The 72,089-nt window shown below is 44.1% G+C and overlaps 2 protein-coding genes across 3 annotated transcripts in view; both read right to left on the reverse strand.

Annotated features, from left to right (window-relative positions):
• Positions 1-5,828: 5,828 nt before the first annotated feature.
• Positions 5,829-59,421, reverse strand: LOC309557152 (uncharacterized protein C8orf89 homolog). 2 transcript variants are annotated; one of them, XM_082259808.1, is made up of 6 exons: positions 58,897-59,033; positions 42,269-42,320; positions 38,118-38,275; positions 27,012-27,153; positions 11,375-11,430; positions 5,829-6,039 (listed from the first exon to the last, which is right to left on the reverse strand). In XM_082259808.1, exons 1-6 carry the CDS (start codon positions 58,970-58,972, stop codon positions 5,915-5,917), a joined length of 609 nt encoding a protein of 202 aa, XP_082115934.1. In that variant the 5' UTR covers positions 58,973-59,033; the 3' UTR covers positions 5,829-5,914. The 2 variants fall into 2 exon arrangements, with proteins under 2 accessions (XP_082115934.1, XP_082115933.1); XM_082259807.1 differs by lacking the exon at positions 42,269-42,320 and having other exon boundaries at positions 58,897-59,421.
• Positions 59,422-72,062: 12,641 nt separating this feature from the next.
• Positions 72,063-72,089, reverse strand: part of RPL7 (ribosomal protein L7) — a 17,423-nt gene continuing 17,396 nt past the window's right edge. Inside the window, exon 7 of the mRNA XM_082259879.1 lies at positions 72,063-72,089. This exon is cut by the window's right edge and continues 13 nt beyond it. The gene's annotated coding sequence lies outside the window, so the exon portion shown is untranslated.

The following is a 72,089-nucleotide window of genomic DNA, read 5'->3' on the forward strand; positions in this document are numbered from 1 at the left end:
TAATAGTTACCTGCTACTGTAATAGTTTTTGGGGTGCCTTCCAATATGAATGGCACTGCAACACACTGTGGTTTGCACAGTACTATACACACACGCATTACTGCAGCACATACAGTAGGTCTTCTGTCTGAACAAATGCTGTTATTTCAGAGCATATAGAATGCTTACAGCAACAGTTGCCAACCAGTGGTCCATGGACCACTGATGGTCCACGAGGAAATTTTGGTGGTCCCAGCTTCTTCCGCAAATCAACATTGTGGCAGATGTCTACCACCCAATGTTGTTTCCAGTGATACCCAATGCCTCCTCTGTAGCTCCAGCTCCTGTGAACTCAGAGGGAGGTGCTAGGAGGAGCATAAAGAGTGGGAGGTGAAGAAGGAAGGGACTTCCAATGGCAGTGCTGATTACAGACTGTGGGAGGGGGCACGGAGCTTGAGCACATAGCTGGATAAGGAGGTGAGGAGATACAATGATGAGTCTGTGTAATGCAGCAATATAATGCCTTACACAGAGACCCGGAGCACTGTGTATATAGGGTAGCAGTGTGATCCAGGGGGAGGGGGGCAGAGATCCAGGGCATTGTGTTTATAAGGCATATAAAATTCATATTAGAGGGATTCAAAATTATGAGTTTATTGTAGTAGTCTGTGAGGTCCAAGAGGTTGGTCAACGCTGGCTTATAGTGTATACTGTAAAAAATGTCCATTTCATGGATTTTAGGCAACTATCATTGTCAGCAATATATTTTCATAGAGGGCCAAGTCTGGCTTTAATTTTTGCATGAATCATCTGCTAATGGCACCTATTGGTATATTTAAATAGTACATGCTGACCATAAGACATTGGACAGAAACATTTAAATTACATAAGAATTTAGCTTTCATGACTCTGATGAAGTGGACTGTGGTCTCTAGAAGAGACTGTTACTAATTAACTTGACACTTCATAACCAGTTATGATGATATAATGCTGGATGGTGGAATCACATAAGGTTCTTTCATAAAGATATAGATAGCCTATTTAATGGTGTCTTTCAAAGCAATTAATGCTTTTAATTAAACTTTATGGATATTAAAAAACAAGTTGGGAATTGTTTGAATCATTTTATGTGCAATAGTGTTTACATTTCTGATATGTAAAAGATAAAGGGATGATGCTTTGCTTTCTTAAACATTTATGGGAAATGAGGGTATTCTTGGTGTATTTGAGCTTGTTGACAGTAAAATGACTAAGCACACATTACATATATATTTTATTGAGCTTTCTATCAAAAACATACATTTTTACATGGTTCAAAGCTGGTTCATGTGAATTGTTTTCCATTTATTTAAAATCAAAGAACAGAAAACGTTTTCTTTTTTCTGCCCTTTGTTGCTCTTAAAAAACGCTTTAAAACCCAACCCTAGCTTTCTAAAGCACGCTATATTACCAACTGTTTGTGAACATCTAAAAATCACGCCTATCTGAGCTTGTTGGACATCTGATTACAACACCTTGTGCTTTTGCCTCCCTATTTTGAGTCTTTAACACCCTTCTCTCTTTTGGTAAGCCTTTCCACAAGTATTTGGTGTGCATCAGATGGAATTTGGGCCTATTCTGCATTTGAAAAGCCAGGATAAGAAAACCAGGCTCTCAGTCAGTATTCTAATTTATTGCAAAGGTGCTCAGTGGGGTTGAGGTCAGAGCCTGCTGTAGGCCCCACGAGTTGAGCCACACCAGGCTTATTAACCCACATATTTGTGCACTTGACTTAGTACCTGAAATTAAAGCGGAGCTCCACCCAAAAGTGGAACTTCCGCTTTAGGTAGTTCTAACCCCCTGACATGCCACATTTGGCATGTCATTTTTTCGGGGGGGGGGGGGGGGAGCGGGTACCCAGTTCTGACATGTACCCGCTCCTAATTCTGCTCGGAGCACCGAGGCGCCCTGAGCGGAAGTTCTCCTCTCCCCCTCCCTCCCTGCAATCTTCTGGGACATATCAGAGGTCCCAGAAGATTGCCGGCGCAACTCGCGCATGCGCAGTGGGTACCCGGCTGTGAATCCGCAAACTGTCACAGCCGGGTGCCCACACCAATGATGCCGGCGCCGCAGAGGAGAGAGGGAGAAGAGCGAGGCTTCGGGCGGCCGCATCACTGGACCATTGGACAGGTGTTTAGGCTGGAACTCCGCTTTAATATTTTGGAGGGTTGTCCACTTGTTTTTGGCCATATAGTGTATGTAACATTGTAAGGTATAGGAAGACACTACCAGTGCAGGGCTTTAATATTTTTAGTATGTATCCTTACACCAGCCCTGGAAGTATTAATTTTACATTGTTTGCTGATATGAAAAACCTGCAGAACTAAAAAAGTAAGTATAGGAACATTCATCTAAACTGTTAATGGGATATATATTTGCCCAGACTGAAGGCAGAAGGGTGGAAGCATCTACTAGCCCACTGACAAATCCAAATTTTAAACGAGTGGAAAGGCCTATACATGCAAACCCTTGCTCGTTTCTTCTAGTTTTAAGTTGAGTAGTTTAATAAGAAAGGTTTGCCTGGGGAAACACAGAAATTTGCACTGGCTTTAATTAACTGCGGATGGCATGTTACTAAATATCTTTCCGTTCCAGCAACTTTGGTGGGATCAGCAGAGTGTGCACACACACACACGTTACTATGCTGGGTTTCAACATCCCTGGATCCTTCCCAGCTATTAATTGAGGTTCCTTTGAGACTGTGTACAGTGCATAACAGCAGCTTCCATCAATGAGGCTGTTGTGTTTAGAAACTGGATCAAATTTGCATTTACTTCCACTGTTATAAGAATGCCGATTCTTTTTCTGAGCTTTTTTCGATAACATACCTGCTAGAATCATCTTGATAAAAGTAAGAAGGCATTATCTTAAGTCCATTAGGTGTCATGTCCTGCTTCTGCCACTCTTTACAGGCATCTAGAAGAAAGGCGATCTCCATTATCATACCTTGATAACAGCCTGGGATTTCCTGTTTTTTCCAGGGCTGTCCAAGAAAAGCTGTTGTAAATATTCAGAAAATGTTTATGCTTTATTGCAAAAGTAACATTTATCTGGAAACATTTTTACTCTACATTCGTTCTCAACCTTAGGGAGCCCAGGGCATGCTAACGTTTTCCAAACCCTCCATGCCCCACCATGGCCATGTTGAACCTCTTGCGGACCCCTTTTCTAAACCTTCCCCACTCTTTCCATATCAAAAAAAATGTTTGGGATATAAATTCACTTTCAATCCATAACCTGTTATATCATAGAAGCTATAGGGTGGATTCATTAAAACTATTAAACCTAAATAGAACAAAAATAGCACACAATTGCAGCTGTATCTCACAGCTTATAAGAAGTCTTGTTTACGGTTTCCTCAAAATAAACCGTGAAATCTGATTAGTTCCTTATAGTTGCAGCTCCGGTCATTTGCTTCTCTTCAGTTCTCATTTTTATTGTATTGCTAAGCCCTTGGAGCAGACCTTTTTGCACAGTGTCTGTATCTGGACTAGACGAAAACCAGTCAGAATGGATAAAAACTTTCAACAAACAATTTCAAACAGGAAATCAATGAAAGAAGAGTGATCACTGGGGCAGCAATGGGCCCATCTATAATACACATACATTTATAAATTAGTATTTTAGTATATAGTAATGTTTTTTTCTATTTTTGCATGCATGTTTTATTCCATATTTACTGTATTTCACTCAGTTTAAATAATCTGTTCTTTATTGGGATGTTATTGCTTCATAGACGGTAAAAGTAGGAGAGATAAGCTGCTCCAATGGCTGCTTGTCGCCCTTGCTTCCTCTGAGCAATGCAGAAAGTTTCTTCTAATCTACTTTTCTCCTCCAACCGTTTTATGGTCAAGTGGCTTATTGTTTACATGCGATGCACGCCTAATGTGACCGAGCTCTTATTTCTCTGATAGTTTGGGTTTTGTTTACCGGCCTCACTATAAGAGCCGGTTCACACTACCAGGACCAGAAAGTCGCCCCATGAAGGAGCGACTTTTTAGTGTGACTTTGAAGAGACTTGTTTAGAGACTTGTTTAGAGACTTGTAAGAGACTTGTGCACTACTTTGAAGAGACTTAAATAATAGGCGACTGTCTGTGGGGAATGCCTGGCTAATCTTTTTCTTCTTCCTGGAAAGTCTGATAACAAGTCGCTTGAAAATAGATAAGGATCCAACTTAGAGGCGACTCCCATTGAAGTCTATGTGCACAAGTCGGATAGAGGTCGCCTTGAAGTAGTACAGGAACCTTTTCTGAAGTCGGAGCGACTTCAGTAGTGCATATTAAGACGGCTCTCATTCATTTACATTGAATTTGTGATGACAAGAGACTTGGGGCAACTTGAGGGCACACAAGTCGTGTCCCAAGTCGGAGTAGTGTGAACCAGCTCTAAGTAGTTTGGGTTTTGTTTACCAGCCTCACTATAAGTAGTTTGGGTTTTGATTACCAGCCTCACTATAAGTAGTTTGGGTTTTGATTACCAGCCTCACTATAAGTAGTTTGGGTTTTGTTTACAGGTCTCACAGTGAGTAGTTTGGGTTTTGATTACAGGTCTCACTGTGAGTAGTTAGGGTTTTGTTTACCGGCCTCACTATGGAGTACACTTTGCTCTGGTCCATGCCATGTTTCTCTACAGCTAAATACAATGATCGGTGTTACCGGCTATAGCCAGAGGCACTGATCATTCAGGAAAACCCGACAGGCTGGTTGTACACAAGTCAATCAATAGATGGTCTTGTCTGCAACCAGCTAACTCATACATGGATTGAAATTTGGCCAGCCCCTGCAGAACCGCCTGAATTTCAATTCATATATGCCTGGCTTTAGATCTTGGTAAATGTAGTTCTAAGAAGCATGCCTACATCAATAGGAACTGACCCAGGGTGCCTTACTGATACCTCCTCCCAGCATTTGCCCCTCTAAGAAGTTTGCAATACTTGTCATAACATCACAAAGAGTTATTAACATTGTTTCTCACTAAATAAACAAGGTAAAATGAAAAATCAATGCTTGCACAAGATCTAGAGGAGGAAGGGGGGTTTGAGGATAAATGTTGGTCATGCCTGGGAATACTTTTAATAAAAACCTGTACTTAGAGAAATATGGGGACTGTCATTGCTGACCTTCTTCTAAAAATATAGATGCCTGACTGTCTCTGACTTCAATATATTTTCGAATCGCTAACTCAGAACAAAGATGTATATTACACAGTTACTGTGAGTTTGAGTTTAGAAGAAGGTCTGTGTCTAAGGCTGGCCACACATTATACATTTTTCTTGTACAATTTTACTTTAGATTTACCAAAGCCATATAATATGAGGTCGAAACTAAACACTTTCGATTTGTATGCAACCAGGCAGGCCCTTGCACTAATTAAAAGGTAAATCTAAAGGCAATTTAATAAGAAAATTGTATAATGTATGGCCAGCTTAAGAAAATAATAAGACTATTGGATTAGCCTGACAGCCAGCCAACTAGCATTTTCAGAAGCAGAGGTAAGCAATGGCAGCCTCTCTATTCTCTCAGTACAGGTTTCTTTTGAATCTCTGTTGTGAGGTCTGGAAATATCTAAAAACTGTCCTTTATTATATATCTCCACCTGCTGGCAGTCTGAAGATTTGCAGGTACATTTTAACAAGCAAATGAATAAGGATTTCAAGTACAAGTTCACTTCAAAATAAAAACTAAGATATGCATTTTTAGCATTGTATTAAAAAAAATAAATTTTATTTTATTGCAAGCATATACATTTTCTGAGAAAAAAAAAAATCAGTCACCAGTATTTCTTATAAACAGAAGTATAAAAAAAAAAAAATCTTCAGTAACTGAATATAGTAAAGTCTAAGGCCATTTCAGGTGGAGATAATCCATGAATTTCTGCGGTCATCGCCATTGAATTTAATGATTTAGTTTTTTCCCGTTTTCGTGCCGTATAGTATCAGTTTCCAAGCTGGCCATTTCTGAAAGTCTCTGCAGGTACTGTATGGGAGCTCTGCTGACAGGGTCTGCATAGCTACAACAGCCTAGGCACAAAAGAAAAAAATACATTTGTATGCACTACAATATACCCTGCAAGACTGTTAGTACAGAAAATCCATGAATTAGGTATAAACATAGAGATTCTCCTATATTGGGTCTATGTTACAGATAAGGGGGTCTTGTGTTGGCCGTGTAGGTAATAGGTAGCACTTCTTGTCAAAATGAGAAAACACACTAAAGGACATGTCTTTGAAGTGTATTTAAGACCAAGAACAAAATCTAAATTTAGGCTTAGTTCACACTTGTGCGATGCGGGAACGCTGCGAATATGCAGCGTGTTACCGCGTTGCATCCGCACATCTGGCATTTCACACTGCCACATGTGATACGCAGGGGGTGTCAATTAAAAGTTAACGACACCCTCAGTTTGATTGCATATCGCAGTGCGATCTGCAAGTACGCACAGAATCGGATCGCACAAGTGTGAACCACTATGCGATCCGATTTTGATGCGGCTCAAAAAATGCCTCCTGTGCGTCTTTGGTGCGGATACAGTGCGAATTCAGCCATACAAAGTGTATGGCTGATATTCGCACCGCACATGAGATCGCATGTAATGAAGGAGCAGTGCGCTCCGAATTACATGCGATCTCCGCAGCCGCACAAGTGTGAACCGGAACTTATTGGTGATTTTCAGTTCTTGGATGGCGTAGCTGCATTAGTTTTATTTTTTCAGGTTTTTTCCACTTTAGTTTTAACCTGGTGATGCTGACAGTATCACACTTTTTATCCTAGGTTGCAAATGCTCACTCAGTGTACTGTATTAATGGAGAAGCACCATGCCATCCTAGGACAGGAAGTTTGTTGGGACTACAGAACACCTCCCCCTCAACTCATCTCTATAACATAGGGGGGGAAGCGCTCTGTAGTTCATAGAATTGAACTGGGAAAGGCTGATAACATTGCTTGGGATTTCAGTGCTGCACAGTTTACAAAGGAAGTTAGGTTCACACTGGATTTCTGGCAGGATCAACAGATATTTTCCTATACTTGCTGTGCTTTCAAAGAGACAAAATATAGGGACATTTCCATGTATTGCGCCTTCTGCGATACACAGTTCTGAACCTCGATCACACCCATTATTTGGCAACCATGTCATTTTCACCTCTGATTTTAATGGCTCATTAGAGCAAGCTGTGAAATCACATGGCCTCTCATAATCAGTCTGACAAAGGTGCCTTAAAGTCTTGCTTTAGTTTCTAATTGCATACAGTATCTCACAAAAGTGAGTACACCCCTCACATTTTTGCAATGACAGCTACATTGTCATTGTTAGGTTGAAAAAAGACAAATGTCCTTTAAAATCATTTTGACTAAAAGTACTATGCTGTTACCAATAGATGGCAATAAAAGAACAAAATATATGAATGAATTACTGAATATCAAGAGACAAGCACAGATTTCAGTCAAAGCTTTAAAATTCACACACAGCAGATTTTGGATCATGGTGGTTGGCAATATTCAAAAACATGCAAAGCTCTTTAATATATTATTCCCTGACAAAACTAAAATGTGCTTTCAGAACAAAACAGATGTATTACATGTGGTATGTTTTCACTGAGCTCCAATCACTGCTTGAACACCAAAATTTAGCTCTCACCAGAAGAGGACTTGGAACCTAAGGACTGGAGATAAACACAACCAAGTGGCCCTTCCATGGTAGTGATGGGCTCGGGCATGTTCTGATCTAGCCCGCCAGGAAGCCACCACCACCAGCACTGCACACCACCAATCATAGGCAGTGAGTCATTTCCCGACTGGCAGCTGCACATACACATGCTGCCTATGACTGGGGGTGTGCAGTGCTCACTTCCTGGCGGGCTCGATCCGAACACACTCAAGCCCATCGCTATTCCATGATAGGGATATATACCAATCAACTATAACTTCTTGACCACAATGGCATCTAAAAGTGGGTGGGACAGATTTGGTAATAACTAAGGATAGCAAACTGGCAACAGGGTCATGGGAGATCAAGGCTCACTGAAACACATGGACAATGCAGGCTGGCCCCTGATCCAATGGAAGCACTACTGTATCTCAAACCTCTGAAAAAGTTATTGCTGGTTCCAATAGAAAGGTGCAAGAGCAACAGCAGTTTGTTGTAAATAGAGCTGTGTTTCTGCAGACCAGTCAGGGTACCCATGATGACCCATGTCCACAGCCAAACGTGCCTACCATGGGCATGTGAGCATCAGAACTGGATCCCAGAACAATGGAAGAAGGTGACCTGGTCTGATGAATCACATTTTCTTTAATATCATGTGGATGGCCGGGCGCAAGTGCATTACTAACCTGTGGAAGAGATGGTGGTAGGATGCACTATGGGAAGAAGGAAATCCAGCAGAGGCAGTGTAATGCTTTCGCAAATGTTCTGCTTGGAAATCTGGGGTTCTGCTATTCGCGAGGATGCTTTTTTGGAGTCCATGACAAGTCATGGCTGTTTTGGGGGCAAAAATGGAAACCTACTAAATATTAGTTGGGTGGTCATTATGTTATGATAAGTGGTCATTATGTTATGACTGATAGGTGTATTTCTGTGGGCTAAAGCAAGTCTACTATGTAAAGTGTGCCATTATTCCACACTGATTGACGAACATTGTGAAAGGTGGGTGTTCTGTCCCACCTGTGATGTATTTTAGATTGTAAGCTCTAACGAGCAGGCTCTCTGATTTCTCCTGTATTGAATTGTACTGTTTGCCCTAATGTTGTAAAACACTGCGCAAACTGGTGGTGCTATATAAATCCTGTATAATAATAACAATAATAGTTTTCTGTTATTTCATTGAACTGAAATTGGTTATTATTGTTTTATATGTATACTTACACCAGAAGGTGGTTTTGAACCACTACAACTTGTTAATTTGTGTTTGGGTGCATCCCTCTGTTTCTCCTTTCCTGATCATGGCCAATTGGTATAAACCTAGCTAGACCCTTTCCATTTGACATTACTGCCCAGACAGACTGGGGTTGTTTTACTAAAGCTGGAGATTGCAAAATCAGGAGCAGCTCTGCATAGAAACCAATCAGCTTCTAACGTCAGCTTCTTCAATTAAGCTTTAACAAAAAAAAAACCCTGAAAGTTTCTCTTCAGATCTGCACCAAATTTTGCACTCCCCAGCTTCAGTAAATCAACCCCAATGGATCTACGGAGGTATATAAATGCATAAAGTGGCATTTGAAACAGAACAGTGGTTGTTCCTCAATGACACTGTTTATTGTGGCTCACTTTTCATGTCATTCAGCAACTTCCTATGCAGCTCCTTGCATTTGGTCACTTGACATTTTAGAGCCACAAAGGAACTCTTTTCACTGCCAGAAACTTTCATCCAGCCCAGTCCACCCCTGGCTTCCACTCAACAAGTTACTTTTTGTAGGGATACAATTAATATTTTTATAGAGAAGGTTACTTTCATGTCAACACTCACGCACAAGTACTATCTTTTTTTAGCACTTCCTGCACAATCTCTGCTGACCCTATATGCCATGGGTCTTCAAACTACGGCCCTCCAGTTGTTCAGGAACTACAATTCCCATCATGCCTTGTCATGTCTGTGAATGTCAGAGTTTTACAATGCCTCATGGGATGTGTAGTTCCACAACAGCTGGAGGGCCGTAGTTTGAGGATCCCTACTATATGCCCTTCCCCGACAGAGCTTTGTTTCTCGAACTCTGAAAGAAACTCTGTGCAAATGAGCAGCTTAATCTGAAAAAGGATGTTCATGTACAGTTTTTTAGGAACCACATTCAAACTAAAATCCAGCATAACACAAGTATCTAGAATAGGGTTCCCTAAAGTGGTTAATATAGACCCCCATAGGTTGATTAGGCAATCCAAGGGGTCAATAAAATGGCTGGGGGTCGAAAGGCAGAGCAGTAAAAGTCTGAGGGTTAATAGTTAGTTGATTAATAATGGAAAGTTGATTGGGGTCAATTTATCTTTCGAGATCTCTGTAGAGCCCACCCCGTTCCCTAGTCCTAAATCTGAGGTAGCTAGTGGCAAGACAGTATTATCCAGAGTTGAATGGTCAGCCAACAGCGAGAATGGCCTTCAGTTGTCTCTTTTGGCTGTGTGTTGTTACTGACCCTGTTTACCATGTGTGTCTGTGACCCTCCTCCTCCCAGGATGGATATACTGTACATACATGTTCACTTCCTGTACTGAGGGTATTCCCCCATCTCAAAATCTGTTGGAGAACCAGTGAGTACACCACCAAAAACACTGTTGGAGAGCAAGTGATTGCACCCATATAGATAAGAGAGGTGCCAAAGAACTTGTTGCTGTGCATTTACTACAATTATGAACTTTATCAAATCAATTATAATGGCAGCTGCTGATACCAAGAGGATGTGTTGACAGCATTCACAAGAAAATGATTATTATTATTATTAATATTACTTGTAGTACTAAACTAGTATTTATTCAATCATTTTCATATATTAAGGTTTGGGGTCAGTTAACAGTCTGAAACTTCATGAAAGAGTAATTGATCTGAGGAGTTTGGGAACCTCTGATCTAGAGCAAGCAAACACGTATATAGAGGTAAGTGTGTTGCAATATGTCACAGATTGAATGGGCTTTTAACGTTATTTCTGTATAGGATCCCCAACAGTCTTAAATCAGCCATATATTGCCCAACATTTTCAATAATGCAAACAATTTGAACCTCACTTAAAGGATGAGTACATCTTTTGTAACTTCTAACATGTTACAAATGCACGGGCCTCCTACATCTACTTTAGGTGCTTGGTACCACAGGACTAATCTCAATATGCCTAATATCTAATATATGCCTAATCTGCAACACAAAATCAATATGTTGTTAATGAACAAAGTAACAAGAAGATGGTAATGCTAATAAAGGAGAAGTACAGCCAAAGCTATTTTGGTTGTGCTTTTCCTATGGGTCACAGGAGTGCAGTTCATTCTGCACTCCTGTGACCTGTTTTTGGCCAACAGCGGGCTGAAGCCTGCTGACGGCTGAAGCCCGCTGTCAGCTGACGTCACGGAACCCTTCCAGGCATCCCGAAAAGATCCCAATCATCAGCATTTGACTCAGCCAGCTGGAGAGCCAGAGCAGAAAGCCGCAGATTGACAGTCACGGTTCTCTGCTTAGAGTGGAGGGGGAGAACTGAACAAAATCTGTGCAGAGCCAGCATGGAACAGATGCAGCATTGGATTGATGCTGCATCCATGTAGGGGAGTATAATGGAGGTTTTTTTTCCAGTAGCCCATACTTCTCTTTTAAACAATTAAAAACCTCCTGTGCAGATTATATGCCCTTAAATGTTATAGAATACATATTAAATAATACATACTTGTCTGCTCCCGCTGAAAGGACCGTGACTTGGAGGCATCACTGGACACTTGTGTTCTAGGTCATAGAAGTTATATAATTATAGATCCATTAACATTCAAATAAATTAAAGATGGCAGGTAAAATGCATACAATTATCCATCCATTTCATTTATTTTAAAACAGATATCCAATCTTAAAATAAATTATGCTCATTGGAAGATCCAGTCCTCACTAACAATCTGCATGTGATCACTTTGTCAGCTATGGTCACATGCAAACTGGAAATTAATTTAAAAAAAGGCAGCCAGCCTGCAGGTGTAACCACACCAGAGAGAATGGATCCACAGCTTTTCAGTCTGGGGGTCAACCAAACTTGTATCTGGTGTTGTGGATATCAGGCCTCTTGGCGTTATAATCGGGTTTTACCAATAATTCTCTTGGGGCGGCTTGAAAATCCTCCAGGCTCAATAAAACAAAATAGTGCTCTTAGTGAAGTACTGTAAAATTAATGTTTAATTGCGCAAAATGCAAAGCAGCTTACAAAGATATAGCTAAAACCAGCCATAAATAATCATGAAGCTCTTCTGGTTCCGTCAAACCAACAACGTCACTTCCGTCTTCCGTGGAACGCATGCCGAATAGCGGCAAACCCAAAAGAGCTTCATGATTGTTTATGCCTGCTTTTAGCTACAATTTAGTAAGTTGCTTTGCATTTTGCGCAAATAAACATTAATTTTACAGTACTTCACTATGAGCACTATTTTGTTTTACTGAGCCTGGAGGATATTAAAGCCGCCAGAAGAGTATTATTGGTGAGGCCCAATCTTAACGCCAAGAGGCCTGATATCCACAACACCAGATACAAGTTTGGTTGACACCCATACTGAAAATCTGTGGGTCCATGGGACTGTAGACTGCAATGTTGTCATTAGACAATTTAAATATTTTGAAAATACCTTCTTCAAAATAAATTAAACAAGACCACTCAATAATGAATACACCTCTCATAGATGGATAAAAATTGGCCGTGGCACCTTTATTGGTTTCTTTAAATTATTGTAAACAAACTTTATTAATCATCAAATAAATAATAATAAATAGTAATAAATTTTCAGTATAATAAATAATCCATAAATAATAATAAATTAAAATCCAGCAAAACCAAATCACTCAGTCATAGAACTCGAGTGATGACCAGTCAAAATATACATTTTAAAATTCAAATAAGTCCCCCCTTGATCCAAGGGTGACAGACCACATAAAAGTGCCACGACAGGGATTGGGGGGGTGGGGAGCTCGCCAAGCCGCTCAGAGACACTGAGGAGACTGAAGCCGCGCAGCCCTTTATATAGGCCTATGCCTATGACGTAGCCGCACGTGACTCACGTGTTTCCCGCCCGGCTGACGCGTGACTTTCCCGCCTAGCTTGAATTGGAACTAACCAATCCAAGCGCTTCCCGCCGAAAAACGCTATTCAAAATGCCGCTGCTCAAAACAACCAGCGGCGATTACGCTAACCCTATACACTTGTCCTAACTAAACAAGAAGTGACAGCAGCCACATTCCCATGCCGTTTAGGCATATATTATGCCCAACTGACATGGGACCGTAGACTGCAATGTTGTCATTAGACAATTTAAATATTTTGAAAATACCTTCTTCAAAATAAATTAAACAAGACCACTCAATAATGAATACACCACTCATAGATGGATAAAAATTGGCCGCGGCACCTTTATTGGTTTCTTTAAATTATTGTAAACAAACTTTATTAATCATCAAATAAATAATAATAAATAGTAATAAATATCAGTATAATAAATAATCCATAAATAATAATAAATTAAAATCTAGCAAAACCAAATCACTCAGTCATAGAACTCGAGTGATGACCAGTCAAAATATATATTTTAAAATTCAAATAAGTCCCCCAACAGCCGGTTGCTGAAAGCTACCGGCCTGCCCAACAGCCGCGGACATCTCTATCATATTCTGCAGGCCCAGATTAAAAATATCTAGGCCTACATCTGATAGATGTATACCATGTTGTCTATAAAGACCAGGGAGCCCTCCCTCCAACTCAACATGTCGGAAAGAAAACCCCCCAATGAGTGGCAAAAATTTTTCTAAAGACCTGTTCAACCTCCGCTTGATCCTTTCCAAAGGCATACCTTCCTTGGAGGATGTTCAGATAAAATGAGAAATTATTTCTGAAAAAATTAACTGTGTACCTGGGAGAATATCACTCAATTTTTGCAGATCATTTTTGATATTAAGCAACAAATCTAAGGTCTTGCACCTACCAACATCATTTCCACCCAGATGAATAATTAGAACTGAAGGAGTTGGCCAAATTTTTAACAAACGCAAGATGTGGTTAATTAGGTTCTCCCATTGAAGCCCTCTAATGCCTCTCCATAAAACTCGAAACTCATCTGTATCAAACGATAAATTTGCAGTGTACACTCTGAGTTCCGCCCGTTTCCGAGCCCAGTATACATAAGAATGTCCAATTATCCAAATGTATGATCTGAAAACTGAATCAGAGAGACAAGTTAGGGCGAACATAAAGTTTAAACCTGTCAGACTCCCATCTACCCAATTTTTCAATGGTTTCCACATCCAGGCCCAGTTTAGCAGCTTCTGTGGCAGCTTCGGTACGGAATGAGTGGTGGGAAAATTTAAAGGCAGCTAAACCTAAAAAAAAGAGATACATCTCTTGAACACGGAGGAAAATTGGAATTTAGTAAGGGCAGAACCATCCAAATGAATTAAAAAATTGCCAGTCAGAGGAGGCCTGACAGCTAGAAACTTGTTAATAGACAAGAAAGGACAAATAATGGAGTCGCCACAAGCGTTTAAAGTGAGCCAGTGATCCAGACCTAATTGGTCCGTTTTGGACCTTCTAATAAATACCAAAACCTTACCATTAGAAACAACAACTTCGTTATATTGTAAACCAGAACAACTTTGCTTATTAGGGGGCAGTAATTCAGATATACGAAGCGCTGCAAATAAACTCAACACAAAAGCTGCATGGAATAATAGCGCTTCGTAATCCGAATAACAATTCACCCTTGTGGCTGTGCATAACCTGGACAGAACATCTGGTGAAATGGGTCTGCGATCGTCTGGAATAAAATTAACTTTTTTGAAGCCTTTCAGAGCCTGTATGACCAAAAAATAACTACTGCATGCAGGTTAATTATGCAGTTTAAAGAAAAAGGAAACGCCTGCTAGCGTTTTATTAATGTGACTAAAAGAAAATTGTTTTTACATAAGCGAGCATAAAAAGGCTAATATTGACTGCTCGCATGGCGAATATGGTAAAAAAACAGCGTTTGTACTGAAGTCTAGCCACCCTTGCCATGCGGCCATGTAATCTGCCCATGTTTTGGGAGCCAAAGAATTCTTTACAGCTGATGACAGCAACCTTAAATCAATTCCCAGAGATGACCCGGACACTGGAAACCAATCTTGTCGGCCTCTGGCAACAATCTTCTGAACCGTTCCATCTGGAAGCGAGACAACGCGTCAGCGATATTGTTTTGCTTCCCTGGGACAAATCTCGCCTTAACCCAGATGTTCAATCTCAGACACAGAAGTACTAGGCGACGTAATAATTTAATGACAAAAAGAGATTTGGAGGAGAGACAGTTTACTGCATATATCACCCCATTATTGTCAATATGAATGATTATCCTTTTGTTTGAAAATTGCTCTCCCCAAAGCTCTAATGCCACTAATACAGGAAAGAGTTCCAATAAAACTGTTTTTTGTGGCTTCTTTTGCCACCCAATCTGGAGGCCATGACCCGCAGCACCAATGGGTTTTAAAAATGGCTTGCCATGGCCAATCTTCTGGAAAATATCCGGCCCATCAGCATGATTCTAGTTGCGAAAGCCAGCAGACCTAAAAACGAATGCAATTCCTTTAAAATTATTTTTTTTCTTCGCAAAAAGAAAGCGATGGAAGATTGCAACCTTTCGATCTTGATCATTGGAAGCCTACACTGAAAAAGTTCAGAATCAATGGTGACCCCTAAAAAATCAATGACTCTAGTGGGACTAACCGTTTTCTCCTCAGCCAGCGGTATACCAAAAAATGAGGCAATAGAGAAAAATAAGGTCAAGAGCTTGGAGCAGACTAGAAGATCCGAAGGACCGATAAAAAGGAAATCGTCCAAATAATGAACGATTCCCTCAAAACCAGCCTCCTTGCTAACCACCCAATGGAGAAAAGTTGAAAAAATTTCAAAATAAAAGCATGATAGGGAACATCCCATGGGGAGACACATATCAAAAAAGAAAAGACCTTGGAAACAAAAACCCAATGAATTGTAAGACTTGGGGGAAATAGGCAGCAACCTGAAAGCTGACTGGATATCTGCCTTAGCCATCAATGCCCCATGCCCAAACTTCCTGACCAACCGTACCGCATCGTCTAGTGTGGCATACTGCACCGATGACAAAGACAGATCAATATCGTCGTTCAAAGAACTACCTGCTGGAAACGACAAGTGGTGGATAAGTCTAAAAGTGTTGGGTTACTTTTTTGGTACCAAGCCCAATGGGGAAATCCTAAAATTTTTAAAAGGCGGAGTCATGAAAGGCCCAGCAATCCTGCCAGCTGAAATTTCCTTAATTTTTTCTCTCACCACCTCAGGGTACTGAAGCACAGACTTTAAATTGTTAACTAAAGTGCACCCATTACCAGTGAAAACAGGTAACTCAAAGCCAAAGGAAAAACCTTTAATTAGCATTTGAGCTCTCTCCTGGTCTGGATATAGAGCTAGCCAATGCAACATGTTTACCAGTTTCACCGGCGTGTGTGCTTTTGGGAAATTCCCTTCCTGTGTGTGTACTGGTCGCTCTTTTAAAACATTTTGCCACCGGGTGTGACCCGGCGCAAAAGGAGCATTCGTGACGATATCTACACGAATGGAGCCATTTACACTGCGACTCATTGTATGCGAAGCACACCCCTTTTTTGTATACTGGGTTGGGGCTGGAAGAGCTAACCGGTGGTTTAGGAAAAGTGGGTCTGGCTGGAGCAATTAAGTTGAGCCATAAGCCCACATCTTTCATGCTCCATTTCAAGTTAGGATATACAGAAATTTTTTGGCGGAAAGATTCATCATAGTGAAACCAACCTAATCCGCCAAAACTCCTGTAGGCCTCCAGAATATGTTCTATATGTTGGAACAAGCCTGAACATTTATTTGGATATTTCTCTCCCATCACAGAAGAATAGATACAAAACGCCTGTAACCAGTTAAAAAATGACCTGGTTACAGGGCGTCTTCTATCCGTGTCATCAACTTTTTTATCATCTTTATTCAAAAACTCTTTGCTATTAGGAAGTAAAGAAAGTAAATCAATATTCGCCTTTCCAAATCTTCTCTTTAACCGAATTGGACAGGTGAAACCCAAGAGGTGACATTTCACAAGGTAAGACTTCTTTGTAGCATGACTCAGGGACAGAAAAAATAGGAACAGAGACCTATTATCTGACCAAACTGACATGGGGGAAGCAGTGCTATGACTAAGCGACTCAGATATGTTAGATAAAGACTGTAAAATTTGTTCTAACATATTACCTGTAGCCAACTCACCTGACTGGTTCCCTATTGCTGATGCCTGTGGGTACTGCCTGTCCCTATTCATAGCCTCTGCCACCGGACTGCTCACCCTGTCCTCTGGAAATGCAGGTATACTTGGGGCCAGCCTGGAAGGCCTGAACCCCTGGTCTTCTGCCGGAGAGGGGGGCGTGGCCCGAATGTCCGTCTGTGGGAGGAAGAAAAGCACACCTACCCGAGGGGGGAGGGGCGCAGTGGCCGCCCCCCTCCCCTCACTGCCCCGAATGGGCAACAGGGAGAACTCCTGCCGGCGTTTCCGGATCCTTCCTCCGACCCGTCTTGACCCCGGCGCTTCGCGGCCCCGACTGGGCCCTGCTCCGCTTGCTTCCTCTTCCTTCGGGAAATGAAGGTCCGTCTCCAGCCGAAACGAAGTTCCGGATTCCGCCTCCATCCTCGATCTGCCCCGCTCCGCTGGTTGGCTCCCACGAGGCTTCCGCTGTGTACTTCGGGGTGTAGGCCACGCGCCGGTGGCCACCCTTGACACCCGGCCGGCTACGTCTTGACTCGGCGGCTGGTCCACTCGGATCGTCTGTACCTCCGGCGGGGGCAGGAACTCTGGCGGTGGCTGGACCCCCCGACATCGGCTTGCCTCTGGATGGAAGACGAAACTCCGGTGATGGCTGTGACTCCGGCGGCGCCTGGACCCTTGTCGGCGGCTTGACTCTCGGCGGTGGCTGGACCTCCCGTGGTGGCGACTGCGGCTGGACCTCCGGCGCTGAACGAAACTCCGGCGCCGGCTCTTCGTCCGCTCCGGACATCTGGAGGCATTTCTTCAGCCATTCTTCTCCGCCTTCGGACGCCGCTTTCTCCAGGAGTCTTCTCACGAGGGTCTTCATCTCCTACCGCGGCTGGCGAGCTCTGTATTATAGCTCAGAGTATTATAGCTCCGAGCTCGCCAAGCCGCTCAGAGACACTGAGGAGACTGAAGCCGCGCAGCCCTTTATATAGGCCTATGCCTATGACGTAGCCGCACGTGACTCACGTGTTTCCCGCCCGGCTGACGCGTGACTTTCCCGCCTAGCTTGAATTGGAACTAACCAATCCAAGCGCTTCCCGCCGAAAAACGCTATTCAAAATGCCGCTGCTCAAAACAACCAGCGGCGATTACGCTAACCCTATACACTTGTCCTAACTAAACAAGAAGTGACAGCAACCACATTCCCATGCCGTTTAGGCATATATTACGCCCAACTGACATTCTCTCTGGTGAGTGGGGATACGAGAGGGGAGTGTGGCACACTTCACAGCAAGTTTACATGAAGCAATTCAGCACCTTATTAATGGAGTTTGGAGCACTTGAGCACTTTATATGAGAACTTTTGAAAGACTGTATATTTTCTTTATATATACTTTTTTTGAGCACATTATGTTTATATGTTTTATTGGCAAACGCTGTAATATTATAATTGTATTTTTTTGTAGGATACACTTATACAAATTTAGAAATATATAATAAATCAGTAAAAATAAAGTGTAAAAAAAATATTATTTATATAGTATAATTATTTGTTTTGCATTTTTCTCCATTTTGAACCTATAAAACCGAATAAAATCGTAAAGCTGAAACCCTGGCATAATTAAAACATTTTCTAAATACAAGTGGAGATTCTTGGTGTGCTTTGCGTATTTCTTCAGAATCTCTACAGTAAACCAGAATGAAACTTTACAAATAATTAAGCAAAGCGCACCGCTCACTCCAAAGGGGATGACCGGCGTGCTGCTCTCCTCAGGTAGGGAACTCCAACATGGGTACATGAAAGAAAAGAAAAAGGAGGCGCAAACACCTAGTGCACTACCCGTGGTGACCATATAACGGAATTTTTGTAAAATCTTACCTGTAAAATTCCTTTCTCTGAGTCCTCCGACAGTCGCCGCCTCTTCATATTCATCACAATGGGGTATTAGACTTTGCTCTGAAGGAGTAGCTAGGCAACAGAATATGTTAACATTAAAGCTTTTAACATATCCCACCCTCAAGGGGTGGTCCCCTCAGTCAATACCCTCCTACTTCCTGCAACCATATCTCAGTTTCAGTGGAATAGCAGTAGAGTATACAACCAAACCCCAAAAGAGGGGCGGGGGCGGCGACTGTCGGAGGACTCAGAGAAAGGAATTTTACAGGTAAGATTTTACAAAAATTCCGTTTTCTCTTACGTCCTCCGACAGTCGCCGCCTCTTCATATTCGTCACAATGGGGACGTCCCAAAGCAGTGCAAACATGAGGGGTGGGAAACGCATCCGCGCCGTAAGGCAACGCAGTCTCCGCATCAAAGAAAGGAACCTTACCAAAGGAAGGAAACCAGCTGGGCAACAGGAAAAAAAATTGCTCAACAGGAGCAACAACCCAGGAAAAAACAAAGAACCAGGGGATAAAAACCTATCCCAACAGCCAGAGGTCCCAACAAGGGACCCTAGGGAACTGCCGCACTAAGAACCTTGTGGCCAAAGGAAGCATCCGCCGATGCCTGAACATCTACCTTGTAGAATTTTGTGAAAGTGTGCACGGTCGACCAGGTCGCCGCCTTACACACCTGGGCTACAGAAGCCCCATGACGACAGGCCCAAGACGTACTCAGAGATCTAGTAGAGTGCGCCCTCACAGGCACAGGGGGAACCTTCCCCTGCAAAGCATATGCCTGTTCAATGGTCTGCCTGATCCATTTAGTGATGGTAGAGGCCGACGCCGCCATGCCCTTCCGAGGACCCTCAGGAAGAACAAACAAGGAATCCGTCTTTCGAAAAGACTCAGTCGATTTAAGGTAAACCCTTATCGCCCGAACAACATCCAAAGAATGTAGTCTCACCTCTTTCGGATGTTTAGGCTTCGCGCACAGCGAAGGCAAGACAATATCCTCATTTAGATGGAATTCCGAAACTCGCTTCGGAAGAAAAGTAGGATTAGGTCGCAAGACCACCTTATCCAAGTGAATAACCAGATACGGAGACTTGCAGGACAAAGCCGCCAGCTCCGACACTCTGCGAGCCGAAGTGATCGCAACCAAAAAGGCGACCTTTTTGGACAACATAGACAACGAGATCTCCCTGATCTGTTCAAAAGGAGCACGTTGTAACACAGATAGAACGAGATTCAAGTCCCAAGGGGGCAGAGGATCCCTCCTAGGAGGAACCAGATGCCGCACACCCTGAACAAAAGTGCCAACCAAGGAGTTGGAAGCCACGGGACGTTGAAAAAGAACGGCCAGCGCAGACACCTGACCCTTTATCGTAGCCAGCGCCAAACGCTGATCGACACCTGTTTGAAGGAAGGACAACACTCGGGAAACCGAGTACGTGTGGGGTGAAAACCCCCTGGACTCACACCAGGCAAAATAGGCCTTCCAAGTACGGTAATAAACCTTCCCCGAGGAAGACTTCCTCGCGTTGATCAAGGTATGAACGACCTCAGGGGAGAGACCCCTCTCCTTCAGGACCTCGGTCTCAACAGCCAGGCCGTCAAAGCCAGCGACTGTAAAGCAGGATGGTATATCGGCCCTTGAGACAGGAAATCGTCTCGAAGAGGCAGACGCCACGGGGCGTCGACCGCCAGATTCACGAGGTCTGCGTACCAGGACCGGCGTGACCAATCCGGCGCCACAAGAATCACCGTGCTGCGTTCCGAGTGTAACCTGCGAAGGGACCTGGACAGCAACTGAATCGGTGGAAACGCGTACATCAGCTTGTACTGATGCCACGGGGCCACTAACGCGTCCGCCCGAGGGTCGCGCGCCCTTGCCACGAACCTTCTCACCTTGTTGTTGAGACGAGACGCGAACAGGTCCACATCTGGAAGACCCCACTTCGCGCACAACATCTGGAAGACAGCCGGGTGGAGAGACCATTCCCCCTGATCTAGGGTCTGGCGACTCAGATAGTCCGCCTGCCAGTTCTCCACCCCCGGAATGTGAACCGCCGTTATCGCCGGGACATGAGTCTCGGCCCAGGACAGAATGTCGGCCACTTCCCGAGCCGCTCGGGCACTCCTGGTGCCCCCTTGGTGGTTGATGTAGGCCACCACCGTGGCATTGTCCGTCTGCACCCGAACCGGGCAGCCCTGCAGCCGGTCCGTCCAACGATGAAGACAGAGATTTATCGCACGCAATTCCAGAATGTTGATCGGAAGGGAGGACTCCTCCTCCGACCAAGTTCCCTGGGCGGACAGAACGCCCAGAACACCACCCCAGCCCGACAGGCTGGCATCCGTGGTGATTACCGTCCACGAGATAGGACGAAAAGACTTGCCCCCCGACACCATCGGGGACTGGAGCCACCACAGAAGGTCTCTTCTGGTGCGATGGCCCAACGAGATTTGAAGATCCAGAGATTGAGGACGCCCGTCCCACCTGGACAGGATCTCCGCTTGGAGACCCCGCGTGTGAAACTGGGCGAAGGGAATCGCCTCGAAGGCCGAGACCATCAATCCCAGACATCTCATGCACGTCCGCAGAGACGAGTGTGGAACGTCCCTGAGGGACCTGACTTCCTCCTGAAGAGTTCTGAGTTTGTCTCCCGGCAGGAAGACCTTCGCCTGAACCGAGTCCAGGATCATTCCCAGGTAGGGAAGACGAACCGACGGACTCAGTGTCGACTTTGGAAAATTTATCGTCCAACCAAACTCCTGCAGAGTTTGCATCGTGACAGACAGGTCCTTCTCCAGACCCTGGCTGGTCGCAGACCGAACCAGAATGTCGTCCAGATACCCCAGGACAGAGATGCCCTGGGCTCTCAATAATGCCAGAACCGGTGCAAGCACCTTGGTGAAAACCCGCGGAGCCGAGGCGAGACCAAAAGGTAACGCCACGAACTGGTAGTGATCCTCCGCAATGGCGAATCGAAGGTACCTCTGGTGACCCTCGAAAATGGGGATGTGAAGATACGCATCCTTTAAATCGATGGAGGCCATGAATTCCCCTGGAATCAGGGCAGCCACCACCGACCGCAGGGATTCCATGCGGAACTTGCGAACCCGCACAGAGCGGTTTAGAGCCTTCAAGTCCAGAATTGGACGAACCTTGCCCTCCTTCCTGGGCACGGTGAACAGATTGGAATAAAACCCCCGAAATCTGTCCCGATGAGGCACCGGAACCACCACTCCCTGAGCCCTCAGGTCTCGCACCGCCAGGTGCAGGTCCCGTAAACGCTCTGGAGACAGTTGAAGATTTGAGGGAAAAAATCTGCTCTCCGGCCGAGAGAGAAACTCGATCTTGTAACCAGATCGAACGATCTCCTGAACCCACCTGTCCCGCACGCGGGCCAACCAGGGTTGAAGAAAACCGAGCAAGCGTCCCCCCACCCCAAAACTGGGTGAGGGCGCCCCTTCAGGCCGCACTGTTATGGGCAGCGGGTCCGGACTGACCGGACTTCTGTTTACCAGACCAGGGCTTCTTTTGAGAGCCTTGTCCTTTGAACGGTTTGCCCTTGTAGTGCGACCGAAAGGCACGAAAGGACCCCTGAGGGGGCCGAAAATTAGCATGCTTCTTCCCAGAAGCCCCCTTAGCCTTGGGGAAATGGGGCAAGAGAGTGCTCTTACCTCCGGTGATCCCCTTAATCAACACATCCAAGGACTCCCCAAAAAGGCGAGACCCATCATAAGGCAGATTGGCTAAGGTCTTACGTGAAGATTGGTCCACCGACCAACACTTCAACCAAACCAGGCGGCGAGACAACACCGCCACGCTGTGCACACGTGCAGCCAACGGGACTAAGTCCAAGTCCGCATCACACAGATACATGACACCCTGGTGGATCTGATCCACCATATCCAGGGTCGCCGGCGAGGCCGAATCGGCCACTAGGACGCGCCTAAGCATCTGCGTCCAACTTGCGACAGCCTGGGCCGCCATGAGAGAGGCAAACAGAGCCTTAAGCATAGAACCCGTAACAGAATAAGTATGACGGGCAAGAGACTCCATTCTTCTATCCGTGGCATCACGGAACACCGGGGAATCCTCTGCAGGAATCACAGTGGATTTGTTCAAAACCGCAATTGCGTGATCCACCGGGGGTGGTACACACCACCGTTCATCAGTAGAAGGCGAAAAAGGATAACGCAGCTTGAACCTACTTGGCACAGCAAAAGGTTTGCGTAAATTGCGCCATTGTTCCTTAACAGCGCGCTGAAAATCATCATTGCAGGGAAAAACCTGCGGCGTCCTGCGTTTTCTCTGCGTCCCATAAGCCGCCAAGGCAGCGGGGGGACACACTTCATCCTGCAAACGCAGCGTTTGTTTTATGGAAGCAATCAATTCATCCATGATTGCAAGCTCTTCAGGCGAGCCAGGGGGAGAATTATCCACCCCTTCAACTTCAGCCTCCACCTCGGACCCCACTAGATCCAGGGAGGAGCGGGACCCCGATAAGGAGACCCCCGCCATAACAGCCCCATCACCTTCACCCTCAGAATCAGAGGAAATAGAAACTCTGGGTCTTTTAGTAGATTGAGCAGCCACCAGCATCTGCACCTGAGCAGCAAGGCCAGCCACAATAGTGGCCAAATCCCCCCCTGGGGGGGAAACAGCGGTCCCCTGGCTTTCCACCAAGGTGTCAGGAAATTTGCCCTCCTGAGAATCCATTGCCCCAATATGATATGCCGGAGAATAAAGGGTTAACTGCCCCTTTAACAAGCGCGGCGAGCGCAGCCCACCGCACCACACACAAGCACAATGAGACCCCCACAGGGACAATAAACTGACACAGGCAATGGATATAGCAAGAACAGAAGGATAGAACCTGAGGAGACCCTCGCCGCTGCCTCGATCGGTGTACCCAGGAGAAGAGGAAGTGATGAGACCAGGGCGCTCTATTAAAGCCTATGGGAGGCTACAAGAAAATGGCCGCCATGCATGTAGAACATGCGGCCGGAGCGAGTGTAGGCAAAATGGCGCCGTTTGGCGCCGAAACCGCCGCTCCTCAGTACAGTAATGCACATAACACCATCCACATAAAAAGCATGGCAGATCGCCGCAGCGATCGCTGTATAGTGCCCAAACATGCCACAAAACATGCCCCACAGCACACAGCTTCTCACACTGACAAAGCTGACACAGACAGTGTCACACAGCTCTCCCCCCCCTTGCAGCCCGCAGCATGCAGCAGAATGATAGGGAGACAAACAGTGAGAACAGAGGCAGGTTACACAGTCCCAGACTGACACCCCCCCAGACAGACAGGTCCCCACATAGATACACTTACCTCTCAATGGCGTGGGGGACCCGCACAGGCGAACAAGCCGCTGCACATGAGGCAGGGAGAGTCGCATACAAGACGCACAAAATGGGGGTTAAGAAACCGCACAGCGTCCAGTGAGGTAGCCACCTCACCAATCATCCCTGCACCGAACAGGGATGGGTCGTTCACTGTGCCAGGAGCGTTACCTGGCTGAACGCTCGATGGCAGGCTGGGAAGCCACTGACCCACGACCTGCGACCAGGGGGGATCAGCCCGAGACCCAGCCCGCATAATCCTCTTCGTCAGAAGAACTAACTAATGCTGACAAAAAGAACAGCTAGGTAAAGATAGAGAAAAAAACTCAAACAAAAATCAAAAAAGAAGAAAGAGGCTGGGGCACAAAGCCCCAGCACAGAGAGAACCAGCTACTCCTGACAAGCTAGACATTGAAACTGAGATATGGTTGCAGGAAGTAGGAGGGTATTGACTGAGGGGACCACCCCTTGAGGGTGGGATATGTTAAAAGCTTTAATGTTAACATATTCTGTTGCCTAGCTACTCCTTCGGAGCAAAGTCTAATACCCCATTGTGACGAATATGAAGAGGCGGCGACTGTCGGAGGACGTAAGAGAAAAAATATTTTAATAAAATGCCAAATGCATACTTACAGGCAAGAAGAATGATCAAAATCGCATAACAAGAATCCACCACACATGGAATGGAACATGTCCTTGTAGATAGGACCGCTAACGTGTTTCGGGAGTCAAGCTCCCTTCATCAGAGCTCTGGTGAAGGGAGCTTGACTCCCGAAATGTGTTAGCGGTCCTATCTACAAGGACATGTTCCATTCCATGTGCGGTGGATTCCGCCACTGGTGTCAGTAGGACTGTGAATGGTGTCAGTCAGTAGAGCAGTGGACTTTTTTAGTAATGTAGTGGACAGTGTAAGTAGGGTAGTGGATGATGTCAGTATAGCAGTGCTGGGTGTGCCAGTAATGCAGTGGATGTGGTCAGTAGGGAAGTGGACGGTGTCTGTAGCTTTTTATTTTTATTTTTTTTTATTATTTTAATATTTTTAATTTTATTTTTTTTTATTTTTTTTTACAATTTTATTTTTCTTTATCATTTTTTAGGAGCACCATTGGGGGACTTGGTGAAATATCAGGGGTTTAAACAGACCTCTAATGTTTCAACTTGGACAGAGAGAAGAAATTGAGGACACAGCCTCAGGACCCCATTCACATGTATGCAAATCTGATTTGCATGACACTTGAACCAAACTGGCTCTCTATGGAGCTGGTCCACATATATGCGGTGCAGTGGCAGTGTGAATTCACAGTGAATTTGAAAGAAGTCCTGTGCATTGCGGTGTGATTCAGATGCAAATTCCAGGTTTATTGCCTTCTATGGGAATACATCTCATCAGTTTTGAACACAAATCCAATTAGAATAAAAAACAGCATGGGAGTCCCCCCAATCCATAACAGGCCCTTTCAGATCTTAAAATTTGTGGATTTTAAGGGGAACCCCACGTCAAAAAAAGAAAATTACAGATCGGTACCAATCACTCACTGAGTCCATTCAGAAATAGAAGGGGCCATTACATGATATATTTACCAGCCCCTTTCCCTGCTCTCAATCCCCTCCATTTTTGCTGAATGCTGGCAGGAGTGATAGGAGGAGAAGATGGCTTTCAGCAGCTGCAGGAGGAAAATGGAGGGATCAGTTGTTCTTTATGCCACTCATGCCACCCTTCCTATCCTGAGTTAGGCTTCTGATAGGACAGTTACTTGTTGTCTAATTTAAATATCCTCTTCCGGACTGCCCCATGAATATATACTTCAGCAGGGCGGCCCCCCTGTGCACAATCACCTACCTGTACGTAATTTCTAGGTCCGGATCTCTGGCGCACCCACTGGACACAGCAGGAGCCAATCAGCGGGTCCGGTGGGCTTGATGTTCACTGGCACCCCCACGATCGTTCCAGAGAGAAGCAGAATGGCGACCTGCCTATGTAAACAAGGCAGATCGCCTTTCTGTGAGAGGGGAAGATGGTGATCCTGTGCTGCTGCTAAGCAAGAACACGGATCTCTGTCTTCCCCCAATCAAAGCACCTCCCCCACACAGATAGAAAGCACTCCCAAGAAACACATTTAACCCTTTGATCGCCCCCCGATGGTAACCCCTTCCCTGACAGTGTCATTAGTGCAGGGACAGTGCATTTTTTTTAGCAGTGACTAGTAAAAAATGTTTTTTAAAAATTAGAATTCCATAAATTTATCCCATAGTTTGTAGACACTATAACTTTTGCGCAAACCAATCAATATACGCTTATTGGGAATTTTTTTACTACAAACTTGTAACAGAATACATTTTGGCCTAAATTGATGAAGAAATTTGATTTTCTTTTATATTTTCATATTAGATATGTTTTATAGCATAAAGTAAAAAATATATATATTTTTTTTTAAATTGATTATAGTGCAAAAAAAAAAAAAACGCAGAAGTGATCAAATACAACCAAACGAAAGCTCTGTTTGTGGGAAAAAAAAGGACATCAATTTTATTTGGGTACAGCGTCGCAGGTCCGTATTGCAAAAAATGGCCTCTTAATGAAGGGGAATAAACCTTCCGGGCTGAAGTGGTTAAACAGGTATAGCTTGGAAGTTTAGCATGCTGATTGTTTTCCATCCCCTCCAAATTATTTCTGAAAAGATGACCGTTTAAGTTGAGAGTTGTTGGCCGCCCATATACATGTGACAACCAGGTCAAGTATTCAAACAACAGCAACTTAATTTAAATATACACAACGAATAGGAGACTCCTGAACTGTAAAAAGCCTGTGTCTTAATTACCTGTCAGTGTTGAGATGAGGGGAACACATCATATATCCTCTGTATGCTCGTAAATGGGGGAACTGATTCATTGTGGTGCCTGGAACTCTCCGACTGAGATCAGGTGTGTTCGAGTTCTGGTTACCCATGACAGAATATAATCCTAAATAGGACATAATTATCAAATAAACAAGATCTCCACTTTTAACAACAGATTATCTACTAGTATACACTTCATAGAAAGGCTGATTTAGCATTTACCGTAACCTAGCAACACAAGTATGTATTATTATGCTGTTTCCAAGTAACACCTCAATAGGCATATAAAGAACTAATGATAGTGTATGCAAATGCTGGCACCAGTCGTTTCAGAAAATACATTGGATAAATGTGTGGTGCAAAGTTCTCATGCTCATTGTACACATATTCCCCAGGTTGCAGGTTTTTTTTCCCACACAAGGAATATACATATAATACTGTGTAAAATAACTGGCATCAGCTGAAGATAAAGTATCCACCTGGAAAAATGAAATAAAATAAAAATAAAATGTACAGAAGACCAAGTCAGAGCCTTACAGACCTGAGAAAGAGAGATCTAATGCTGACATGGTAAAATAACAGCCATAAAGAAATGAGCTTTAACAGGAAAAGGGGCGATCTTATCCTTCAAACCATATTCCTCAACAAGTGTTTGGTGAATTCACTAAAGCCTCGTACACACGCAACGATTATTGGCCGTGATATTTCGGCCAACGTCGGATCGGACGATTTTCGGCTTGTTAGTATGATGCTTCCGACAACCGACTCCGACTTTTCGGCCGAAAAAAATCTGGTGTGCAGGCTATAAAATTTTTATTGGCCGTCAACACAACGGCCGATTTTCGTGCAGTCAGTACAGATTTCGGCAGACAAAAATCTGATGAGCAAGACTGGGCATGCTCAGAGAATAAAAAACACACGGAAAGTAAACCAGCACATGACATCACTTTAGAAGTAGATTTTTGTTGGGCGAGAAAATTCGTGTGCAGTCTAGGCACATTCCAACCAACAAAACAACACTCTGGACAAAAGTCGGACGATCGGTCGGCCGATAATCGTTGCGGGTGTACGAGGCATTAGAAGTGGTGAAACTTGAGGCTGAAGTACCTTTCCTTGGTCTGTCTGAAATAACAAATTAGGAAACAGGTTTTTTGAATGAGGCAATCGTAGGAAGATATAAAGAGTTGGTCTGAACAACATCTAGAAAATGGTGAAGAATCTCCTAGTGATGAAATGGTAGTAGAGAAAAGGATTGCAAAACAATGTCCTCATTTAAATTAAAGGAAGCCATCTTAGGTAAAAAGCGGGGGGGTTGGGTTGCAAAACAACCTTGTCCTCGTAAAGACTCAAAAAGGGTTCTTTACAGGGCAATGCTGCTGCCAGTTGCAAAACCTGTCTGGTTGAGGCAATTGCTACATGGAAACTTGTGGGACAAAGGTGAAAATGAGAGTTCATTAATCAGCTCAAATGGTGGTATTTGAAGAACTGACAAGACTAAATTCAAGCTCTATGATTTCAAGGGGAACCTGACAGGAGGAGCCACATGAGTAACCCCCTCAATAACTGTACAAACCAAGCAGTTTGTAACCAACAGCATCTGACAGAGAATAGCAAAGGCAGATGCCTCTATGGTACCATTTACCACTTTACCACCGGAGGATTTTGCTGTCTTACGTCCAGGCCACTTTTTGCGATTCGGCGCTGTGCGACTTTAACTGACAATTGCACGGTCGTGCGACGCCGTACCCAAACGAAATTTACGTTCTTTTTTTCCCACAAACAGAGCTTTCTTTTGGTGGTATTTGATTACCTGTGCGATTTTTACTTTTTGCGCTATAAACAAAAAAAGAGCGTTTATTTTGAAAAAATAACAATATTTTTAACATTTTTTTATATGAAATTCCTCCCAAAAAATATGTAAAAATCTAATTTTTTTTAAATTTTTGGCCAATTTGTTTTCTGCTACCTAGGTTTGGTAAAAAAAAAAAATCACAATAAGCATATTTTGATTGGTTTGCGCAAAAGTTATTGCGTTTACTAACTAAGGGAAATATTTGTCATTTTTGGTGTTTTTTTTTTAACGAGCAATGGCGGCGATCTGCGATTTTTTTTGCGGGACTGCGACATTGCGGCGGACAGATCGGACCCTTGACTGACATTTTTGACACTTTTGGGGGTACCAGTGACATTACTGCAGTAATCAGTGCTATATATATGCACTGTTACTGTAAAAATTACACTGGTAGGGAACGGGTTAATTTTATTGGAGAGGGAGGGGTTAATGTATGCCTGGTGCTTACTAACGTGTGGGGGGGAGGTGACTGAGTGAGTCAGGGACAGATCGGATGTCCAGCTATGCTGAACACTCCGATCTGTCACTCCCTGTCACTTAGGAGATCTGCCCGCTCTGTTTACACAGATCTCCAAAACTAGATTCCCCTGGCCCGACTCCCGCTGTGAATGAAAACAGCGGGAGCGCGCCTCTGGCGGCCCGCGAGCGCCGCCTACAGGGGGAGGAGTCCAGCGACATAGGTCTACGTCGCTGGACGATAACGAGCCACTGTGCCGCAGTAGCAGCACAGTGGCTGGTGGTAAAGTGGTTAAGGAATCTGAGTACCACAAAGTCATTACCTTGATGATATCCAGGGCCAAGCGCTGGCCAGCCCCAAAAAAAACATCTGAGGTCATGTACTATAGCCATGTTCTAAAAACATAACTTTACCCAAAAGTGGAAGTTCCACTCTTCTCCCCCCCCCCCCCCCCTTCCTCTGCTATACCCAGCTCACAATTTTTTTTGAGGGGGGGGGGAGCAGGTACCTAGTTTTTTGAAGTACCTGCTCCCACTTTCACTAGGCGATTTCACTAGAAGTTCCTCCACCCCCACCACCCACAACATTCTGCTATACGTCCCAGGCCCCAGAAGGCTATGGATTATTTACAAGGCACAGAGCAGCTTGCACATGCACAGTGGGAAGCCACAAGGAGTCACAGCCACAGCTAGGATGTCAGGGACCAGAAGACTGGTGAAGAACTGGCCCAGGTGAGGACAACACTGGTCCCTTGGAAAAGTAATTTTCTGTTTATCAAGAGTTTTAATTTTTGAATACCAGGCTGAATAACTGACTTACGTAAATGTGATAGCATTGTGCATAATACCATTACAGCTATTTGACTGATCATTAAAGCTAAACCCCAAGCACAGACATCTTCATCAATTCTATAAAACAGTTACCACTTGTAGATATGCTAAGTGCCGGTTCACACTCCTGCGGCTGAGGCGATCGCATGTAATATCGAAGCGCACTGCTCCTTCATTACATGCGATCGGCTGTGCGGTGCGAATTCAGCCATACAATTTGTATGGCTGAATTTGCACTGCACCCGCACAAAAGTCGCACATGACCCTTTTTTTCAGCCGCATCGGGATCGGATCGCACAGTGGTTCACACTTGTGCGATCCAATCCTGTGCGAACTGTAAAGATCGCACTGCGATATGCGATCAAACTGGGGGTGACGTTAAAATTTCATTGACACCCCCAGCGTATCGCATATGGCAGTGTGAACTGCCAAGGGTGCGTTTGCGATGTGGGAACAGGCTGCGAATTCGCAGCCTTCCCGCATCGCATTAGTGTGACCCGGCACTAAATGTGCAGATCAGTCCTGTTTACTGTACAACCCTGTAATTTTGTAAATACCAGGTGCTTCAGCCAGCTGCAGCTCCCATACAGGGATGATGGTCAAACATTCCCATAGACACACTCCTAAACTCCTCACATGTTTGTAAATATTTTATTATATCTTTTCATGTGACAACACTGAAGAAATGACACTTTGCTACAATGTAAAGCAGTGAGTGTACAGCTTGTATAACAGTCTAAATATGCTGTCCCCTTAAAATAACTCAACACACATCCCTTAATGTCTAAACTGCTGGCAACAAAAGGGAGTACACCCCTAAGTGGAAATGTCCAAATTTGACCCAAAGTGTCAATATTTTGTGTGGCCACCATTATTTTCCAGCACTGCCTTAACCCTCTTGAGCATGGAGTTCACCAGAGCTTCACAGGTTGCCACTGGAGTCCTCTTTCACTCCTCCATGATGACATCACAGAGCTGGTGAATGTTAGAGACCTTGCACTCCTCCACCTTCCATTTGAGGATGCCCCACAGATGCACAATGGGGTTTAAATATGGAGGCATGCTTGACAAGTCCATCACCTTTACCCTCAGCTTCTTTAACAAGGCAGTGGTTGTCTTGGAGGTGTGGTTGGGGGTCAGTATCATGTTGGAATACTGCCCTGTGGCACAGTCTCCGAAGGGAGGGGATCAGTATGTCACAGTACATGTTGGCATTCATGGTTCTCTCAAGGAACTGTAGCTCCCTATTGCTGGCAGCACTCATGCAGCCCCAGACCATGACACTCCCACCACCATGCTTGACTGTAGGCAAAACACACTTGTCTTTGTACTCCTTAACTAGTTGCAGCCACACACGCTTGACACCATCTGAACCGAATACGTTTATCTTGGTCTCATCAGACCACAGGACATGGTTCCAGTAATCCATGTCCTTAGTCTGCTTGTCTTCAGCAAACTGCGGGCTTTCTTGTGCTTCATCTTTAGAAGAGGCTTCCTTCTGGGATGACAGCCATGCAGACCAATTTGTTGCAGTGTGCGGTGTATGGTCTGAGCACTGACAGGCTGACCCCCCCACCCCTTTAACCTCTGCAGCAATCCTGCCAGCACTCATACATTTCATTTCCCAAAGACAATCTTTGGATATGACGCTTAGCACCTGCACTCAATTTCTTTGGTCGACCATGGCGAGGCCTGTTCTGAGTGGAACCTGTCCTGTTAAACCGCTGTATGGTCTTGGCCACTGTGCTGCAGCTCAGTTTCAGGGTCTTGGCAATCTTCTTATAGCCTAGGCCATCTTTTTGTAGAGCAACAATTCTTTTTTTTCAGATCCGATCCTGAGAGAGTTCTTTGCCATGAGGTACCATATTGAACTTCCAGTGACCAGTATGAGAGAGTGAGAGCGATAACACCAAATTTAACACACCTGCACCCCATTCACATCTGAGACTTTGTAACACTAACAAGTCACATGACATTGGGGAGGGAAAATGGCTAATTGGGCCCAATTTGGACATTTTTATTCAGGAGTGTACTCCCTTTTGTTGCCAGCGGTTTAGACATTAATGGATGTAAGCATAAACTTCATATACCATATTTCTTTGATCTCAAATTTATTAGAACAAGGCAGGGGAAACTACAAATTGATAAAAAAGAAACATCAATCAGTACAATGTTGCATACAACAAAGAAACAATTATCTATAATACAGGATGGGATAACAAGAACTTACTTTTTAAGCTCTCTCGTGGGTGATGGCGAGGGATTGAGAAGAACATGTCTTGCTGCCTTGCTGTATCTTCTCAAAAATGGTGGCTGATACACTTCCTACCCATAATGTTAGGCTTCCTAACAACTTTATTTAAACACATCCTGAGTTTACAATATATGCAGAACTAGAGCCATACCAAAAAAGGACAGTAGATGGCGCCTGAGCTCTGCATATAACTAACTTGTGCGAATCAAGAAACCCCAACATGTTATTTTAAACAACATAAACACAGGTAATCAGAATAGAAGTCTGGTGGACAGAACAACATACAGTACTTGACCACTGAATCACTTTCACCCTGTTGTTCTTCAGAAATGCGACAGTGGCCTTAGATGTGTGTTTTGGATCATTGTCATGTTGGAAAAGTGCACGAAGACCAAGGGCACATGGTAGCATCTTCTTTTTTAATACAGAGCAGTACATCTATGAATTCATGATACCATCAATGAAAAGCAGCTCCCCGACACCAGTAGCACTCATGTAGACCCACAGAAGGACACTGCCACTACCATGTTTCACTGTAGGCACTGTGCATTGTTCTTTGTACTCCTCACCTTTGCAATGCCATACAGTTTTGAAGCCATCAGTTCCAAAAACATTTATCTTGGTCTCATCATTCCAGAGTACAGAGTCCCAGTAGTCTTCTTTTTCAGCATGGGCCCTGGCAAATTCTAGGGCATTAGGAGAGGCTTCCTTTGTGTATGACATCCATATGTGTATATATATATATATGTACATATACACAGCTCAGCCACACAGCACAGTTTAGTCTGGCAATGGCAGAGGCCTTTTTTTGCTAGTGCAGTTTACTTACATTTACAGGTCTCTCCATTCTCAGCCTGTGACTGAACATTGAAAAGAGAAAGAGTAAATTAGCTCCTCTCTCTGTCACTCTGTTCTCTCACCCTATCCAGATGGTTCTTGCACTACAGCAAAACCAGTTGGCTTCTTCTCCCCACCCAGTCTGAACCCTGCTGTTTAGGGATTGCAAGTCAAATGCAGGTATTTGCATTGCTTGCATTGAAAAAATTACATTTAAGAATGTTTTGCTGAATACAGAACTGTATTAATTTTGTGTCTTTTTTTTATCTGCCTGGAGTTCACCTTTAGTGCTCACTTACATTAGCTATAGACATTTTTAAGAATGGTACAAAAAAAATGAATGTATTGTATTTCAATGAGCCTAGTTTACACCATTCCGTTATTTTCATGTGCATTTAAACTGTACGGCAAACTGCATTTTTTTTTTCTTTTGCACATAAACATACCAGAGCACATGTGAACAAACTGCATGCATGCACTATAAACAGCTTACAAATGCATGTATATGCACATGGGGAACTGCACACTGAACACGGGAATTGCGGTGTAAATAAGCTCCAAATGTTTATCAGAGATTTGCTGAATTAGACACAAAAAACTACACAAAAGGTTATGGACAATCTATCGCTAAACCATTTTTTTTTCACAAATACTCATATTGCAATCTCTCAAAAATGAAGTAGACAATAGGGTGGTAGAGCCAAGTCTATGGGAGGATTCGCTGGACAGAAGAATCCTCAGGAGACCAGAGATTGTATAAGAATACGTCAGTACTCTGACACCACGCTGAGATGTTATATGACGTTCTTATATCAGTATGTGGCATTTTGTTTTTCTTTTGGGACTATGAGGTAATTAGACATTTTTATTATCTAGCTGAAGAAAGAATCTATAATCCAATGGGGCCAGACTGTCTGTTTTTAAAGCCAGAAGAAAGAGTAAAATTGTACTTGTCAAACATATAATGGAAGTTCATATCAGATGAATACTTGTTATTTGAAGTAATATGATAGAATTAGATGCCAATTCCACCCACAAGTGACAGCTCAGACCTAATCGGAATGACATGATGTACATAATGTTTCCAGCAGTCGCCTCCATTCTTAATGTAGCAGTTTGTTGACTGCCATCATGATGATTGTTTAGTAAGAGTGGTCAAGAAAAACATGTGGTATGTGCCAAGAATCCACTGACTTGTTGGAATGTCACATCCCTTTTAACCCCAAATGGGTCAACAACAAAAAAAGAAGGGGCTTTTGGACAGAACTGAACAGGCAAGCTCTTCAAAGCCTAAATATTTACTTTACAATCACACTCCATGATTAGGCCAAAGCAACTCAAGATGGGGAAAAGTTCCTATTCTGATAGAACAACTGGCTCTGGCAATTTCACCAAAAGTGGTACAGTTGACTAGTAATACTAGAGTGCATGTGACTGAGGTCAAGGGTGGGACATCTGGAGTCAAGATGTGGCATGGACTAAGAACTAGAGTCCTAGAGGTGAGCATGGGAAGAGGTGACAAGGCAGCTATATAGCAGGAGGCTTTGGGACCATTTGGGTGATAATTTGAGATGAGGTTGGTGATGTATTAAGTTCTGGTTGGCTTTGTATGTTGTTACATTTTGGTGCGTACAAGTTCACTTTATAAACAGGTGGCTATTTTATGAGCAATTTTAGTTCAAAGAGAGCTGTATGAATTTTTAAATATATTCTTTAGTGAGAGTAGAGCATCATAAACTGTTAATATGGGGCATTACAACCAGTTAGAATGCATAATGTAAATAACCAGAGGCAGATACAAAAATTAGAAAGCATTAAATATAGTTAAAATCTATGAAATCACAAGGCCATGAAGGAGATTGTTTCCTCAATTCCAGGATTACATCATGTTGTTAAATATAACACTGCACAGACATATGCCTCGAAGCTCTAGAGCGGGATTTCTCAACAGGGTCCCATGGAACCCTAGGGTTATTATAGAGGCTACTTGGTGTTCCTTGAGCAATGAGCAATTTTTGCCTTTCAGATATATTCCCACTTACACCATTGATCTTTTTAGCTATCTGTAAGGGTGCAATTATTCCCAATGACCACAAGTGTAAATAGCATTCTTCCTACTGACCATCACACTAATATATCATGAGTTGTAGATATTTTTAGCAAGGCTTCCCTGAGACTGTAAAGTTATTTTAGGGATTGGTCTGTGTTGAAAAGGTTGAGAAAGGCTGTTCTTGGGGGTCATAGTCACCAGTTTATGGATTTTTGTTATAGAACATTAATGAAGAATGTGGGAGAAAGATGCTTGTAAGTAAAGTGAAAGAAAGGCAGGGAAGCAGAAGTAAGAAAGGTGTGCATGGAACAGGGAAAGAGACATAATAAATAAAGGAGGGATTTATGGGTAGGATGGAATGGGGGAAAGTCTCTCTTCTAGTAATGGTTATCTACGAATTCCTTTCTAATAAGCACTTAGCCAGGATTACCTAGAATGTTCAAATACTTCAGAGTACTGGAAAATGGAATCCAGTAAAACCAGATATGCCTCAACTGGAGGATATGAGTTCTTCCATGCTTTTGTGCATGCATCTTCCAATGATCCTATTTATTTTAACGACCCGGGAATTGATCCAAATACTTACTGGTACGAGCGAGCGTGGTAACATCACGTGAGTAAGTTTGTACCAAGAAGGGTTTGGATCAATTACTGGGAAATGGTATTTTTTATCAATCACTTGTATTTTTTAACATGGAGAGTAGTTTGATTCACTTTTAATATAATCAAATATTTAGACGGTTTTACACTATGTTAGTTTCCCTGATTAAGTTTCACGGTACGGTGAACCACTCTGGGCCACTGGATGGGATACTTTGCCGATTTTGTCTAAAGATTTGGAGGTGACATCAGATCTCCTGGAGATGGTGTATTAGGCGGTTCCCATGCTGATGTGATTCCAGCAGTGTCCTTCTGTGGTTCAACATGCCTATTTACAAGGGGAGAGAACCACAAGCACCAATCTGAGTGTAGCATAAAAGTACTTTAATATGGGATAAAAGTACCGTTACTCACAAGCGTAGTGTAAATACAGGCATCAAAACATGATTAGGAGGTCCTGGGCATCAGGCATCTAGGGGGTCCCTCTGTGATCGGACAAAGCTTGTGCAGGGGAGCGGGGGTCTCCTGTGTGTGGCAGGAGGCTATTCTGGTCAGTGGGCTGCTGTAGCTCAGATGGTCTGCATGTCCAAGGGCCGTGACGTCACTTCCTGGATGCTGAGCTTCAGACAAACGGCAACGCGTTGCGGAGCATGCGCTCCTTCTTCAGGCCTGATCATGTTTTGATGCCTGTATTTACGCTACTCCTGTGAGCAACATTGCTTTTATCCCATATTAAAGTATTTTATGCTACATCTCTCTCTACTGCCAGCAGCCATCTCAGTGGACATAACTTTTAATAACCCCCACCCCCCAGCCCAGTAAGGACTGCCTGAGCAATACCAGTTATCTGGTTGCGCCATTACCCCCTATTTGTTTCTAAATGCCTATTTGACTCTTTATACATAAAGGGTCCATAGGTTCCAGTAAGAGTCCTCTTAAACTGAGGTGACAATGCACTTGGGTGTTGCAAGCATTGGACAACATAAGATTTGTTCCATTATCACAGCAGTATATTTGAACTTAGATTGATTTGGGACTGTCATTTTTATTTTATTTCTTTTATATTTTCACACACTGGCTCATTTGTATGTATTTCTTGTTATCACTATAGGTGTGGCAATGTGGATTATTATTTTCTGGAAAAGATGAACTTAGCCTTTAGGGAGTTTTATGTGTGTAAAAAAGGATGTCATTCCTTTTGGCATCATTGTGAGTTGCAGATTTCCATTACCTGATGTAAGGATGGGTTTAGTTTTCCAGTTGAGTGTTGAGTAGAGTGTACATTAAAGAAACAGTATGTCTTAGAGGCCCTGTTAAACACCTTTGCATTCAAATTGCAAAAATATTGTGAGCATCTGGTAAGTTCAACTGTGGTGGATAATTATTTGAAGAAATGGGAAAGCTGAGCTTTTCTGAGGAAGCAAAGGTGAATATGGCACGGGTCTGTGCTCAGGTGTTCAAGCAGGAGCAAATGCAGTTGGTTAGGGAATTTTGCACCCTGTGAGCATCTGTTGATGAGTTCCAGGAAGTCAGGGTCTTCTAGTCATAGGAAGGAAATCTAATTCTGTAGGACTGCAAGGAGATGGGAGGGTGAAGAGGCAATGTTCACCCTGGGAAAGCGCTTCCTACAAATAGTCCAGATAGTGCCTACAGTATGATCTGATATGTGTTTTATACCGTACTGTATAACAGTGTGTTCATTTTGCACACAATACATTTTCATAAACCTTTGTTCAACAAAAAAGATTTCTGTACTGAACAAATGGGATTATAGCTTTGATGTATACAAATATTGCATCAAATAAGCTTATCCAGCTATGTCAGGTTACCTCATTTTGGGATATCCATTAAAGTATGGTATGAACAAGTCTTTATTTGGTATTTTGCGAAGTACAGTGGCGACTGACCTTATGCAGCTGGCCAACTTAATTATGCATTGCAATATACAAGAATCACTTGCTTTATGCAAACGTTTTCTAGAAGTATATAAGGATGTATAGAAGAATGCAGAGGGTTAACTAAGACACTTACAGTAAGTATGGTCATATGCTCATTATGCCTTATATGTAAGCACACACATGGTTATATGCATGTTATATGTAGGTACACACATTGTTTCAGTCCTATTGCATCGCAGAAGCTATTACCTAGCCCCAATCAATAGTATCCAAAATCGACTTCAAACAAAATTTCATACTTGTTACTCACCATTTCTCTGGACTGCTGAGAGAGTGCTACTCCAGCTGTGTTCACGAACACAAGAGTTGGCACAGGGTGGTGAAATAGTCATAAGCTGACATTGGAGTCTAGGGAGAACTCCTGGAATTGCATGTCCATAATTTAATGGATGGTGAGATAGCATTAACCTAGCCATAAAAATAGAGTAATGAGAAACTTACAGTTTAAAAGAAGGATAACTACCTATTCGTTTATCAAAAATCTGCTAACAGTAAGTATATAAATAACAAAAATATATATATTTTTTAACACATATGCACTTGAATCAATTACAGTACTTTGAACCACTAACCTAAAAGCACACATGCAGCAAGTTAGGCCAGACTAATTTCAATTGTCAAAAAAAAAAACTCACCAAGGCTTGAATGCTTTGACACAAGGTGAGGATATTCGATTGGAGTCGGATTTATCTGTAGCACTGTAGTGGGTTAAAGCATATCAAAGAGAAGGTTCTAGGAAGAGGAGACGGAAGGGGGATAAAAGAAAAAAAAAAAAAGGAGGGTGGGTGTTTAGGGCAGGGGGGTAGGTAACAGGGAGAGAGCAAGAATAAAAGTTGGGGAGTGGGACTTCTAGGAGTGTAACGTCATGAGCTACCGTAAGCAGGGGCTCCTAATTTGAAATTAGGAGAATTCCTATGCTGGTAAAATCAGAACTACTGTATGTACAGAAAAGAGCTAGCAGGTGTTTACATAAATCTGTAGCTTAAAAAAGCAACCAGCTGATCCAAGTGTTGATGTAGGAGGTCATATTTTCCTTGCTTATGTATACCAATTTCTCCATCTCAGCTACCTGGTCTATTTTCCTAAACCAATCTATGATCTCAGGTGTTGTAGTCAATCTCCAGAGTCTGGGAATGAGTGTCTTTGCAACATTAAAGTGTTTATTACCCTAACAAAAAAAAAAAAATTGCTACTGTTCCCTTAACCACTTGACTACTAGGCACTTAAACTCCCTTCCTGCCCAGGCAAATTCTCACCTTTCAGCGCGGTTTCACTTTGAATGACAATTGCGCGGTCATGCAACACTGTACCCAAATGAAATTTTTATCATTTTTTTCCAAACAAATAAAACTTTCTTTTGGTGGTATTTAATCAATACTGGGGTTTTTATTTTTTGCTGAACAAACAAAAAAAGACGGAAAATAGTTTGTTATAAAATTTTGCAAACAGGTAATTTTTGCACTGATAAGGCAGCACTGATGGGCCCTGATAGGCACTGATTGGCTGAACTGATGGGCACTGATAGGCTGTACTGATAATGTGGCACTGATCGGTGGCACTGATAGACAGCACTGATAGGTGGCACTCATGGGCACTAATAGGTGGCATTGATGGGCAATGATAGGCACTGGTAGGTGACACTGATAGGCAGCACTGAGGATGGGGCACTGATAAGTGGCACTGGTGGGCATTGATAGGTGGCGCTGATGGGCACAGATGCTCCTCCTCTTCAGGACCGATGTCCCTCTGACAGCAGCCGATCAGCTTTTTTTTCACCCCACGCTGACAGTATGAGGAGAAAAAAAAAAGCTGATCGTCGGCTGCTGTTTACATCAAGTGAACAGCTGTCATTCGCTGACAGCTGATCACGTAGTAAGGGGCCGGGACTGGCCCCTTATTCCGATATGTGATCAGCGGAGTCTCATGAACTCTCTGATCACAGAGCGAGTCGCGCGCACGCTTCACAGGGAGCGCGCAATCAGCTCATGCACAGGAGGACGTACATGGATGCCCTCTCGGCAATTCAGGTCCATGCTGCAGCCATCTTTCGGCTATAGCGCGGGCAGGAAGAAGTTAGAGCATGTTATACAGCACAATGCTTGTGCTGTGTCATTTGGCCCCCTGAAACACCTACAAAAACCTGGATGATCCTGACAGTTTCTACCCTCCCCTCTGTAAACTGACCATTGTGCATCATGGCTGCTGAGCTCTAACACTGTGGTCAGTGTACGTGCCTCCATCATCCCTCCTCTCTATCTCCTGTGTCCTCCTTCCCCCTCCCCCTTCCCTCCCCTCCCTGCCTGTCAGCTCTGTGTCATGGCTCGTCCGCGCCTCCTACCGCTGAAAAAACGGTTAATGTATTCTGTAATCCTCTGTCTCCTAAGCCTGTGTGCCTCTGTGTTTTATAAAAAAAAAATGCTGTGAATAACCAATTTCAGTGTGCTGCATGGCGATCACATGCTCAGCCCACTCTCTCTCTCCCCTCCTCTCCTCCCAAGTGATGTCAGAAGGGGAATCTTGGCCCTGCCTCCTGCAGCTGTCAGATGGGGAGAGGAGAGAGCCGGCCGGTCACCTGATCGCCGGGCAGCACACTAAAAGCAGGTATTGACAGCATTTTTTTTTCTAAAACACATAGACAGAGGCACAAAGGCTTAGGAGACTGAGGATTATAGAAGGTCATGCAAGTGGTTTAACAACCACTTTAAGCAGCGTTTGTGGCTACATCAGCCGCATCTTCCATTTTTAAAGTCTCATGCACTTCAGTGATAAGTGCTTCTACCAGTGCTTTTTCATTCACTGCTGCGACCATGGAGGAATCATCCTCACTATCGGATGGATCAGGGGGTGTGATATTAAATCCCCCTGGACGGGCCACATTGACAATAGCATCAGGCTCAGAATCAGATGAGAGAGCCTGAGCAGGGGAAGGCGGGGGGATGCTTCCTCCTGGGCCTTTGCCTATGCGTCACTTCCAACCAGGACACTAAGGACTGCGGGACCACCGTCAGTGCAACCATGAGAAGCTGGGGTTCCGAGGGGAGATGTGACCCTGAGGCTTCATAAGGAAAGGAAGACGCTGCAGTACAAAAACGATCTTTTGGCACCACTAAAGGCTCCCCTCAAGGCTCAGGGTACTTAGCAGAGAGAGAGTGATAACAGGGACCCCCAAAGACTCACCCTACCAACAGGAAGAGCACCGAGAATTCAAACCCAGTATTCATACTGTATGTCCCAGGCACAAGAAGAGGAAACTAAGGAGGAAGAGGAGGAGCTTTGACATCCCCACGAGGCTTCAGTTTTTTTACAGCATCTCCCAGACTAAGGGAAAATGGACCAGTGACAAGATCCGGCTACAAAAACATGGCCGCCAACCAGAGACCAGCCAGACTAAGGGAAAATGGCCCCGTGACATCATTCGACTACACAAACATGGCCACCAACCAGAGACCAGCCAGACTACGGGAAAATGGCCACCATCAGCTACAAACACTGAAGCATGCTGCCAGGATCTTTCCTGTACCCTCTGCAATGCTGCACCCTCTGCAAGGGGACCCCCCCTTAAGGTAGGACGCACGTTTAGGGGAGACTCTGCTGTGCACTCTGCACCGGTCTCTGCACTTGGACCCCCCTGCACTATACCCACACTGCAAACAGCAGGGCATGCACCTAGGGGTCTCCTACACTGGGACCCCTCCAGACTACCAGGGACACACTATCCCAGGACCCTTACAGAGTGGGGATAGCGGGGGAGACCCCAGGGGTCTCTGCTGCATTCTCTGCCCTGGGATCCCCACCAGACTCTAGGCCCAGACAGGGGGGAATGAGAATGGGGGAAGCCCAGCTCAGTGAGGAATTTAAGGATGGGAGGAGGGAACCTGCAGGCAGGCCCTACCATCCCTAGAGATTACCTGCATCCACCCCAAAGAAAACCACCAAAGGGGGGACTGTACTTACCCTTCCATGGTGTTGGTAACGCCCCGGATAGAACTCCTCGCCACCGAAGTAGGGGAGCTGTCAACCAAAGGGACCGCTTCGACTAAAAACCAAGCCCGGTCGTAGGCTACCCTGCAAGATGTTTAACTCACGGGCCAGCCTCTGCCTCTGGCCGACCTAGTGCGTGTAGGGAAGGAGAAAATTGCTAGGACCAGAGATCCCAGCCCGGAGACTAGGTCCTTACTCCTGACTAGACAGATTAAAACGGATTACCTAGAGCAGGAAGAGGGGTTATATACCAGCTGAGAACAGCCCACGGGCGTAGCCAGGTGTTTTTTGTTCTGCCTAGTCCTACTCCTGGAGGAGGCAATATAATCCACTAGTTACGATTTATGGAGGGCTGTGTCCATCGATCAACGAAAGAGAAACACTTTTTGGTAGAGTTTTTGTAAGATGTGCATTGCTTACCTGTCATTAAGGACTGAAGAATCCAGATAACCTGAGCCTCTAACATGTAAATCTGTAGGGGGTTAAACAGGGAAGGGATATAAGATACTGTAAGATACCGAGGCATATTTATCAAGGCTTTAATTAGTAATTTTGCCCACATTGCTCAGTTTTAACGTCAAAAAGATTTTACTTAATTGCTTGCAAGACTTTTGAATATTTTGTTATTCTTGAAAAATTCTAGGGGAGAGACCTTTTTATAACATTTAACCAAGTTTTTTTTTTTCAGTTTTTTCACCTCGAAATCCTGTGACTAACACACTTCTGGTTCCGTGTCTACATTTTTTTCCACTTTACCTATGGAAGAAGCCATGGTTGTCATTTACTTAGCATCCAACATGTCTGTCTTTGTTCATTTCAATTACACAATTGCTTGGTGGGAATGGTGGATACACAATAAAGAAAAGCTTGTGCTTTCTTGTCAGCTCAGAGGAAGTAACGGACAATTAAAAACTCTTGCAGCCATCACATCTGTGGTGAAAGGACAGTGAAAAAAATAATTTCATGTGTTGATATTTTATACATAGTTATACTAGTCCAGCTAGGACCAATGTAACTGCATATACGGTATACCATACCTGGCCAATGTCAGGTAGATACTGCTACTCCTGTGATCTCTACCCGTTTCCAGGTCCCACTCCAAATGGCTGCCTTGCTGCATTTTGAACACAGTAGGGCAGCCACTCAGCAACCCCTATGTGCGGTCTGTGAACATTTCTTGTGATTTTTTTGGTCACTGGCTTATTAATGCATTGCTGACATAAAGACTTGGACCAGTTAGCTGACAGTTTCACATTGCAGGATGCACACTCCTTTGTTTGTGGATGTGACCCTTTATTACTTTTGGGTTCATTTTCTTATGTTGCTTAGTCTAAACACCAGAAGACATAAGGGACCAGATTAGATGACACCTTAGCTTATGTAGCTAAGCCACACACCTTCTAGTGCAAGGAAACATTTGGACCCCAAGGAAACATTTGGACCCCAAACTTCACAGACTTCATCCCACAAAAGTGAGGAAAATGAAAAACTCAGGTCACCTTACATGGAGGGATAGAGGCTCCTCCCACAAGAAAACACATAAACCACTTCTAGGTTCTCAGTATTAGAATATAACCGAAGGCTCCGAGGGTCTTCCTGAACTGAAAAATAATGCTTAACCTATGCATTTTTCCTTCTGGCAAAAAGGTCTATTTCCTGGTATCCTCTTTTTTTGCATAAATCTGTGCAAAGACAACGGGTCTCGGGCACCATTCTGTCTGCACTAGTTTGCAGGTAAGCATCTTTGTGATCCACTGTGACCATAAGAACCCCAAGTGACAACGAATCCTTTACAGTGTAAATCGACTCCATTAGGAATTTTTTACATTTCACGCATTTGTTTACTCTCCAAATTCAGAATCATCATGTACTTCCCCAAGGGTTTCCTTCTGTGGAAGATGTGGGAGTAGAACCCTCCTTCCCTTTCCTGTTTTGCAAGTAGGGTTACAACCCCGTGTTGGAGCATTTATTCTAGCAGAGATAAGAGTGCTTCTGCTTTTGTTTGGTCTAGGGGTAGAGGAGTAGCAAAGAATCTTCATGGGGGGAGGTCTGTAAATTCTATTCTGTAGCCATTTCTTGTAATGTCCAGTATGAAGGGGTTTTTGGTTGGCTTTTTGCTACAGTGGGAGGGAAGCCCTCGATCTTCCTTCCACGTGGCAGCTTGAGTCACCGGGAATTAGGCTTTTCTTGTCTTTGTTGGGTTTGAAAAGAAAGACCAGCCTTTCCTTTGGCCTTGCTGCTTGCTTGGATGGTAACCGCTGACGTTACATCTTTTTACACCATAATTCCCCACGAGTTGGGACTAGGGGCGGTGAAGTTGTTTTTGGATAGAAACTCGGAGGTTCCGGATTTGCAAATCAATTTCATCATGGAACTCCTACAGTTTGCTACTAGATCAAATTATTTCTGGTTTAACAATCAGTTTTTTCGCCAGGATAGGGGGGTAGCCTGGCTAATCTGTTCATGGCCCAATGGGAGGAGGACGTCATCTATGGCCACAGCAGACCTCAAATACTGCTTTGGGCAAGATACATCGATGACGTCCTCCTCCCGTGGAATAGGACAAGAATAGATCTAACAGATCTAATAGATCAGACACCAGGGGTATCTGTTTGAACTTTGAAGCGAGTCAAAATACAATGATTAAGCACAAGATGTATGTGTGAAACGTGTCTACGAGACTTTATGCTGGTGTCTTTGGTGTCATCACTTGCAACTTTTTGGAAATAAAGGTATTTGAAACCTATTGGAATCCCTGGATGTGCGGCTAATTCTTTTCCTACGAGTCAAAATACAATCAATTCTCTTGACTTAACCATTTCAATTAGTGACAATAAGTTTATCACCACTACATACTTCAAATCCACAGACAGGAACTCATATTTTCCCACAGACAGTTGCCATCATGACCTGTGGTTACCGGCAGTCCCTAAAAGGACTATATATGAGGCTTAAATGAAACTGTACAGAACATAGAAATTTTATTTCTCAATCACAAATCCTCACTAAAAGATTTGTAGATAAAGGGTAAAACAACTCCTTTTTATCGGACACCCTGAAAAAGTTGACTATGGATAGGTCTGATCTATTACAAACCAAGATACGATCCGATAATGGTGATTTTTCTTTTTCCTTGCCATTTGTCACTACTTTTCCACTCAGTTTAAGAGCATCAAACATATAATGGAACGACAGTGGCACATTCTAAAGAATGATAGAGTACTCAGTGGCGCTTTATCAGAGAAACCAAGGGTCATATTCAAGGGGGTCCTGACTCTTCGAGATAAACTGGCCCCTAGGGTTCTCAACCCCCCTGTGGCTAAACCTAGCTTCTTTGGTAGCTTTGTTGGCTACTATAGATGCAATATGTGTCAGGTTTGTTCTATAAATAAATGCAAACAGAGAAACATTAGGGACTTCATATCTACCTGTACTGGTCAGGCACACCTTATCAAGCCCTTTATATCATGCTCAAACACAGGGGTGGTTTATCTGCTGCAGTACCCGTGTGGCCTGCAGTATATAGGGAGAACCAAACGTCTCCTTTTCGTCCGCATCAATGAACATATAGCCAATATCAGGAAAGGCTTCAAAATCATTCAGTATCCAAACACTATCTTTTGAAACACAATAAGGATCCAACTAACACCATTTTTTTTGGTATAGATACATTTAGCCCCCATTAGCAGGGGGAACCCCTAGTCAGAGGCCTATCCAGATTAGAAATGTCCTGGATTTACAGGGCCAAAACCTTTACACCTTTTGGCTTAAATATGGACGTAGATGTAAACGCTTTTATGGATAATCCTTAATTTTTAATACTATGGCGTTTATTGACTTTATGGATTGGTTGTTTTTTGCATATAGACCTATGTGAACTCCGTGTGAGCCACAATATCTTCATTTTTTAGGGTCTGTCCTTGTTAACATTTGTATTTGCTCATCAAGTTTTCAGCAATCTTTTTTCTAAATTTTATTTATTTATCATTTTTTCCATATAAATTTCTATACATTCATGGTATCATATATTTTCTACATTGTAGCAGAGGTTAAGATTTATAGCTTCAATAACCTTCCCACAATGGGAAAAGATAACATCAATAATAACAAATAATCATATCTTAAGTATTCCGCAAATAGCTGGTATGTTTCTATACCTTTGACAATCTAACCTCTCTTTTAATACTCGACTCTGAGGGACCACGGAACAAAACGAGACAAACACTAAACACGAAAAAAAAAATCCCCAGGGGGTGGGGGGTAAGACGGGGGGGGATGGAAGGAGTAAAGGGAGAGGGAATTCTCCCTAAGTATAGGGTTCCCTCTATCTCCTAAACCTTCATACTGGATTCTGTCTTCTCGAGATTACATATTAATTTATATTTTTCTATTTTATGGTTGGCATTTAATACCAGATTTTCTAATTTATTAACCTCTTCCACCTTATTAATCCACATATTCATGTCTGGTGGGTCCTCTTTTTTCCACTTTAAGGTAATACACATTTTCGCTGCGTTAAGTAGATGGGGTATTATTGAATTTTTGTATTGTTTACACGGGATGTTAGTTTTGTGGAGGAGGAAGAGGGCTGGATCCATTGTCAGTTGATATTCTGTCAGAGTTTGTATAGTTTCATGAATCTGTTTCCAGAATTTTTCCATTTTGGGGCACGACCAAAAAATGTGTAATAGTGTCCCCCTTCCCTCTCCACACCTCCAACATCTATCTGTATTTGTTGGTGTTATTTTATGCATTTTAACTGGGGTTTGGGACCATCTCGACAGTATTTTGTAGTTCATCTCTTGTATTTTTGTGCTAATAGATGTTGAATAGACCAACTGGAATATCTGCCAATTCTTTCTCCCACTCGTTCATGTATATTAATTGGGAGACTGGGAGGGGTCTTTTTTCTCTCTCTTTTGGAAAACACTGAAGTTTTTTCAAACATTGAGGTTTTGTCACATTAATAATTTACACAATCCTTACAATCTCAACCCTTTTTTTTTTTTTTTTTTCTTCCCCACTCCTTTTCTCACTTAATTCCTGGTGGAAGGGATTAGACGTTGAGGATGTAGTGATATATAATGTCAGGAAACTTTACGGGTCTGTACTACAATTTTATTATATACATAAAAAGTATGATATTTCTTTTTTTTTTTTTGTTTCGTTGCTTAGGGCCAATGTCCGCCGACTATAATGATGAAAGGGGCTATAGTATAGAAAGTAAAGAATTGGGAGCTATACATATATATATATATATATATATATATATATATATATATATATATATATATATATATATATATATTATATATACACATACATGGGAATGAGTCCGGGTGGGTGGGGAGGGGTGAGGTAGGGGCGAGCTGTCCTGATCATATCTGGCCCTAAACCCCAATTAGGAAATAAGCTCTAGATAACAGGAGGAAGTAGAGGAAGAGAGCTTCATAACGAGGGTTAAATAAAGAGGAATTATACCTCTTTTAGGGGGGAGTCGAGGGGTTAGTACCCCGAGAGTTGGTGTTGGTATTTTTGGTATTTTTTTTTTTCCTTCCCTTACCTACCTTCCCCATCCCCCCCCTCCCCTCCCCTTCGGGGGCTTTTTTTTTTTTCTTTTTTTTTTTCGTGTTGGCCCAGGGGAGGAATATGGAAGCACTACGTATTCTAACATCAAATGCGAAAGGTCTTAACATACCGGAAAAAAGAAGAGTCTTGTTAAATGATCTAAAAAGCTCTAAGGTAGACATAGCCTTCATACAGGAGATGCATTTTCGAGACGATAGATTACCAATTCTAAAAAACAGATTCTACCCAATATCATACCACGCAACAAATATAGAGACCAAATCTAGGGGGGTATCGATTATCATAGCTCACAACGTGCCATGGAAATACAAACAGATGGCCAAAGACCCCAACTGGAGATCACTTTTTTTAAAGGGAACCATAGGTAACGTTAAGGTCACACTAGCCACATTATACGCACCCAACAGTCAACAAGACGTATTTATAGGGAAGAAGATCAGGGAACTATCAGACTATAAAGAAGGTCATTTAATAGTGGGAGGCGACTTAAATATTCCTCTAATTCCCTCAGAGGATACATCAGTAGGAAACTCCTCAATACCAGCAAGGACTAAGAAACACATATCAAACACCCTGTATGGTGCTTAGTTGATAGACGCGTGGCGTTTAATGCATCCATGTGAACGCGATTACACATTCTTTTCCTCGGTATATCATCAATACTCGAGGATAGATTATTTTTTTAATTCTGCACAATCAGCTACACGCTATCAAAAACATTCAGATAGGTCCGATTACCTGGTCAGACCACGCCCCAATTATGATGGAATACGAACTAGGAGGTGAACAGGGGGGGAGGGGACATCGAATATGGAGGCTTAATGAAAGCCTATTGCAGGATGAAATAGTCAGAATGGACATTAAGAGAGAATTAGAAGAATTTTTCCTAATCAATAAGACAACAGATACAGATCCGAGTGTCATCTGGGAAGCACATAAAGCTGTAATAAGAGGCACCCTGATTAAGCATGGTTCTAGAATTTAAAAAAAACTAACAGCACAATTAGAGATCCTTTTATCAAAACTGCAAAAACTAGAAGCATCACATAAACACAATAACTCTTCAACTACGAAAGATAACTTGATGGCGGTAAGGAAGGAAATGAATGATATACTTTTTTATAAAGCAAGATCAGCTCTACGGATCAGCCGTAAAAACGTATATGAAATGGGAGATAAGTGTGGCAAATCCCTGGCAAGGGCGCTCCGTGAACAGACGCTAAATACATACGTCCCACAAATAATAACGAGGAAAGGCCACAAGGTAGCATTTCCAAAACAGATTGCCCAAGAATTCAGAACATATTATTCATCATTATACAATCTGGGATCTCAGAGCCTGAAGCTATCTCAAATAGAGGAATATTTAGAAACATCTCAGATGCCACGCTTATTAGAGAGTGAGAGAGAGGATTTGGGCTCTGAGATTACAGAAGATGAACTGAATGTAGCAATTTCTAACTCTAAAGAACGGAAAGCACCAGGCCCTGATGGATATACTATCCATTATTATAAAACGTATGTACTTCAGTTAAAGAAATTCATGGTGGAAATGTTCAATGCATGGGGCAAAGGCAAGAAAATATTAAGAGAAACTCTACAAGCACACATAACAGTAATACTTAAGGAAGATAAAGATCCAGCGTCCTGTTCAAGCTACAGACCAATTTCCTTACTAAATACAGATTTGAAAATATTCACAAAAATTATAGCTACCAGAATTCAAAACCATCTAGTAAAATTGGTGAATCTAGACCAAGTAGGATTCACGCCGACAAGAGAAGCTTGTGATAACACAATAAAAGTATTCCATTTGTTATATGTAGCTCAGCAAAAACAGATAAAAAGTATATTTATAAGTACAGACGCTGAAAAAGCTTTTGATAGAGTAAGTTGGAAGTTCATGATGGCGGTACTGAGATATGTGGGCATGGATGAAACTATGTTGAACTGGATCTATTCGGACCCTTCGAATGTGAGAGTGAACAGCATGCTGTCGGAAGACTTTTCGATCCAGAATGGAACTAGACAGGGATGTCCCCCCTCTCCCCTGCTGTTCATTTTGACGTTGGAACCCTTTTTATGTAAGACTAAACCCAGATATTAAAAGGTAATAAATTGGTCAAACTCAAATACAAGATATCAGCCTTCGCGGACGACATGCTGTTCACTCTCACCAATCCGATTATCTCACTCCCGAATCTCTTGAGAGAGTTTGAGTATGGAGAATTGTCCAATCTTAAAATAAACGTAAATAAATCAGAGGCAATGGGGGTGGGGCTAGGACAGGAACTGCTGCAACAGCTAAGCTCGAATTTTAGATTAAAGTGGACTAGTAGAGCATTGAAATATTTGGGTCTACAAATAACACCGAAATTCTCCCAGCTGTATGACGAAAATTTTCCTGCACTGATGAAATCTGTACGAACCCTCCTGCAAAAATGGGGTAAGGGATTATTCTCATGGATGGCCAGATGCAATATTGTAAAAATGTCCATCCTACCAAAATTTTTGTACTTTTTCCAAACTTTACCTATATTTATACCACAGAAATATTTTAAACAAATAGACAGCACATTGAAGGAATGCATATGGGCAGCCAAACATTCTAGGATTGAGTAAGAAGGTTACGTCACTACGAAAAGAGGAAGGAGGACTGTCGGTACCAGATATGAGGAGGTATTACCAGACCATACAGCTGGGTAGATTTGTAGACTGGTGTCGCCATAGGAAAACAAAACTATGGCCAATCATGGAACAGGCTCAATTTGAAATACCATTGGAAAGAGCTCAGTTTTGTAGCCACTTCTTGATAGCTCCTATGAGATCGCACCCGATCATAGGCCTTACAATCAAAGCTTGTGCAAAAATTTTTCAACAATATAAACTGACAAGAAAATATTCCGCCTTATTCCCGGCTCTGGGAAACCCCAAATTTACACCTGGCTATCAGGACAAAAAATTTAGAGATCTGATGGAAAAGGGTCTTTTCCAGGTAGACCATTTCATGACACCGGAGGGATGGATAACAGAGAGGGAGTTGGTGGACCCCTTAGGGGATTTCCAGTTGGACTGTTGGAGAGCGACTCAGCTCAGACACTTCCTGAGGACTTTACCAAAGCCTAACAAGGTGGTACTACAATATACAAAATTTGAAGAGATTTGTGTACAAAAAGGGACGCTATTACATTCCATATCTAAACTGTACTCAATGTTGGGTGACAATGGAGATAGCTGTCAGCAATTTTTTTTGATTGAGCTATTTTTTTTTGTGACTGAGCTTTTTAGCTAAGATAATACTAACTTATGTTTCGGGGTTTACAGGCAGCATATTTATGGCTGAATATTAATTCCTGCTTAAGTTTGATTGTCAGCCCACCAGCATTCAATATGCTGTCTTATGTTCAATAATTTTTACCTCATTTCTATAGCATTCATAACACTTTTTATTTATATTTTTTTATTAATTTATTGCCAGTCCTGATTTTTATATTTGGTTATTTTTATAATAATAATTTTTTTTACATTTCCTTATATTAACTGTTATATTAATTTTCAACATATTTTTGGTCTGAGGTAATATGAGTGATGCCACTATAGGGCCATTGGTCATGTTTAAATGTTCTGTACATTACCCTGCCATATGGGTTTTATTGCCCTTAATGAACTTTTATATTTATTAATTTAATTAATTTTTTTTAAGCATAATCTGGTTTATCCACCTATATTGCTTTTTATTAATATGGGCAAATTTCCCTGATCAAATATGGCGTCCAATAGCAGATGTTGCTGTCAAGTATTGGTTCACAATCGAGGTGGGCTAATTGTGACTGCATTACTTTACTGCATGATGGCAGCATAATTACAACTTCTTTTGGCCTCGAGGACTGCCTCAATTGTAATATACAGTGCCTTGCGAAAGTATTCGGCCCCCTTGAACTTTGCGACATTTTGCCACATTTCAGGCTTCAAACATAAAGATATAAAACTGTAATTTTTTGTGAAGAATCAACAACAAGTGGGACACAATAATGAAGTGGAATGAAATTTATTGGATATTTCAAATTTTGTTAAATAAAAAAACTGAAAAATTGGGCGTGCAAAATTATTCAGCCCCTTTACTTTCAGTGCAGCAAACTCTCTCCAGAAGTTCAGTGAGGGTCTCTGAATGATCCAATGTTGACCTAAATGACTAATGATGATAAATAGAATCCACCTGTGTGTAATCAAGTCTCCGTATAAATGCACCTGCACTGTGATAGTCTCAGAGGTCCGTTTAAAGCGCAGAGAGCATCCAAGATACTGTTGTGGAGAAGTTTAAAGCCGGATTTGGATACAAAAAGATTTCCCAAGCTTTAAACATCCCAAGGAGCACTGTGCAAGCAATAATATTGAAATGGAAGGAGTATCAGACAACTGCAAATCTACGAAGACCTGGCCGTCCCTCTAAACTTTCAGCTCATACAAGGAGAAGACTGAGCAGAGATGCAGCCAAGAGGCCCATGATCACTCTGGATGAACTGCAGAGATCTACAGTGGGGTGGTAGACTCTGTCCATAGGACAACAATCAGTCATATACTGCACAAATCTGGCCTTTATGGAAGAGTGGCAAGAAGAAAGCCATTTCTTAAAGATATCCATAAAAAGTGTTGTTTAAAGTTTGCCACAAGCCACCTGGGAGACACACCAAACATGTGGAAGAAGGTGCTCTGCTCAGATGAAACCAAAATCAAACTTTTTGGCAACAACGCAAAATGTTATGTTTGGTGTAAAAACAACACAGATCATCACCCTGAACACACCATCCCCACGGTCAAACATGGTGGTGGCAGCATCATGGTTTGGGCCTGCTTTTCTTCAGCAGGGACAGGGAAGATGGTTAAAATTGATGGGAAGATGGATGGAGCCAAATACAGGACCATTCTGGAAGAAAACCTGATGGAGTCTGCAAAAGACCTGAGACTGGGACGGAGATTTGTCTTCCAACAAGACAATGATCCAAAACATAAAGCAAAATCTACAATGGAATGGTTCACAAATAAACATATCCAGGTGTTAGAATGGCCAAGTCAAAGTCCAGACCTGAATCCAATGGAGAATCTGTGGAAAGAACTGAAAACTGCTGTTCACAAACGCTCTCCATCCAACCTCACTGAGCTCGAGCTGTTTTGCAAGGAGGAATGGGCAAAAATGTCAGTCTCTCGATGTGCAAAACTGATAGAGACATACCCCAAGCGACTTACAGCTGTAATCGCAGCAAAAGGTGGCGCTAAAAAGTATTAATTTAAGGGGGCCGAATAATTTTGCACGCCCAGTTTTTCAGTTTTTTATTTGTTAACAAAGTTTGAAATATCCAATAAATTTCATTCCACTTCATGATTGTGTCCCACTTGTTGATTCTTCACAAAAAAAATTACAGTTTTATATCTTTATGTTTGAAGCCTGAAATGTGGCAAAAGGTCACAAAGTTCAAGGGGGCCGAATACTTTCGCAAGGCACTGTAACTGGATACTTACCGCTATTGCAAGAATTGGCATTGAGGGAGCACTGCTACCAGAAAATTACAGAAAGGTTATCACTGTTAACTGATTCCTGTAACTGGTTCCTGCATGATTGATAACGAGGGTTATCTCCTCTTTCATGCACTGCATTAAATTCTTAAGTAAAGATCCCAACTCCTTTTTAACTAGTTTGTCGAAACATTCCTGACAGGGGGGGTCTGCTCCAAGAAGCTGGACAACTTTCTTTTGCAAGATGCGCTTTTTTTCTCCTCAGAAGCTGTGCTGCAAGATGACTTGGGAAAACAGTCAAAAAGGAACAAAATAATTATTTTGACTTACTTTAGAGCCTTCCTGTTGTACAGGATCTGTAGGGCAGACGGATGCACTGGCTTTTTGACACGGTTTACCCCTCTATAGAACATACACAGCAGCTATAAATAATCATGCCAGGTGCCCTTGAGACTCTGGCCCCTCCCCCAGGTTCTCTTGCAGTATGTATAGGTGGATGGAAAAAATGTTCACAACCTACCACCATTGCAGTCGCTGTTTTTCCTCCCTGGCCCTTGGTAGCCTCCCGCTGTATCGCGAGATTTTGTCCGCACATCCTGGACCGGAACTGGTTAATCTTCAGGGTCCAAGCATTAGTCTCCATGACTGAAGCTGCATCTCCTGAAAGTGGCATCACTATCGCTGGAAGCCCTAATTTGAAAGTAACATCAACGACCACCAGGACCGGCTGCCGAAACAAGCCAACTAGGAAAGAGTCACCATGCAGATCCATGGTCTCCCCTACCTACCCTTTGTCTCTCGAAACCAGCACTCTGACACACATTGGCAGCGCCACTGCATGTACGATGTCTGGGGGCCAACAAAAATGGGCTGGCAGCAAGGTAGGGAGGGAAAACTGGCAACCTACAAAAGAAGGAAAGCTTACTAAGGCTTCATGTACATTACAGCTCCTACATTCAAGTGTAGGAGCTTTTGGTGGGGTTTTTTTTTTTTTTTCGCCAAAGCTTCTAAACTCAACTCCATAGAAGCCTATGTATCAATGTACACATAGGTTTTTACCAGAGTTTAGAAGCTGCTGCTGTTAGGAGAGCAGCAAAATCATGGCATCATTTTGCTGCGTTATCCCATGGCTGGCAGTCAAAGTAGGCTTTGTGTACATGAGGTCTAAGCCTGGACTCCTGAGGGGATGACTGAAGCCTCTCCAGTGGGAGAGAATCCTCTGGGCAAAGTAGAGAACATGACAGGGGGCAGAATTCCTAATTTTCTCCTACCATCCCTGGCCAGGCTGCCTTCTGGTCCACTGTCCTGGTCACAAGGAGTAGCAGACACCCTGCAACTATCATGACAGCCTAAAAAGCATTAGATAAAACTAGTGCTGCTCCTGTTTGGCCAGAGGAAACACAATTAAATAAGGCACAAGGGTGAATGGTTTATTTTTTTTATAATAGTGGATAATGTTTTTCCTGATTGCAGGTAGGTGGAGCCATCTCTCAGCGTTGTTCTGGAAGATTACCTAAGAAAACTTTAATATATTTTAGCTTATCAGTCCTTAGATGTAGTGGCTGCAATTTTATTTATTTTTTTACAGGCCAAGTACATTTTCAGAAAATATCTCCTTGATCTTACTAGAAATACAGTATTCTGTCACCTCCTGGGACCTGAACAGATATCAAAATATGTCATCTTCCTTTCATGTTATTTTTCGTAAACTACTATTTCCCCTGTCCCAAGCATGTATTGGAGAAGAATAGAGAAAGACATGGTTGAAGTCTTGTCCCAGGGAAAGAACCAGTACCCCTCCAAAGATACAGCAGAGTAAATTCCGTATAATCCTTTTCTTTGAGGTTTACTGACAGACCGCTTCAAGTCTTCATACAATTGGGTATTACGCTGTCACTGTTCAGGAGTAGGACTAGGCGGAAACCTTTTAGGTTATGCCCCTGGGGCAGTCCCAGAGGGTATACTATCACTTCCTGCTGTAGGACGCCAGTTTGGAACAAGCAGTGTCAGAAGAACAAATAACAACCCCAACAGAGGGGCAGGTGCTGTGTCTGTCATTGAACCTCAGAGAAAAGGATTTTACGGTAAGACAAAAATCCAGTTTTCTCTTTCGTTCACTGACAGACAGTTTCAAGTCTTCAGACTATTGGGATGTCCCAAAGCAGTGTCAACATGAGGGGTGGGGGGAAAAAAAAAAACAACACAAAAAACGCAGAATTCCCAACAAGGCTAAACATAGCCAACCAGGTAACAACAACAGGAGCTCAACTAGGAACAACGAACTTACCACCAGGAAAAATTTTCACCCTCAAGAAGCGGAAGTCTCCACAACCGCAGCCTCCAAAACTTTTTGGCAAAACGCCACATCCGAAGATGCAAGTACATCCACCTTATAACATTTTGTGAATGTGACGACCACATAGCGGCCCTGCACACCTGAACCACTGACGACTGATGACAGGAGGCACTAAGCACCCTCGTCGAATGTGCTTAAACAGGGAAAGGAAGAACCAGTGCCTTAATGGAGTAGGCCTGCACAACTGTCTGCCTGATCCACTTGGAAATGGTCACAGCAGATGCGCCCTGCCCCTTACGAAGTCCATCCGTAAAACAAACAAAGAATCAGATTTCCTAATCTGTTCAGTCACCACCAGGTTCACCCGAATCGCCCTTACCACGTCTAAAGAATGCAAGGCAGTTTCCTTAGGATGTTTTGGCTTAGGACATAGGGACGGTAACAAGGTCTTCATTCAAATGAAACCCCAAGACAACCTTAGGAAGGAAAGCCTGACAGGGTCACAACACCACTTTGTCCCTATGAATCACCAAGTAAGGTGACCAACAGGACAAGGCAGCCAACTCCGACACGCGACGGGCGGACAAATTGCTACTAGGAAAGCAACCTTCTGCGACAGTAAGCAGAGCAATTTCTCTAATATTTTCAAGGGGGGACCTTTGAAGCACCCACAGAACCAAATTGAGATCCCCGGAGTAACCAGGGATCGCACCGTAGGAGCCAGATGGCAAACTTCCTGCACAAAAGTGTGAACCAAGGAGTTTGCCACCAATGGCCTTTGGAGAAAAAATAGCCAAGGCGGAAATCTGGCCTTTGAGGGTGCCCAGAGCCAAACATTGATCTACACCCAATTGTAGAAACTCCAACAAGTGAGAAACAGAAAAAAGGAACAGGGAGAAACCCCCCGAGATTCAGACCAAGTAATGTGCGCCTTCCAAACTTGATGATATACTTTCCTGGAAGTAGATTTCCAAGCCTTCAAAAGCGTAGGAATCACAGACTCCAACAGCCCTCTGTCTTTCAGCACCTGGCTTTCAACAGCTATGCCGTTAAAGCCAGAGACTGTAAAGCAGGATGAAAGATTGGTCCCTGAGACAAAGATCTTGCCTAAAAGGAAGTTTCCAAGAGACATCTGCTACCAGCCTTACCAGGCCTGCATACCAAGACCGAAGAGGCCAGTCTGGTGTCACCAGAATGACTGGAATTCTTTCCACCTCGATTCCGCGTAGTAGTCTTGACAGAAGTTGTTTCAGAGGAAAGGAGTAAATTAGACGATACTGACCCAAGGGGCCACCAGAGCGTCTGTGGCGTCGGCCAAAGAATCCCGAGACCTTGGTACGAACCTCTGCACCTTCCTGTTGAGACAAGATGCCAGCAGGTCCACATCGGTGATCCCCCACACAAGACACAGGTGATGGAAAACCTCTGGGTGAAGAGACCATTCTCCAGGGTCCAATGTCTGCCGACTGAGATAGTCCGCTTGCCAAATCTCTACCCCCGGAATGTGCATAGCAGAGAGGGCCGAAACATAACCTTCTACCCACCTCAAGATGCCGGCCACTTCTCAGGCCGAAATCACACTCTTTTTGACCCCTTGATGATTGGCATATGCCACAGCTGTAGCATTGTCCGATTGTATCACCACAGGGCATGCCTGCAGACGATACGTCCTTTGAGACAGAAAGACTGATCGTCCGAATTTCCAGGATGTTGATCGGCAACCTGGATTCTTCCCGAGTCCAGGCACCTCGACCTGAACACACTCTCAAGACACCTCCCCATCCAAACAGACTGATCCCCTAGACGTAAAGCTGGGGAGCGGAGCCACCATATGAAAGACTCCCTCAAACCCTGACTCAACAGAATCAGATTGCCCATTGACAGCGGATTCTTGTTCCATTTGATCAGAATCTCCCTTTGCAAAGATCTGGTGTGGAATTGCGCAAACGGAACCGCCTCGAAGGTGGAGACCATCAGACCTAGTGCTTTCATGCAAGTCCTGAGTGTGATCAATGGTTGGACAACAGGAGCCGAACAGCATCCTGGAGCTTCAGAAGTTTTGTCTGAGGAAGAAACACCCAGGCTGGCGCTGAATCCAGCGTCAGACCCAGGTAGTCCAGCTTTGTGGATGGAGACAGTGCTGATTTCAGAAAATTCAGTGTCCACCTGAACTCCTGCAGAGTTCGAACCGTAACATCCAATTTGACTTCTAGAGCCGAGGAAGACTCTGCACGCAGATCGTCCAGGTAACCTAGTACCGCAATCCCCTTCTGCTATAGCAAGGCCAGAATTGGGGCCAAAACCTTTGTGAAAACTCAAAGGAGCTAAAGCGAGACCAAAAGGTAACACCACAAATTGAAAGTGCTCCTCGCCAACGGCAAAACTAAGAAAACGCTGATGCCCTACATATATTGGAATATGAAGTTAAGCGTCCTTGAGATCGATAGAGGCCAGCAGATCTCCTTGATGCAGGAAAGCTACTACTGTGTGGATTAACTCTATCCGAAATCTCTGAACCCACACAAAGTGGTTCAGAGCCTTGAGATCCAAGATCGGACGAACCTTGCCTTCCTTCCTGGGAACTGTAAACGGATTTGAATAAAAACCTTGGAAACGTTCTGACTCTGGAACCAACACAATAACTCCTTGTGCTAACAGGTCCTGCACTGCTCGGTAGAAAGAACCTTGCCGGAGGCCAGGACCGAAACTCGATCTTGTAACCGAACCAAAATCAGTTCGTGGACCTATTTGTCCTGAATGAGCAAGGTCCATGAATCTGGAAAGAAGCAAGTACGTCCCCCCACCCCAGACGTGGGTGAGGGCGCCCTTTCAGGCTGGGGAAGGCTCGTCTGCGGAAGCAGAAGTGCCCGCTTTGGACTTACCATTCCAGGGTCTCTTGCAACCTCCCGCAAAGTTACGCGTGGATCTCGAGCCCTTTTCCTGCGAGACAGCTGGACGAAAGGGCCTCTTATGAGCCGAAAAGAAAGGACCCCACTTACGGCGAGGTTCCTTGCCCTTAGCAGTCTGCGGAAGCAATGTACTCTGTCCAGTGGGGCTATGCCGCGGCCAACCTACCGCAGAGCTAATAGTTGGGTCGCAATCGTAGGCCAGACTGGGAAGACTGCAAGGATCTACAGTATACAGTGCGTCGCCCAGTCCGGCTGTTGACTGTAGTTCACACAGGAACAAAAATAAAGAAAATATTCCATTTAAATAGGAAAAAATGCCAGGACCGCAGATCTCAGCAGAGAGCCAGGTCTTCACTCCTGACTAGGGAGAAAAAAAACTGGAGTCCTACAGCAGGAAGGGATGGTATACCCTCTGGGACTGCCCCAGGGGCGTAACCAAAAAGGTTTCCACCTAGTCCTACTCCTGAAGAGTGACAGCATAATACCCAATGGTCTGAAGACTTGAAGCTGTGTCTGTCAGTGAACGAAAGAGAAATGTATTGTTTGCAGTATTACCAGGTAAAAATAAAGGGAAAAAGGTCTGAAAATTAGGAAAACCATTGTAGCCATTACATCAAAGGACTGGTAGACTGCGATAGAGTAACTTCTTGCTTTGTTTAGTATAGCTACAATTTAAAAACTGTACACAACTATTCCTACCAAGTTCTGTCTATCCCATCAATGTATCTTTGTGGAATGTTTACCTTGAGAGATGCTGTGAAAGCCCATCCTCCCATCTCCTATGCTGTGCTGCTGTGTCCTGTTGTTCCACCTCCTCATATTTGGGCACTTTCAGTGGGAGAGACAGCATTACAAGGCACCTAGGAGACAAGGAACCCCAAAAGCAGCAGCATGGAACATGACGATCACAGATCTTTTCTTCAAACCAGGATGTGTTTGAGCAGGAAATAATCATTTAGAGTAGATGGGGAACAAGACATCCAATGTAGATTTTTGCAGTTATGTCCCTACATTGTATGAAAGCATCCTCTTCCATTCCTTGCAAAGGGTATAGGAGGATACAATAATCTGACCTAGCAATGAGCATCCGCTTTACAATGTAAATGGGTGCAGAGGAATACAGAAGCAAAGAATAAATATTAAATATAGTAACGGAGAGATTGTTTCTAATACAGTCCTCTGTTCCAAAGTGGCATTGGCTGTCTCCTAGTAACCTAATAAACAAACTGCAATAGCAAGCTAAACCACAATAGCTAGGATTACAATGAGAGTACAATATGCTGGCAATGGTTGGTTGTACAAGCTGAAAAGGCAGCCTTGCACTGTGCCATCTGTTACTAGGCAGGTCAGTGCTGTCCAGTCATTTTCAGCTTTAGGATTTCTATTAGGTGCAGTATCCCAAAGCAACCAGTTTTCACTCTGCTGCACAGACCATAACAGGATGCATTCTGATTGGTTGCACTTCAACATTAACACATACGTTTTTGTAATTTAATGGCAACCCAAATGGCAGCCAGCAAAACGTGTTGAAATCCATAAAAAGTATAGCAGCATGATAGTGGGACATCAGTACGCAGGTCCCTGCTGACACATTTTGTGCCACGCACATTCTCATAGGGAACGCCTCCCTTGAGAACGTGTGACACGAAACATCAGTAGGGGTCTGCATTTTGAAATCACATCACTACACCCATGCGTTTGGAGTGGCGGCCCCCATTGTAAGCGCACTTATGTTTTAAAATGCTGCTATACTTTAGGGATTTTAAAGGCATTCAATAAATACTACACTGTATAAGCTTTTTCTGGGCTTCTCACTGGTGAGCTTTTTTTTTACATCTAGTGTGGTGTTTTGGATACAACTCCCCAGGTTACCTATGACAGTTACGGAAGAGGACTGAGCACGGACTATTGATTGATTGATGCTTGCATAAATCCTCCATCTGGTAAGTGCATTATTTGGGTGAAGGCTCATGGATGGAGATTTCCCTATGCACCTTGGTGATACCTGATGAATTTCAGATTATTGTATCTGTTATTTCTGGTGAGCTGATAGCACAACTGTCAACTACACATTGAATGAACTTTCTTATACTAATTGGACTTTTTGTCTCACCTATATATATTTGCATCTCAGGTGTTTTGGGTTTAGTGCCTATAAAATCTTTAATTTTTGCTATAATACCATATTACTTTCATCTAGCGCTGCACATTTCCTGGATTGCATTTATTACAAGGGTTGTTAGAGTCACCTTTTGTGCTAGCTGCTTTTACGATTGGTGCGTCACTTTACACACTGCTATTAAAAGTAACAAGTAGTTTGTCTGAAGCATGGATTTCAGTGTGTTCCTTGTAGAGGTTGCGAGGTTACATTACCCATCAAATCAACAGAAGCACTGCCCTGGCAATCCAAACTTAAAATATCTATCATTCAGGAGACAGACCACCCAAATGGCAGTCTTCTCCAATCAAGGCAGATCTTCCCAGAATTTGCAAAGAGTTACAGATAATTGCATCATCTTAGCGTGAATGATCAATACTTTGAACAGGTCTAATTTTTTTGGGGAGAAGACACTTTCATCTAATATAGTAGCAGGCATGAAATCACAGAGGAAAAGTTTGCATAGTAGCCTGCTGACCTTAGTTTACACAGCAGCATGTGACCTCAGATTTACTACAGACAGCTAGGTCTAAGATAATGGGATTTTTGCCTTAATGTAAAATCCATTTCTCTGATGTTCATTGATGGACACAGCTCCTGATCTTCTTAACCATTGGGTTATACTGCCCCCTACAGGAGTAGGACACTAGGCAGAAAAACAATCTGGCTACGCCTATGGGCAGTTCCAGGGGGTATACTCCCTCTCTCTGCTATAGGTACTCAGTTTGTTACAAGCAGTGTCAGACGAATTACAACTCCACAGAGGGGTAGGTGCTGTGTCTGTCAATGAACATCAGGAAAAAGGAATTTATGGTAAGCCAAAAATCCCATTTTCTCTTTCGTTCATTGAAAGACACAGCTCCTGATCTTCAGAACCATTGGGACGCCAAAAGCAATGTTAACCACGAGAGGAGGGAACAGCAGAAAATTTCCCAAGGCTAGACAGTAGCAACCAGGCAACAGGAGCTCAACCAAAACAACTGGAGCCCATCTGAAAAAACAATACACCCTCAAAGAGGATCAAGTCTTCTAAACAGAAGCCTGCAAAACCTTGTGGCCAAAAGATGCACCAATGCATGTCCTCCACGTACAATGGTAGATCTTCCTAGAAGTAGATTTCCTAGCTTTTAACCGCGTTAGGAATCACAGACTCGGATAAACCTCTATCCTTCAGCACCTGATGTTCAACAGCCAAGGCTTCAAAGCCAGCGACTGCAAAGCAGGATAAAGGATTGGTCCTTGGGACAGCAGATCCTCCCAGAAAGGAAGCTTCCAAGGAACGTCGGCGACCAGCCACACCAGATTAGCGTACCAAGCCCCACAAGGCCAGTCCGACGCCACTACGATAACCTGAATCCCTTCTGCCTCAATCCTGTGTAGAAGTCTTGGCAGAAGCTTGACAGAAAGGAAGGCGTAAATCAGACGATACTGACCCCATGGGGCCAGCAGTGCGGCTGTGGGGTCCGCCAGAGGATCTCGTGATCGAGCCACAAACCTCCACCTTTCTGTTGAGCAGAGACGTCAACAGATCCACCTCGGGGATACCCCACCGGAGACACAACTGATGAAACCCCTCCGGATGAAGGGACCACTCTCCATGGTCCAACGCCTGCCGACTGAGGTCATTCGCCTGCCTGTTTTCCACCCCGGGATTGTGTGCGGCGGAGAGGGCTGGAACAAACCATTATGCCCACCTTAGAATGCTGGCTACCTCCAGAGCCGCCAGGACACTTCGTGTGCCCCCCCCCCCCCCTGCTGATTGGCATAAGCCACAGCCGTGGCATTGTCTGATTAAATGCACACTGGACATCCGTCCAATGATCAAGACAGTCTGATCGCTCCGAGTTCCAAGACATTGATCGGTAGTCTTGACTTTTCCAGTATACAGATCCCCTCCAAGCAGAATGTTCGCTAAGGACGCCTCCCCAGCCAGACAGGCTGGCATCTGTGGTGACCACTGTCCAATACAAGGGGAAGAAGAATTTTCCCAGATGAAGCGCCAGAGAACGAAGCCAACCTATCAGGGACTCCTTCGTTCCCCTGCTCAGCTTGATCTGATTGTCTAGACACCGAGCAGTCTTGTCCCATTTGGCCACAATCTCCCTTTGCAGGGACCTCGTATAGAACTGTGCAAACGGAACCGCCTCAAAAGGTAGAAAACATCAGGCCCAGCACCCGCATGCAAGTCTGGAGGATGACCATCTGCTGGACAGCAGGAGACAAATTGCAGCCTGCAATTTCTGGAATTTGTCCAGATCAAAGAGCACTCTGGCCAAGGCCAAGTCCAGAGTCAGATCCAGATCGTCAAGCTTTGTGGACGGAACCACAGCAGAAGATTCAGAATCCAGCTGAACTCCTGTAGGAGTTTGAATGGGGATTTCCAGGTATTCCACCAGAGCAGGAGACTCTTCTCGCAGAAGGAGATCATCCAAGTAGTCCAGTACCGCGCATTATTAATTTCGTCGACTAAAACGTTTTCGTCTACTAAATTAACACAATTTTAGTCTACTAAAATACGACTAAAACTAAAATGGCATTTTAGTCATAAGACTATAACTAAAACTAAATAAAAAATTGACATCAAAATTAACCACATCCCGCCCGCCCTATAGGCAAATGACGGCGGGATTGTGGTTGCATTATCCCAACCAGACGTCATATGACGGCGGCAGGATGATACAGCTCTGCGCGCCCCCGAACGGCGATCGGTGATGCGTTCGAGGAGTCAGTCTGACTCCCTGCATCTCCAATCTACTGACGTAGGCTCTTTACCATGTGACCAGCCGTGTCCAATCACGGCTGGTCACATAGTAAACAGGAAGAGCCGTTGATCGGCTTTCCTTAGTTCGTGCCTGACAGGCCCCCATTGCCCTCCCCATCAGTGCTGACGGCCAGTGTTCTCCCTATCAGTACTGCCCACCAGTGCCCATCATTGCCATCTATCATTGCCGCCTATCAGTGCCCATCAGTGCCACCTATCAGTGCCCATCAGTGTCGCCCATCAGTGCCCACCAATGCTGCATATCAGTGCTACTCATTAGTGCCACATATCAGTGCCTCCTCATCAGTGCAGTCTCATCAGTGCTCATCAGTGCAGGAAAAAACGTATTTATTTACAAAATAAAATTTACAAAACTTTTTTTTTCAAACTTTTCAGTGTTTTTTTATTTGTTTAGCAAAAAGGAAAAAACCCAGAGGTGATCAAATACCACCAAAAGAAAGCTCTATTTGTGGGGGGAAAATGACAAACTTGGTGTAGGTACAGTGTTGCATGACCGCGCAATTGTCATTCAAAATGCAACAGCGCTAAAAGGGGAAAATTGGCCTGGGCAGGAAGGGGGTGAAAGTGCCCGGTATTGAAGTGGTTAACGCTCCTCTGCTGGCCATTTCTATATCGGCAACACAATTCCATCCAGAGCCTGTAATAATAGCACATTAAAGTTTAAACATGTATTGCACAACCGCATACGCATAAGTAAGGAGCATCTACTACGCTGCTGAAAACTAAACAATTAAGAAAAAGGCTTTTCTTATATTTTTCCCTAATATTTAATGTTGGTAATATATTCAGGTAATATGTGCAATGACATTACAGCCAATGGAGTTTACAGCAATGTTAATTTCGTCAACGAAAACGTTTTCGTCACCGGCATTTTTCAACTGACGAAAACGAGACGCAAAGTATAGCACATTTTCGTCAAATGACAACTATGACGAAAATCCGTTTTAGTTAACGAACGAAAACGAAACGAGAATGTAAGGCAGGGACGTTTACCCAACTTCCGGTTTTCACAGAGCTCCGCCTGTGTGGCGTCTGACATGGCGTGCCCCGTGACGTCCGACGTGAGGAGTGGACCACTACAAGAGAGTCGACTCGAGACCAGTCACCTGACCTTACCAGAGCACTGCAGCACTACAGCCAGACGCGCCAGGCCCGACTCATCACACGGCACTGGCACCCGGCCACCACCACATCCAGAGCAGAGCACCCACTGTGAGTTAACAGCCAGACCAGCTATTACTGCCTCCCTGAGTCCCCTCAGACCACTCGCCACTGACATCCGATTCCGCCATCCATCCAGGACTGTGTGCGTGCATATAGGCCGCTGAGGCCCGCCTGGCCCATCCTGTTCAACAACTTCAGTTCAGAGTCAGACCAGAGACCACCCTTCTGAGACCCCCATCCGGCACTCTGAGCAGCGCTGTGTGCACTCACTGCACTGACTGCAGGCAGCAGCATTACAGGCCTCCTCTGACCATTTAGATGACTAAAATGAGTTTTAAGCCCCGTACACACGTAGCGATTGTCGGCCGAACGATCGGCCGTCTTTTGTCCGGTGCTGTCCTGTCGGTTGAAAAGTGCTAAAGACTGCACACGAATTTTATCAGCCAACAACAGCCGACTGCAGAAGTGATGTCATGTGATGGTTAACTTTCCGTGTGTTTTTTTCTTCTCTGAGCATGCCCAGTCTTGCTCATCTGCTGTTTGTCGGCCAAATTCTGTACTGACTGAGGAACAAGTTCTGGTGGTGGCCGTTCTGGTGTTGGCCAACAAAAATTTTAAAGCCTGCACACCAGATTCTGTTCGGGCGAAAAGTCGCAGTCGGTTGTCGGAAGCATCATACTAACAAGCCAACAATCGGCCGATCGGACGTTGGCCAAAAATATTTAGGACGTTTTAGTCGACTAAAATGTAAGATGTTTTAGTCGACTAAAAAGGTACTGGAGTTTTAGTCGACTAAATACGACAAACTAAAACACTTGCAGAAGACTAAAATGGGACTAAAACTAAAATGCCATTTTAGTCCTAAGACTAAAACTAAATTGAAATTTGCTGCCAAAATTAACACTGGTACCGCGATCCCCCGTTGTCGTAACAATTCTAGCACTTTTGTGAAAACCGGGAGGATCAGAGGCGAGACCAAAAGGTTAACGCCACAAACTGATAACTGGTGACCGGCGCATATTGGAATGTGAAGGTAAGCATCCTTTGAGGTCGATGGAGGCAAGAAAATCCCCCTGATGCCACCACCGTGCGAATGGACTTCATCCTGAACTTCTGCACCCACAGAAAGCAGTTCAGCACCTTGAGGTCCAGGATTGGACGCACCTTGCCTTCCTTCCTGGAAACGGGTTTCAGTAAAAACCCTGAAAACGTTCCGAATTTGGAACCGGGGCAATCAACCCTTGAAGCAACAGATCTTGTACCACCCCAAACAGACTTCGTAAACGGTCTGGGGACAGGCGCAAGTTGGAAGGAAAGAACCCTGCCGGGGGACAAGAGTGAAACTCGATCTTGTAGCTGGACCGAATTACTTTGTGGACCCACTTGTCTTGTACCAGGGAAGTCCACGGGTCCGGAAACCAACGAAGACGCCCCACCCCCGATACGGGTTAAAGCACACCTTCATGCTGAAACAAACCACAGAAGACCGCGCAGGTGTATAGAGTCCAACAGTCAGAGGTTGGGTGCATGTCAGACCCGCAATCCCGGCAGCTGTAAACTTTTGAAGTAGAAGACTACACTCCAACTTGAAAAATGTAATAATTTATTGGTAAATCCAAAAATCCATGGTGGACAAAATTATCAGCGACAGGAGACAAGACAGACGCGTTTCACAAAATCAAATTCGCTTAATCAGTTATGATTAAGCAAATTTGATTTAGTTAAACGCAGCAACTATGTCTTGTCTCCTTTCGCTGATAATTTTAGAGGATTATAGAGGATTTGTGGCTAAACGGTGGTGGTGTCACTAGAACTTTATTCATTGAGAAATCTATCAAGCACCTTGATTGATTTTTGCTCACGGCTTGACCCATGTTTTAGTGGACTTTTTATGCACTTTACTTTGGAATGCACTTTATGGACACTCAATATATTGCAGTTTAAGAGAAAGATTTATTTATACGATGCACATTGTCACTTTTATTGTTTATTGAATTTATACAGCGCTGTATATACATATTTTGTACAGTTTTACTCCCGCAAGTGAGGGAGGTCCTATATAGCTGCTGTTTACCTACACATTTTTTACTTATTTATTGTCCCAATTTTATTGGGTCTGAGCACTGCATCACTTTATATTTAATTGCGCTGATTATTTTTTGCACATCACAGATAAACTGCAGCCCCTGGACCAGCTGGCCTGACAGCCAAGCAAAGGTAGGGGGGGAGCTATTCTCCCTCCAGGTCACGGTGTAAAAACTAAGCCCACTCGGTCAGAGTTTGCAACCCCAGGGCAATGATGAGTGCCGAACCAGCCAGAGTGTACATATACTGAGGGCAACAGCCTCCGCCTTCTTGTCAGTCAGGTCCTTAAAGCCCAGTGACTTCAACTAGAATCATGGTTGCCTTGTTCAATAGGGAAACCGGAGGGTCCACCACCAGTGGAACAGTCCACTCCTTAATAAGGGACTCCTCATAGGGGGTAACACCTAGAAAATCGCTTAGGGACCACAAGCGAACACTTTAGCGACAATTCTGTCAAAATAGGCAGGGAAAGGAAACACCTTTGCTGCTCTGGATGGTTTGTAAGTGACAGAGGGAACCTGCGCCTCCATCGCAGCTGCGTCCTCCATCTTCCAGGTCTCATGCACCAATACAATCAGTGCTTCCACCAGCGCTTTTTTTGTGTGCGGTTGCAGACGTGGAGGAATCCTCCTTACTATCAGAGGATTCCGGGCACGTGGTTGGTGACCCACGTCTGCCGAATCAGATTCAGGACCTGATGAGACAGATGAGGCAGGGGGAAGGCATGGGGTGCCCAAAGGCCACCTCCACCCAGGACACAAAGGGCTCCAGGACCGCAGTCAGTGCACTGATGGATGATTGGGACCCAGAGGGCCCTGCAACCTCAGAGAGGGGATCAGGTGGGGAGATGTGCTCCAAAGACTCCATGAGTCACCAGGGAGACCTGTGAAACACTGCAAAGGGACAATCCCCACCATGCTGCCAGCACCCCCAGGTCGCCAGGCACAAAGCACCAAGCAATTCTCAGCAGAGGGGGAGAAGATCCCACCAGACTGACCACCTAGCAGAAACCGGCACCTGTAGCCACCAGGATATTCTGCACTCCACATGCGGCAATCAGGAAGTGAAAAGATCCAGGAGTCAGCATCAGGGGATGGGCTCCCACCGCCGAAATCACCATGCACAGGGCTTCACTGTCATGGCCACCGCTATTTTCAATGGCAAACCACTGCATAATGGCCGCCAGACTAAACAAACATTGCCACCGTGCATAGACACAGACTACAGCAAAATAGCAGCCCCACGAGGCTCCTAGGAGGGATCCCTAGGCATCAAGGACAGGTCCAGGTAGGACAGGGGACCCTGGCAGGAGCCCCCCTACCAGGTACAACCCCCATCCGGCCCCCATCGCCAGCATAGTGCCCTGCCCACCCCCCCCCCCCCTGGTGGTGGACCAGACCACCCACACAGCCCCAGCATAAGTGGAAGGGGGGGGTAGGATGGGGGTCAGATGAAAGGGGGGTGCTTGACAGGAACCCGGGGTTCTGACCGTCCCAAAGAGGGGCCCATGTCCACCCCAAAACCCTCCAGGGAGGGACAGTTGCAACTCAGGCCAAGGCCTTGTCGTATGCGACCTCGCTAGGTGTTTAACTCGCAAGTCAGCCCCCGTCCAGTAGGGCTATGTTGCAGCCGACCTAGCGCAGAGCTGAGGTCTGCACGCACTCGCCAACCAGACTGGGGTGACCACAGGATCTAGATTATCCAGCCAGTCGCGAAGTCCAGCAGTTGATTGTAGATCCCACAGGGGGAAAAAACAATTATTTGCCAGGGCTGGAGATCCCAGCAGTGCCTATAGCAGAGAGGGAGTAAACCCCATGGGACTGCCCAAATGCATAGCCAGATTCTTTTTCTGCCTAGTGTCCTACTCCTATAAGTAGGCAGTATAACCCAATGGTTATGAAGATCAGGAGCTGTGCCAATGAACGAAAGAGAAATTCAATTTTAACCACTTCTGGCCCGGAAGGTTTTACCCCCTTAATGACCAGGCCATTTTTTTGCGATACAGCACTGTTATTTTACCTGACAATTACGTGGTCATGCAACGCTGTACCCAAATAAAATTGATGATCCCCCCCCCACAAAATAACTGGATTTTTGACTTGCTGTAAAATACTTTTCTCTGAAGTTCATTGACAGACGCAGCTCCCTATTCTTCTTGACCATTGGGTTATGCTGCCCTCTACAGAAGGACACTAAGCAGAAAAAAACTTTATCATGCCTATGGGGCAGTGCCTGCAGGCATACACCCACTCACTCTGCTATAGGATTCAGTTTTGTTGCAAGCAGTGTTTAGAAGAAAAAACCCCATCCCACTCAGAAATAGAGAGGCGGGTGCTATCAGTCAATGAACTTCAGAGAATAGGATTTTACGGCAAATCAAAAATCCAGTTTTCTCGATCATTTATTGATAGACGCAGCTCCATATTCTTCTTAACCACTTAAGCCCCGGAAGATTTTACCCCCTTCCTGACCAGGGGGTATTTTGCGATTCGGCACTGTGTGACTTTAACGGACAATTGCGCGGTCGTGCGACGCTGTATCTAAACGAATTTGGTGTCCTTTTTTTCCCACAAACAGAGCTTTCTTTTGGTGGTATTTGATCACCTGTGCGATTTTTTGATCATGCGCTATAAACAAAAAAAAAAAAGAGCGTAAATTTTGCAAAAATAGCAATATTTTTCACATTTTTTTTATATGAAATTCCCCCCAAAAAAATGTAAAATCAAAATTTTTAACATTTTCGGCCAATTTGTTTTATGCTACCTATGTTTGGTAAAAAAAAAAATCACAAAAAGCGTATTTTGATTGGTTTGTGCAAAAGTTATCTTTACTAACAAAGGGAAAGATTTTTGTCTTTTTTTTTTTAACACGTAAAGGCGGCGATCTGCGATTTTTTTTTGCGGTACAGCGACATTGCGGCGGACAGATCGGACCCTTGACTGACATTTTTGGGGTTACCAGTGACATTTCTACAGTAATCAGTGCTATACATATGCACGGTTACTGTAAAAATACACTGGCAGTGAAGGGGTTAACTTTTTTGAAAGGGAGGGGCTATGTGTGTCCCTAGGGGCGTGCTTTCTACTGTGATTGGCTGTGGCTTCAGATGTATGAACAGTGATCAACGGTTCTACATAGTAGAACCGTATGATCATCCTTCATACACAGGGGAGAATGACAGGCAGCTTGTTTACACAAGCCGCCTGACTTTCTCCCTCTCCCCCGACGATCGCAGAGTGACCGGCGGACATCGGGTCCACCGGTCACACGCGCGGGGGGGGGGGGGGTGCGGGAGCGCGCCTCCGGAGGCGCGCGCTCGCTCCCTAGACCCTCACAGGCTAGCGACGTAGACCTACGTCGCTTTGCCTGTGAGGAGCTGACTGCCGACGTAGATCGGCGTTAGACAGTCGGCAAGTGGTTAACTATTGGGACGTCCCAGCAGTATTTGCATGAGGGTTGGGAACACAATGCAGAAAAGAACGCAATTCCCCAAAGGCTAAAAACTTAGCCAACCAGTAAACATGGAGCCTGCAAAACCTCATAGCCAAAAGAAGCATCTGAGGTGCAAACACATCTACTTTGTGTATTTTAGTGAACGTGTGCACAGACGACCAACTTGCCACCCTGGCAAAAAGCTCAAGAAGCACTCAGCGCCCTAGTAGAATGTGCCTTCACAGGGAAAGTTGGAACCTGACCCTTCAGTGAATAAGCATGTACCACCGTCTGCCTAATCCATCTGGATATGGTCACGGCCGACGCAGTCAATCACTTTTGAGTTCCATCCGTGAGGACAAAAAGTCGGATTTCCTGAAACATTCAGTAGCCGCCAGGTAAACCCCAATTACCCGAACCACATCCAAAGAATGCAAGGCAATTTCCTTGGGATGCTTGGGCTTAGGACAACCGCAGTGAGCTGGTCAGGATGGAAGCCCGTCCCAGCTCTAAGTTTTAATGCGGCAGAAAAAAATAAATAAAAGTCTGAGCCGCACATCATAAAAGCAGACCTGAGTGAAAGGATAAATGGCAGCCTCAGCTCGAGCTCTGGCCAGGCCACACCTCCACTGCATTTCGCTGCGTCGAAGCTTAGTAATGATTAAGTTCCAGGGGCAGCACAAAACATGTTGGGGTGGGGCCTGGCCAGAGCCCAGTCTGAGGCTGAAATTTTTACTTTCAGATGGGTCTGCTTTATGATGTATGGCTCAGACATTTTTTTTTTTCAGACATTCACCTGTCCCAGGATCCTGCACTGTCTTCACTGGTCCTCTGTCTTCTTAACCGGCTGCGCTTTGTGAACAGTCCTGCAGGCTCCTGTGATGTGCAGAATGGGTAGGGGTATGTATAATTAAAGAGATATAGCAAGTCCCTGGGGTGACCTAGCTTGGACCCCATGCATTTCCCTTTCTTTTTTTTAGCCCTCCCCTACTCCAGGAATGCCTCATAGGTTCTTCCTCACATTTATACTCCACTGTCTACACACTCAAATACCTTATGCCCTCCTTTAGAACTGGTATGCTTACCTAATCCTACCAGGCAGGCCACAGGACTCACACATGACCCTCCAATGCTTCTATTCCATCACTTGTAACCTTAACCCATACCACTTCCCTGGTAGCTACTCCCAAAGGATTATTTAAGAGCAGGAATGGCAAACCTATGGGATGTGTGCCCACAGCTGGCAAAGAGAGCCGTAGTCTTCTGAGCAGCTCTGGCCACACAAAAGCTCCACACACTTCACTAGGATAAAGTGCCCAGTGTCCATGCACTATCCCTGCATCACCTCTCCTTCCTCTTCCAGATCACACACAGCACTTTGACTCAGAGAACAACTTTTTGGAGAAAACACTGTGGGACCGACTTTAAGACCAGCAGGAAGGGCAGCCAATCACCTCCCTCGGCCAGGGAATGAACAGCCAATCGACTAGCGCAGGAGAAGTGGGTGTTTGCCCAGGGTTTGACTTTGTGCAGCAGCTTCATTCCATTGGTGAGAAAGCCCAGAGACGAGGCTAGAGCTGCTGGTAATGAGCTGTGCCACGTGACCATATTCTGTGCTATGGTGATAAAAAGGTGTGTGGGCAGAGGGCGCATGACTGGCTACATGAGTAACACAGCAGAGGAGGGGGACCAGATGTGTGATGGAGAGGAAAGTGTGGCTATGAGCTGCATGTAGGGCTGTGATGCATGGTGAGGGGATGTGCTATGAGTTACATGAGAATGTGAAGCTTACAGATGTAATGTGGCTGGACAGCAGAGGTGTGAGCTGAAGGCCGATACATGTGCGCTAGAAGTTTACAGTATAATTGCGATGGATGTGGGCACTTTGAAATAAGTTGGTTTTGTGTTGCAGTTTGGGCACCTTGGCTCAAAAATGTTCATCATCACTGGCTTAGGGACTGCCAGGCAGTCACTCGTGCTACAAGAATGTAGGATATTAACATGCTCCGTTGTAACTTAGATGCTGATTTTTTTTTTTTTCTTGAATCACACTTGTATAGGCGATTAAAAAAAAAAAAAAAAAAAAAAAAGCAGCCAGAAGATGGAATTTTTTTTGAGAAGTTTAGCAAAAGCCATCCCCTATATTACCCGTACTGCAGGTGTCCTTAAGACAATTCTGTACTTCGAGAGAAAAAAAAAAAAAGTCAGGCTAACCGAAAACTTTTTCCCCTAAACTCATAATTTTTACACAAAATAAAACGATAACACAATAGATTTTGTAAGTAGGATTTTATTAACAGACCGGGCAGAGAAGC

The sequence above is a fragment of the Pelophylax lessonae genome (assembly GCF_965119305.1).
Source record: "Pelophylax lessonae genome assembly, chromosome: 5".
Classification (NCBI taxonomy): Eukaryota; Metazoa; Chordata; class Amphibia; order Anura; family Ranidae; genus Pelophylax; species Pelophylax lessonae.

Coding starts and splice junctions, on each gene's coding strand:
- LOC309557152 (XM_082259807.1), bottom strand. CDS start 59,108: ATGATTATTTCCTGCTCAAACACATCCTGGTTTGAAGAAAAGATCTGT. Junction 38,276..58,896: donor CTTTCACAGCATCTCTCAAG/GTAAACATTCCA, acceptor TTTTATGGCTAG/GTTAATGCTATCTCACCATC. Junction 27,154..38,117: donor CTCAGCAGTCCAGAGAAATG/GTGAGTAACAAG, acceptor TGTCCTATTTAG/GATTATATTCTGTCATGGGT.